A 69,330-nucleotide genomic window follows, 5' to 3' on the forward strand; every position below is an offset into this window, starting at 1 on the left:
CTCCTGATGGTGTTTGAGAGTCGGCAGCTGTCCACCATCTGAGACGATCCACCAGCGGCCTCATGCCGCGTTACATAGGAATATATAATAATGTCACTAAATAGATTTTCAGAAAGTATCTTGATTGTATTGTTAATGTGACGGATTTAGTATCAATGGGATTTTAAAAGTTGTTCAACTGGTGACAGTAACAAATTCAAACCTGATGTCTGATGGCGGCTGCATGGATGGTTCTGTTAAACGTTCAGTGTTTTTCATTAAGCCTGGTGATCCTAGTGACTGACAATAAATAAGAGCAAACATGGCTGTTTTCCTCCTGATGGTCCGATCAACCCGGTTCTACTGGAACCAGAACTCCATCATCTTGGCTGTAGGTTCGATTCCAGCTTCCTCCTGCCACATGTCGATGTGCCCCTGGGCCAGGAGGCACTTAACCCCGGTCTGCGTATCGGTGTGAGCGTTTGTGAATGTGACTCTAGTGTAAAGTGCTTTGAATGGTCAAAATGATGGGATGAAGTGTTATACAAGTTCAGTCCATTTGCCACAGGCAAATTAATGAAATATATTGTAGTAATGAATATCCTAAAATATATCAGCAAGAATAAAATTAGACCAGATTTCATCCGTAGACAAAACTGGTGTTTAAAAGTTAAAGATAAATCATAACATTTAGGTTGTGCTGAATAATTTATGACATTTGATATGAAGTTCAATGAGATCGTCTGTTTTCACAGGATGAGTCTGATGGAGTTTTTACCAACAAACACCAAAATCTTTATTTCTCTTCGCTTCAGCTGTTGGACGTGAGGAACGGTTCAGGTCCAACATGGGGCAGAATCAGAACCGTCACAGACACCATGAGGCCTGAACAGACCGTTCATAAGCTCAAATCTCCCTTTTCACATTCAAAGTCAGAAGACTTTTCAAGAAGCCACAGCTGCTGGGAAGCTTTGAAAACTCACCGCAGCACAGCGGCGGGTTTACGGCGTGGCGAGGCGCCGATGGCGTCAGGAAGAGAAACTCCACGGCTGCAGCCGCCGCTGGATCGTTTGAATACCGAAGGAAGCAGAGCATGAGGAGGTTTCAGAGCAACAATGCTTCCCTTGGTGCCACTGAGCAGCTGCTACTCTGGTCCAAAGTAAATATTGAAGCATATTCAGATCGTCAATAGATCATAATTAATAACAGCTAACCAGCAACCAGTCTTGGTGTGACTGTTAAAACCTGGATGTCCTGTAAAGTTCAAGGTGTCAGTCAAACATCTGACACACCTGAGCAGGTGTGTCTCTGAGCTGCTGTTCAAACACCAACCAACAAAAACCCAAAACCAGATCCCATTACTTAAAGTCTACAGTTTCAGTTCGTGTCTGGTTTCGACCCTCGGGTTGATCTGGCTGTCGCCATGGCAACACGGTTCACATCAGCAGGTTGCCATGCTTCTTCCTCCTCATCATCGGTCGACTCCTCCCTTCTCTTTCCTGCTTCCCTCCAGCCTGGATCGCTGACCTCTGACCTCTCTTCAGAAACATCAAATGGTCCAGAACTCAGCGGATCGTTCCAGAAACTCGCTCACTTCCTCACATCAGCCACTGACCACAATCTGTGAGGTCACTTCCTGCTGCGGCTAATCTGTAATAATCTGCTGAGCGTCTGGTCCAGCTGCAGGGTTCCTGCCGTCATGGAGAGCTTCTCTGTCGTTTTGCTGGGATTATTGGCTCCAGTCAGAGGGGAAGACCATCAGCATGATGCTGCCATGACCACCAGCAGGAAAACTGACCACAGATAGAAGAGAAGGATTAAAGTGATGACCAGAGCAGCTTCCAAAGGAAATGAAGGTCAACTCCAAGGTCAAAGTTCATCGGCGTTGGACTGAGCCGACTGGATCGCCGACACAAAGCTTCTGGGAAATGTTAGTTTGGACCGAAGCAGAACTTTCTGCTCACTGACTTTACCAAGAGAAAACCACAGCGGAGGCGGAGTGATGCTGCGGGCTGCTTCAGGTCGTCTGACAGATAAAACTCACTGATCCCCTCTACAGGTTGAGCAGCTCAAAACTTTATTTACAAAGCTCTTAACATCCAAAATGGCAGAATAAAAACAAACAAAATGGAGCTGAAGGTCGGATGTTTTAGACCAAGTTTGTTTCCTGAAATCGTTCTGTTGAAACGTCTGAATTTCATCCATTTTTATGTAGTTTTACTAATTTCAGTGGGTTTTATGGTCTCTGCTGATCTTCCTCCTCTGTCTCAGAGCTGATGGTGATGATGATGATGGTGATGATGATGATGGTGATGATGATGATTAGTCTTTTTTGTTAACAGATGAATCATCCAGAAACCAGACTGATATTAATAATAATAACCATAATAACAGCAGGTGTTTGCAGGATGTGTCTCTGCTCTCCGTTTACATAATGAATCATTCATTCCCAGTCTGAATGATTCCAGAGTCAAACCAGATTCAGATTCAATGTTTTTCTGTCTAACGGAGGATTTTTCAGTTTGAAGCTGTGGATGAAGTTAGAATGAGTCCAGTGGTGCTGCTGGACCCACCGCCACTGGATTCACCGCTCTTTAAAACCTTTAAGCCCAACTCTTTGCCAACTTGTTGCCCAACCCGTTGCCAACCCGTTGCCCAACCCGTTGCCCAACCCGTTGCCCAACCCGTTGCCAACCCGTTGCCAACCCGTTGCCAACCCGTTGCCAACCCGTTGCCCAACCCGTTGCCCAACCCGTTGCCAACCCGTTGCCAACCCGTTGCCAACCCGTTGCCAACCCGTTGCCCAACCCGTTGCCCAACCGGTTGCCCAACCCGTTGCCAACCCGTTGCCCAACCCGTTGCCCAACCCGTTGCCAACCCGTTGCCCAACCCGTTGCCCAACCCGTTGCCAACCCGTTGCCAACCCGTTGCCAACTTGTTGCCCAACCCGTTGCCAACCCGTTGCCAACTTGTTGCCCAACCCGTTGCCAACCCGTTGCCAACCCGTTGCCAACCCGTTGCCCAACCCGTTGCCAACCCGTTGCCAACCCGTTGCCAACCCGTTGCCCAACCCGTTGCCCAACCCGTTGCCAACCCGTTGCCAACCCGTTGCCCAACCCGTTGCCCAACCCGTTGCCCAACCCGTTGCCAACCCGTTGCCAACCCGTTGCCCAACCCGTTGCCCAACCCGTTGCCAACCCGTTGCCAACCCGTTGCCCAACCCGTTGCCCAACCCGTTGCCCAACCCGTTGCCCAACCCGTTGCCCAACCCGTTGCCAACCCGTTGCCCAACCCGTTGCCAACCCGTTGCCCAACCCGTTGCCCAACCCGTTGCCCAACCCGTTGCCCAACCCGTTGCCAACCCCCCCAGCAGAGCAACGCTCTGTTTCTCAGTTCATTGCGACTCAAAGCGAACGAGTCGCTTTATTTCTTTCTTTTATATTAAATCATTTTTGTGTTTTTCTTTTTGAAGATCTTCAGATGAATTTAGTTGCAAATTGTTTTCTTGAATATTGATTGAACTAAAACTGATTGTTTATGGGCTTTAATTAAGTTAAACGTCTTCAGTTGTGGAAACTGTAAAATTTGATGTTTTGTTTATTAAAACATTTTAAATCAAGTCTTTCTTCGAGTGGATCTGAAACCCGTGGGAAAGCTTTGATGTGAATCTGAGCAGAAGCGTAATAACGTCGTTTCTAACATTCAGGAGGAGAGGGAATCCGCCTCCGTCCGACCGGCTCCGCTGCATTCCCTCATTCTGGCTTTTCTTCTTGGATCTCAAACGTTATTCAACTCGTTGTTTTTATTCGGGACGCCCATCTGTGTCACGCCTTGAAACTTATGCCAGATCGAGGTTCTGAAGGGTTTCCGTAGCAGCCTGGTAACCCGCCACGTAACGCCACCAGAAGCAGCAGGTCTGACTGGAAGCTGTGGCTCAGCCAGCAGGAAACCGGGAATCTTTTCACTTAAATCTGAGTTTTCTGTCTGTTTCTGGCAGGAAAAATCATTTCTGACATTGTTATCATGTTTATGCAGAACAGATCTGTTTCCTGGGCTGAAAAAGGTTCTTTAAAAATGAACTCAAACGGGATTTACTGTAAATGATCAGATTAACAACCAAACCTTCTGAACTTGGTGATTCTAGGAAAACAAAACAACTCGAACTTCCTGAACCCAAAGGAGCTTGGTGGTCGAAGCTTCAGACACGTTACCATGACGATTCACCATGTCACTCAGACACAGGTTCATACTATCACATCATAAACTCAAAATCATGTTGCACTGCTTGTTTTCTGTGCATTTACTTTGTTACATGTAGACCAGTGGTTCTTTTTTGAGGTACCAAACCCACCAGTTTCATAAGCGCATTCACTGAACCCTTCTGTAGTGATAGATAAAATATTATTTTTCCCCCCAAATTCAAGACTTAGGGGTGACCCAACTAGAGTCTAGTTGGGTCACCCCATGATCACCAAGTCTTCTTAAAAGGTAGAGTCTCTGAGAACAGTTCTTCAAAATATAGTCGGTGTTTTCAGCAAAGTTGAGCTGACTGTCCAGGAACGACCCAAGGTATTTAAAATTTACCAGAGTTTCAACAGGTTGGCCATCGAGAGAAACTGGAACCACTTTAAGGTTGTTTAGATCATTTAATTAGCTCTATATTCTTAAGAGAAAGAAAAATTAATAATAAATAATAAAGACTTTGCAGTATTCTGATTCAGTAATATAATCATATTATTTGTGTTACCACCTCCACACCACTAGAGGCAGTAGTGACCCAGAAAAGATGCGACTAAGGAGCAGATTTAGAAGTACACCGAAAGCTACTGTGAGTTTTGCTGAAGTAATTAAAGACACAAATTCAAATCCAGGCTGAGAGTGGAGCTCCTTCCCGCAGCTCTGATTGGCTCAGCAATGTAACGTGATCCTCTGCAGCAAGTGATGGCAAAGCGGGGCGTCATCACGACTTTACACAGTGTGTCTTTACCTCCGCGGCAGAGGCTCCGCCGAACCCCTGAGACCGACTCACCAAACCCCTGGGGTTCGACCGAACCCAGGTTAAGAACCACTGGTGTAGATGAATAATCGTGCAGAGATAATAATGTTGATTAATTTAGTTGAGCTTCTTCTGCTGCGATTCTTCTTTCTTTTTCCTGAATATTTAAGAATTTGAAGCTTTTTGTCACAAAACACCATTAAATCCCTGTCATGCGTTTTCTTTTAAAGTGGGTAATGAGAGAAGGGGAAGACGTGGCAAAGGTTGCCAGGCCGGGAATCGAACCTGCGAAGGCCGCGTCCAGGACCGAGGCCTCCATATGGGGGTTGTGCTGAATCTCTGCTCCCCCATTCATGTGTTTCTCCCTCCATTTAGAAAACAGTCCTATTAGACCGTTACATTAGTTTGGACATAGCTTTTATTTTGAAAGTGTGGCCTGCGGGTCGGGGCTGCTGGACGTTTTCTGGGTCGATCTGATTTCTTCCGTTTGCATGAATTATTCCCTGAACGTAACAGGAAGATGTTGACGCTGCGCTGTGGTAAACAGGAAGTAGAAGCGGCTAGCTAGCATGAACCAGACGGGTTTGGTTCCTCTGGTACGGCGCAGAGCCGCCTGTAGCTAGCAGCGTTCGATACGTCAGAACGTTTTCTGCTTCCTGCTCCTCATTAACTCCAAAAATCACAATAAGCCAGCATAAAATGTTTTTGTGAAACTGTGAAATTAGCATAAAACACGTTGATTGAAAATAGACTTTTGCTTCTCAGCCGTTATTTGCTCCATTTGTTTCAGTTTTTATTCTTTGTTATAAATCTCTTTGTCGAGGTAGTAAATAATAAAAGTTTCCCCTCCAAAGATTCAAGAGGACATTTTTATTGTCTTCCATTTTTCTACACTTTAGAAAGAAAAGTTGCACCAGGATTTCACCCTGTTGTAAATATTTGTAACTTCAGGCAGAAATAATTCTTCAGGTTGGATTGTTTGGATTTTTGAGTCCCAACACTTGAAGTTTCTGGAGACATTTTATCTACAGAGACGCTGCAGGGCAGGTCTGTGTGTGACCAACATGTTGTTGTTTTAGGTTGTAAAGTTTACAACGCCTGTCAGCTGAGCAGAGGAGATTAAGAGACTAAAATCTGTTCAGCAGAAACGAAACCGATCCGCTCCTCCCTGTGATTTTTAAACATGCGTCACTTTCACCGATCTGATGACTCAACGCCTCTCAGCCGACACCCTGATGGTGTTCCTCCGGTTCTGGGAAGCTTCATTCATTGCTTTCTGTGTAATTAGTTGAAGACTGAGCGTATTGTTTAGATACTAAACTCGTCCACGCCTGAGCGGACCTCAGGTTCCCAGCCAGGACTCAACAAGCTGATTCTGGTCCGAACCACATGCTGCTAAGCATGCCTGCTTCATCTCGACCAACGGTCCCTTCAAACCGCTGCAGAGCTCCTCAGTGATAAAGATGCAACAAAGTCCAACATTCAGCAAGAACCTGGAGACAATCAGGTTAAATCCTGACGCAAAACAGAGAAACTCATCACAAAAACACCAAATACAAACAATTCAGTCAAGTTTCTACCGCAAACATCTTAGTGCAGAGCTGCTTATTATTGTTTTTACTAGATTCACTGGCAGATTGTTTCAATTATAACCATTTTATAAGTGAAACATTTCAGCAATAATGGACTTCAAAGTGATTTACCAGCCACCGGTTATGAAACATTTCATCAGAATCATCAAAAATATTAAACATATTGATCAAAGTTTCACTTTCTGCTAATCAAAGCTGATAGGAACTCAGTGCTTCGGCTGGTTTGCAGTTTTCTCCAGATCTGTGGTGCATAGAAGCTGAATGCTGCTTCTCACTGTTTGGTTCTGGTTCTGGATGCAGAGCAGAACCAGAACCAGCAGGTTGATCCAGCAGTGATTTATAAACTAGCATCAGTTTAAAGTCTCTTCTCTCAGGGAAGGACTGTAGAGCTGCGTGTTGTCTCTATCCTCTTGGTTTTAGTCAGAACCAGGAGATTTAAATGACTGGCAATGTTGAACCTTGAGATGCCAGGAGACCTAAATCCTGAACATCATGGCATGGAGTGCATCCCAGTTTTCCATGTCTGGCATATAACCATTCATTTTATCTTTTAAACTGGTTCTATTGATCCTGTGTCCAGACAGGGATAATCAGCAGCCCAGCATCATGACCCGTTTGTTCTGCAGATCCTGCAGCTTCATCTTCCCAACATGGCTCCTCCTCACCCTGACAGGAGGAACCACAGAGCTCTGTGAGGTTAAAGCTCATCTGCTGAAGTTGGGATGTTTTTCCTCCAACAGGATCCAGAGGAATCACCTCAAACCAGATGTTGGACTGGATTTTATTTCACTGTCATTTGTGAATGATGACCTTGTTCAACCTTTATAGCTCCACTGTTGAAAATGAGAAGCTATCATTTCAGAGAAAGTCTCATCAACATCAATATTTCCACTAAATAAGAGGCAAAAAAATAGTTTGATAGAGGAAAAGCCTCTCAGACTCGAAGCGAGATGCCAGAGAGCAATAAAACTATTATTTTAAATTAGACAATTAATTTCACATAATTATCGCGGTAGAAGCCATTTGTTTGTTAAATACTTAATGAAACATATTTACCGTGTTTGATTTGGTTGTGAACGACTCACAGACCAAGTTTATCGTTTATTGAATGTCCAGAAACTACGGCGGCTGTGAAGGTCAAATTCAGGCGCAAGGTAAAATAACCCTCATACAGGGTGAAGCACGCCCGTTGCCATGGCAACCGCCGTGAGCTGCGCAGGGACTACATTAAAAACATTCAGTCCGTTACGATATCAGGTTTGCAGGCTTGATATTTATGTAGTGATCATTAATAATCCTCTCATGAACACAGCGCTGGTTGATTAGTTCATTTTAAGCTCCTGCTCTGTTCGTTATTTTAATAATGGAACCGAAACGCACAGAATTGCCCAACACCTAGTAGAAACAATGATTACTGAGATTATTGTTGTTGGGTCATTAATTTGAACACGTTTAGTTGATGTTTTATTTTTGTTCTTTAATAAAGTTCTGAACGTTTTAAGCCAGTCAGAGGACCTGCTGGTCTCAGCCTCCTGGCGGCTCAAAACCTTCCGCTATCGACGTGTTGGACCTGCTATGGCAAAGCACGAACAGTTCAGAAACTATATGAAATGGGAATAAAGATATTTAACTGATTAAGTCGTGTTTTAGATTGTTCTTGAAAAACTAGTCAGTCACGGCTGCACAGTGAACCTGTTGATTCTTTACAGCAGACAGCCGCTCCTCTCTCAGGTACTGTGAACCCCGCTAAATCTTTTAGGGGGACGCGGTCCCCGACCGTACCCCCCTACTTTCACCCCTGGTCAGGTCTCCAGCTGCAGCTTCTGGTCCGTCAGTCTGACCTGCTGCAGGAATCAAAGCCACTAAATCCTGGATGAGTTTCTCTGGTCGGAGACTTTAGTCCTCTGGGCCTGAAATGTTCTGGAGCTGCTAGAAGGACCACTGAGGAACCGGCTTTATGTGGCTCTGGAGGGTCAGGTTAGAGGTCAAAGGTCAGACGGAGGTAACGTCCTGCACTGTGGTGTTCCACAGGGCTGTCAGTTCTGCTTGTTGCTGATCTGAAACAAAGTTTTTAAAGTTTTTGTTGTGAAAATATTTGAAATCAAACGTTCCGTCCGGTAACAGAAAGGTAAAGTTTACAGTAGAAATATGAATCATATTCTGCTGCTTCAGAAAGGGCTTTAAAAACTGAAAGCAACCAAAATCTGGAATCAAACAGAAGCGAAGCAAAACAAAACAACGTTTATGGTTTTTATCTGAGCATCATCTGGGATTATGACTCAGCTGAAAGTGCAAACAAACAAAGCTTTGATGAAAGAGATCAGCAGTGACTCATTTCTGGATCGGCTTCATTCCTAAAAGCTGGAAAAGTTCCAACAACAAGCAGAACTGAAGGTGCTGCAGTGGAACCGAGCCGCCCGGCCCGGCTGGACCTGAACTCAGCAGGTTCGGTTATTAACGACCGACTGGCTTCAGCTGATTTTATTCTGTCTAAATTCAATATGTATAAGCTCCCACTGGCTCAGGCTATGACAGGGAATAAGATCAGTTACCATGACGATGCAGATGACAGCAGCTCTACATTATGATGTCACCACATGACCTTTGACCCGTCCAATCACTGAACAGATGCTGAGAACAGAGAAATGTGTGGATGAGACAAAACTTTCTGAACAGAAACTGAAGTTATTAAAGAGGAACGATCTAGATCGATCTAGATCTATAGCTCTAAAGATCTAGAGCTATAGATCTAGAGTCAGCACAGCCCCAGATCTTCTAGCTGGACTCTAGAGATCAGGCTGACCTCTGACCTCTGATCTGTCTAAAACCAGCTGGTTAGTTTCCTTACAAACATAATCAATAATCTGATGTTTTTATGAAAGTCTTTATCTGCCTTGTTGCTGAAATCTATCACCAATTAACATTATTGATTCATTTCTGATCAGAACTTCTCCTGCTCTGTATATCTGGAGATCGTTTCCCTCCTTCCTTTTCACCTGGCTGCCGTTAATCTGCTGAATTATCTGGGATTTGTTGGGATTCCAGGAATTATTTTAAACTTGGAGTTTTTCCAGGAAACATTTGCCTTAAGATGCTGAAGTTCATAAAGTTTCAATTTCATCAGTGTTGTTGTGAGATATGATGAAAATCAGAATAATTTGATTCCACATAAACATTTTATTCTCCTTCACAGAGTTTGAGTTCATTCTGCATGATTTCTTTGCTCAAAGATAACTTTGGCTATTTTTTTCCCTAAATGTTTTTCGCTGCATTAAAAGTTTCACATTTTGAATCCAAACAGGATATTTGGAGATATTTCTGTTCAGAAGTATCAGATGAACTTGAAATCATTATTCCTCCTTCACAAGATGAAGACACGATTTAATCTGAACTCATATTTCTGCTTGTTCTGCTCATTAATTGACAATAAACTATGCAAACAGTGACACCCATTGGACAAAAGTGAAATTATCCTGTAGAAAGAAATCAGCTTCACGTTTAGCTGAAGAATTTAGTTGAAGTTTCTTAAATAATGTTTATAATTAAAAAATCTCCGTGAGACAAATGAAACGATTAATTTCAGAGATATTTTGGTTCTGATGAAGAAATGAGTCTTCCTTGCTTTCTGACAGTAAATCTGTAAACCTTTAATTATCTAGGAATGTAGAGAATGTAAAGCTGCCAGCCTGAAGGCATCGCTCAGGGTTTATTTAACCTTCAATTGCTGAAAATGGAGTTTGGATCGTTGAGGCTCCAACATACTGGGGCGAACTGCACGAATCCCCTGAACTGGACTGATGTACTGGAGCCTTTAAAAAGATCCAAATACACAAACTGATTGGTGGAAATGACTTTTAAATAAACCAAAGAAATAGAAATATACAGATATAAACTCAGAGGAATCCAGATATGAACAACCTGACCGGACCGGACCGGACCAAGCCTGGCGGAGAGGCAGCGGCCTGCAGAGCAGCCTGGCGTCAAAAATCAAACCAAGCCACAAGACCAAGATTACATTTCATTTCACACCGAAATAGAGAATTAGAAGGTTGGAATAAACATAAAGCGTAGAGTAGAACACTTTTAATGACAAATAAATTCAATTAATCAAACAACTAATTGTAAGTAGAATTGAGAGCAGTTATAAACGGTTCCAGCCCCGCCCCTTCTGCGTCTTACTCCTGAGGTGAGTTGGCTTTACTATGTATTTTGCCTATTATGAGTTATGCAATGCATTTCCTGTCTAAACTGGAACAGTGAAAACCCTTCGCAGAGAATGTGGCTTAAAAATACTCCAGATTTCAAAATGTTTACTAATGTGACTCAAATTTGCAAAAGTCACTAAATATGTCTATATCTCAAATAATGTGATCATATTAAATAATATCTAACATTTTAATATGATCATGATGAAGTCATGAACGTCTTCCTGTCCAAACTCAGAGGTGAAGTTATTTCCCCACGAGCGACACCCTGTGGACAGGAGGGGAGCAGCACTCAGTCTGAATTTATTTATGTCATAAAGCCGATGATGCTTTTTAATCGACATGAATATGTAAATATTCAGGACTTAACCAGAGAGGTTTTCATGGAAGGAGCAACAGCTGTTAAGCATAATTTGTAAATAAATCACTTATGCTAATTATACTTAACAACATAGAAGTGTAAAAAAAGTCACAACATCCTCCAGCAGGATTTACCTTCTATTTAAAAACCCAGAGGTTTAAAACAGAAGGTTATTATATAGATATTAAATAGACAGTTAAGATATTAAATAGAAAGTTATTATATAGATATTAAATAGACAGTTAAGATATTAAATAGAAAGTTATTATATAGATATTAAATAGAAAGCTATTATATAGATATTAAATAGAAAGTTATTATGTAGATATTAAATAGAAAGTTATTATATAGATATTAAATAGAAAGCTATTATATAGATATTAAATAGAAAGTTATTATATAGATATTAAATAGAAAGTTATTATGTAGATATTAAATAGAAAGTTATTATGTAGATATTAAATAGACAGTTAAGATATTAAATAGAAAGTTATTATATAGATATTAAATAGAAAGCTTCTTCAATCACCTCGGACGTGTTTTCTTGAACATTTCTGTTCAGTTTTTATTGAGGAGAAAACGGCGACAGCTGTTCGTTACCTAGTAACCAAAAATCAACGGAAGCAAGAGTGACAAAAGACAGAACCACATCCTGTGAAGCATTCTTCAAAATAAAAGACTTCCTCTATCCAAACAAATCATGCCTACACTTAAATGTTTCACTTCAGCTTTTGTAATTATATACAATCATGTTAAATTAAATTAATAATAATCATTATGTAAATTATACTTAATATAGAAGTGTAAAAGAGTCAACATTTAAAAGAGCATGAGCCAGAATTCATGACAGATTTTAATGTTTAGCTAGAAATATTATAATTCAGTGACCGTTCAGTTCGCCCTGCTGAGAGACTAAACACAGACTGAGGAACCAGAAGGTCAAACCAGGCGCTGACCTCTGACCTGCTGCTCAGCGGCCCCCTCACATCATCAGGGGCTGAGAAGCTGCAGAAAAGGAAACGATGAGTTTGAGAGCAGAGGAAGGACAATCAGTACTGCAACTTGACACCAGGGGGCGCAACGAGGTCATAATGAGCTGACGGCGTCCTGCAGTTTTTCACCCGGACGGTCTGATGGTCAGAGATCGGAAACAAAATAAAATCTTTTCCAGATCCGATTGTTTCCATTGAAAGGTTTTCCTACCTGTTGTGTTGATCTGCAGGAAGAGGAGAGAAATTATTGATCCAGTATTGATTGTTTTGGGCTGAATGAGGAGGAATAATAAATGTCTTTATTTAGATAAAAAGGTTTTTGCTGCAGATTCGAAACGGATCCGAAGATGAAGAGGAGCAGAAGTTCTGCTGAGGTTCTGGAGCCGGCCCTCGGTTCTGATCTGATTGGAGCGTTGCACCAATAAACACTTATTGATCAGAAAGATCAGATAAACTCAATAACAGCATAGTGTTAAATATTATATTTATCCTGTTTAGCAACAAAAACTCATTTTGTCTGAATCTGTCAGCATGAAAAACCTAAAAAACATTTAAATTAACGTTTGGCTGCCAGACCACAGAAACACGGAAAACTACAAATTTACATAAAATATTTCCAACTGGGATTTTCTCAGAATTGATCATTTTTTTCTGCTTTAATGAAAGCAGCAGATCTGACCTGGAGAACCAGAAACCTTTACAGAAACTGGATCCGCTCAGAGACACATGAAACTGAAACGTCTGCTGAGGTCAAAGGTCAAGCTTCTGGTTTCTATTGAAAACACAAATAGAGACAATCACTTCCTCACTCAGCCCGACCTTCACCTGACCTCCAGCAGCCTTATGAAGGTCGGATCCAGAGTGCACTACGGGGCATTATCACAGATCCTTCCTCAGTGTAATGGATAATGAACCATTTAAATTAAGTTGCCTAAATTATTCAAATTTGTAGACTATTTATTGTAAATTATTTAAAGGATGTTGCAGATTGTTTAATTATTTGTCTGTTTTGATTAGCACTGTTGGTGGTTTGTATTTTGTTTTAATTGTATTTGCACTTTGTAAAGTTTTTTTTATGTACCTCACGGGCTGCCGTAGCTAAATGAGGGCAGGCCCTATAAAAGCTGGCAAATCATTGTACCAATGAATGACTTGAACAAACTGTCAGAAATGTGCTTGGCACCGTTAACACTTGGTGTTCCCCGGTGAAAGCAGCGAGGTACGTTTTATTTTGTTGGTGTTGTAAGTTTCTGTTTATATTCTAATATTTGTATCTGTTTAGTTTTCATGGTGACTGATGATCCACATCAAAGAAAAATAAACCTTGAAAATGACCCGCCGACCGCGCAGATTAAATCAAATGCTGGGGATCAGCTACACTCCGACATTCATAGACTCCTTCATGTTCATGTGGGTCTTATGAACACCGTCAGGTTTGGTCTGTCATGAAGTGTCATTCGCTAAATTATGACATTTAATGCAAAGTTGCTCTAAAAGTTGCATGAAATGTCCATTAAAATGCCAACATTTTATTGTCATAATTTAGCGAATGCTTCAACAGCAGAAGGCGTTTTTCAAACTGCTTCATTCCTGCATTTCCTTGGAAATATCCCCAATTTTATTTGCAAAGATGGTTGAAAATGTTCAACATTTCAAAATGTTAATCAAAAAACTGGTGCAAATATTTAACAAGTCATCTTCCACTAGCAGCACTGCGGGCCGGCCCAAGGCATAAGCAAACTCTGCAACAAAGCAGAACCTGACAGATTGACAATGTGTTAAAAACAAACCGTCAGATTTTAAATTAGCATAACGTCTAAACATGTGTGTGTGTGTGTGTGTGTGTGTGCGCGCGCTGAGCAACCAGAGAAGGAAAATGCTTGACCAACATTTTGGCGCCTCTGAAATTGAAGCAGTTTTAGTTCTGATCCGATGAAACGGCTCAAAGTGAATCTGATCTGATCAACCAAACCTGCTGCTAGAACATTTCTCTCTTCATTCCAGAGTTTTTCCTTCCACACAACCACAGGCGTCCAGAACCTGCAGCTCCAGCGCAGCATGGGAAGCTGCCACACTTTGGATGTCACTATTCGTTTCTTAAATGTGACTTTTTGACAAAAACCTACAAACACCAAGAATCAAAAAAAATTCACTTCTACATGATATTCTGATATTTTAGTTTAACCTGAAAAAAACTAACATTTCTAAAACCTGAAGGTTGTTTAGTGTAAAAATTATTCTTCAGTCGGACCTCCAGCAGAACCGGTCCGACCCGCCACAGAAGTTCTGCTGGAACTAAGACATCATAAGAACAGATTATTAATCCCAACATTTCCCATTCCGGGGGGTCCTGTGGTGGCACAGGGAAAAGCACCACCCATGTATCGAAGCCTTAGTCCTCATGCCGGTGGTCACAGGTTCGATTCCCGGCCTGGTGACATTCGCTGCATGTCTTCCCTCTTTCCTGTCGAACTACCTTCAAATAAAGGCCACTAGAGCCAACAAAACCTTTAAAAAAAACATTTCCCGTTCCTTCATCCATCCCGCAGCATAATGCTGACCTGTTTCACTGTCGGTCTGAAGAACCAGCAGAATCTGAACCGGCCTGAAAATATCAGAAATATTAATAAACCAGCACAAAGATGCCAAGATTATTTATTAGAGAAATTAAACCAAATGATAAAATCTGAGAAGAATCTCGCAGATGCAGAAAACTTCAAGATAATCAGGTTTTATTGGTTTGGTTCGAGTCCAGAAACGTCTGTGGATCTGCAGCATCGCGAGCGACGAGCCGCGTTTCTGAGGAAACAGAAAAACTAAAGTAAACAATACAAATAAACAATAAAACTAAGTTTCTTTTCATTTTCTTTTGTTCTCCTGACAACCAGGAAAAAAACATCCTGCTTTTCCGTTTCCATGGTAACCACATCCAAAACAAACATTTCCAGACATGAAATGCATCTGTTCTCAGAGAATGATTTGACTAGACCGCTGCACATCTATGGGTGAAAGGTCAAAGGCTAAGAGGCCGAGCAACCAAACAACGTTCCCTGAAAGTGAAAAGAAATGTGTGAGAACGTTCAGAAAGTATTGATGAAAAGCACTTTAACCCATCAGCACGTCTGGCTCCTCAGGGGACAACAGGACGAGTCTAGACTGTAACGCATCAGAATGACCAGCAGGTGGCAGTAAGCTTCAGTCTCCTCCACCAAACCGCCGATGTTCTACCTGAGCAGCAAGGTGGGTCAGCGCTCCACACGCCTCCTTCACACACCGCCTCAGCGGCGCCCTCTAGCTGGAAACCATGGAAACAGGCGTACAGAGCCGTCAGCTTTCCAGATCTGGAGGAAAACAGGAAATCTCCGTTGTCTACAGGCCGTGGAGAGCCACACAGTCGCAGGCCTGAAACAGCAGCAGTTTGTGTCGTCGGCATGTTGAACGTCTGAAGTGAGTGGCTCCTGTCGGTGAACTCACCGAGACTCGGCTCGTCTCTCCAGGCCTCCAGGCTCAGGGCTGGGACGGCGCTGCAGGGAAGGAAGCCGTCCGGGTAGCGAGCCAGCCTGAAGGGATCCGCAGGAATCTCCTGGATGTCCGAGTTCTCACAAATGATCCGAGACAGAGAAGTTTTCCACAGCTGCTCCCGCTGCTGCTGGGTGAACATGCCGTCCGCTTCCCACCAAAACCTGGAGCAAAAACCCGAACACATGAGCAGCTTCGGCTTTTACATGAAGCAGAAACGTTTCCGTACCGATCTCCGTCTCGCAGAAGCTTCATTTGCTTTCCGATCAGGCAGGCGAACAGCGGGCCGGTTCTGGAGCCGGGCAGGAAGTTTTCCACCAGTCCTCCCAGCCAAACGTCGATGTTGTCGGGATGTTGGTATAAATGAAGAATCTTCTCAGCGACTCTGCGATCTCTCACGACTTCTGCCAGGTCGTCCAACGTCGCGATGCGCTTCAGTCCACAGAAACCCCTCCAGTCGTTGTATCCTGAAAGGTCATCACAGCATCAAGTGATCCGTCTGCTTTTCTTTTGAAATGCGTTTTTCTTAAGTTAGTGGAGTTTAGCAAAGGCTCAGACCGAGAAACGATCCCAGCTGTTCTTGGCCCACTTTCACCCTGTGCCTGCCTGCTCTGAACAGATGAGATCGTTACGTTATTTATCCAACTTATGCAGACGACTAGCAGCTGTATGTACCTGTGTTTACGCTGGTTCTGGTTCCGATGCAGAGCAGAACCAGAACCAAACATGGAGAAGCAGCATTCAGCTTGTATGCACCACAGATCTGGAACACACTTCCAGAAAACTGAAAAACTGCTGGAACAGATTCATAATAACAGTAACATCATAAAGTTTATTCTGATTATCAGACATTTTTTCCACATTGTTGCAGTTTTTTCTGCTCGTTTGTTTCATTTTCTTCTAATCGTGTAAAACTCTTTGATTCTCCTTGTTGCTGAAAATGTACGATGGTAATAAAGTTGTTTTAACATTTGTCATTTTCTCCAAAAAGAAGTTGAAAATGAAACCCAAGTCATTTTTATTCCCAATGTTGGATTTTGGTAATAAAGTTGGAAATGTTACCTTATGAAAACATTTCTGTGTTGTGCTAACGGAGTATTTTAAACAACCCAAATTACAACTTGGCAGCGATGAAAAACTAATTAGATTCAGAGGAAATAAACTCCCTGACGGTTTGGTGGCAGCGTCATGCTGAGTTTTACGTTTCACAGCTAAAGAACGGCAGGAAGTCGACTCTTTGTTCTGAGACTGCAGAGAAAGCAGAAAAACACGATTTGATTCAGAGAACTGCTTTGTGGGTTGAAATTCAGTGTTTTCCTGCAGCGGTGAGCGGCATGGAAATGATTCAAAATGTCCTCCAGAAGCATCCAGAGCGACAAACAGGCAGCTTCTTCTAAAAACAGCTGCAGCGTCTGTAGTTTCAGGTTTGATTCTCCTGGAGCAGCAGAGGTTTCTTCCAGCCTCAGCGACTTTCACACGTTTCTCCCTGGAGCTGCAGGCAGATTTTCACAGACTGGAGGAAGTGTTGCCATCCCATCGGCTCCCTTAACAACAACAAAGATGCTTTTATTTCTACAACACCAAGCAGGAACAGCTCAGATGGAGGACTGGTGGAAACTAAGAACAGGTTTTTTTAAGGATGTAAAACCAAAGATTTAAGCTCAGTTTTCTACTCCAGACCCTGAAAGGATTTTTTCCTGTGGAGGGAATCTGGAACATGAAGGCTGCATCACTTTTCTTGGATCTGATCCCAGAGTTAATGTGTCCTGACAATAAAACATGTCTGTTAATCTCTTAAAGAGCAACAATATCCTGAGGGAGGAGCTGACTGAGCAGCTAACTGCAGCGGGACAGAAAATAAATCCAGTGACTCAGTTTCAAGGTGGCAGAAGAAAGAAAACTCTGGATTCTTCACTAAACCTCACATGAAGCAACAGAAAATATTAAGATTTATTATGAATTGGTGATTAAAGTATCCAGGAACTGAGTGGATTTCATCAGCAGCTGCTTATAGAAGCACAAAGTTCAGTCATGTTTTTGTTCATGAATGGTTCTGTACGGGTTCTGGTTGTTGAGGCAACAAACTGAACATCTGAGGTCCAAACAGGATAAACCTCAACTGCAGCAGGTTTGTTTATTAATCCATCTATATGTCTAAATATGTACAAAATGCATCATAAAATCTATTTTTTCACATCACTGTGATTATTAAAGGGACAGTTTTATGTAAAATTATCATATTATGCTATTCCATCACCCTGCCAGCATGCCTAGGTGGGCCCCATGTGGGGAAAAGGAGGGCAGACTATATGGGTCCCATATGGGTTTGCCCATGCAGGGCCAGAGCCCACATGGGCCCTACATGGTGGTGGCCCACATGGGTTTGTCCATGTGGGCTGTGGCCCCACATGGACAAACCCATGTGGGCTGTGGCCCTACACGGGCAAACCCATGTGGAGCCATCGTGGAACCCGCGGACAAACCCATATGGGACCCATATATCAGCCCTCCTTTCCCCCACATGGGTCCCACCTAGGCATGCTGGCTGGGCATCAGAAACAGTCCAGCAGTGTTGCTCTGATTCCTGCATGTTTAAGAAATCCTTTAGTCTCTATGGCAACCATTCAGCTGTACAAAACACCTGGGTGAACCTAGCCCCGCCTTCGAGGCGCCTTCCTCCCCTCACTCAGCTCCTTCAGACTAGCAGACAGCAATTAGCAAACATCTGAGCTCATTTTGGAGCTGCTGCTCAGAGCAACGCTGTAAAATCGTTAAAGGGTTAATAGAGGAGCCATGTTTGGATGACTTCCTGGAGGCGGAGCCTCAGAAACAGCAAGAGTTTTTAAAGTGACAGAGGAACAATTTCTAGGTTAAACCAGAAAGTAAAGTTTCTTTTAGGTCATCCATCCATTTTCTAACACCCTTGTCCCTTAATGGGGTCAGGAGGTGCTGCTGTCTCTCCAGCTATCGTTCCAGCCAAGAGGCTGGGTCACCTGGACAGGTGGCCAGTCTGTCGCAGGGCAACACAGAAACAGACCATACACACACTCACACCTAGAGAGAATTTGGAGAGACCAATTAACTGTGGGAGGAAGCCGGAGAACCCAGAGAGAGCCCACCATGCACAGGGAGAACATGCAGACTCCATGCAGAAAGACCCCAGGCTGGGAATCGAACAACCTTCTTGCTGCAAGGCAACAGTTCTACCTACTGCACCACCGTGCAGGCCCACTTTTAGGTCATATCTGATAAAAACAACATTTTTATAAGGTGGCACTTTTTTGAAGGTAACACAGTTACTTGACTGTCTATAAAATGGCAAACACATAACACTGCCCCTTTAATATAATTTGGTCCATTCCTAGAAACCAGATTTTTATTGACCGGTTCTGCTCAAGATGAGCCAAAGTGATATTTTGTGATGAGATCCTGACCCGGCAGTCCGTGGTCCCGCCCCCTCTGCAGGTTCAGGGCAGCCAGATCCAGGTTCTGCTGGGAGTCCAGAACCAGCAGTGACTCCGTTACCTCCTCCACCAGGAGGGAGTCCGGAGCTGCCACCGCCGCCGCCGTGGCAACCATGCCCCGCAAGGTCGGCTCGATGCCACCTGCACACACACGGACCAAACTATTCAAGTAAAATGTAAATCAAATAAGCCTACCTAGTGATGTTATAATGTTTTACAACAGGTATTATACAAAAATCACTTCCTGAAACTTCAGGAAATAACTTGGACCACAAGGAGCCCTGGTTGGTTAAATGAAACACTCCTGTGCTGTCTATGCATGCAGTACCACCTCCCACAGACAAGGGGTCAGTACTGAGCACACACAGTTCGCACACACTTTCCCAATCATTGGTACCAAGTGGGCTAAGTGGAAAAAAAGCATGCAGGATGTCAGGAGAGCGTCCCAATCTGCTTTAGACTGGCTTCCCATGCGGGGTCCAGGATTTTGGACCGCAAACACAAAGGGGCCCTCTGGGTTGGTGGGCTCCCTTTGTTTGGACCCTCCATTGTAACAAAACAACTATGAACACACATGTTTGTGTAGCCATCTTTGTGGGGACTTTCCATTGACTTCCAGCGTTTCCAAGGAGCAGTGGGTCCCCACAACGTAGTATGTGTCAGGAAAATGGTCCCCACAAGGTATTACAAACAAACACACACACACCAAGGTTGTTTCAATGCCACTGGACACATACACAAGGAGCTCTGCAGCTTTCAATTAGTACGAAAGAACGTTCAAAGGAACATGAATGAAGCAGATGCTTTGGAAAAAGAAAAACCAAACTAAAAAGCAAACCAGCTTCGGCTTAGAAACGGTTCGTCTTCGCTCAGTGGTGTCAAAAATCATTCATAAAGCGAATCCAGTGAATGGAGTTTGGAGGTGGAGGCCAGTTTTATCATAAAAGACATAATTTCATGATGATAATGATCCTCAGTGACTGCAGACCAGTGAAATGTCCCAGCTGGTGCCCATCTGCTTCTCAAGGTTTCAGAAATACTTTGAATTTCAAAGTGAAAAAATTTTTAAATGAGCCACAAAAAGTTGATTTTAATCTCAGAAAATCAGTTGGGCTCTTAAATTTACGATACTATGCTTATAGAAAATGTTTCAGAGCATACGGCAGAAAATCCCTTTATTCTATATTTCTAGCTTACATATTGGGTGTGTTCTCTGAGGTCATCGCTACCTTGAAATCTGATAGTTTGTTTGAAAAGCAACCTCAGATTACCGAACAAAAAAACTCTTCATGAAGGAGGAAGGGAGGCAATAAAACTGGTTTGTAGTTTTTAGTCTGTACTCAACCATTTTCACTAAGGTGATAAGATGATAAGTGTTAATAATAGAGTTGAACACAACTCTATTGTTAACTAAGCTAACAGGCTAAATGCCTGATTTGTAACAAACAAATCTACAGTTTCACTGCTAAACAAATCCGTGTGTTTTGTAAGACATCGTAACACTTTCATGGTGGATATTTAGAACTAAAATGGCTGCACCTTCTCTTCTTCATGTTCGGTTGGGTCAACACCGACAGGCTGATGGAAACCATCAGGAAAAACTAGGAGTTGTGGGTAAATTGGGCATCTTCAGCTTTAATTTGGTGAATTAACTGCAGGAATGTATCCTGAAACTCCAGCTGACCCAAATACGACTACGTCGCTTCCTTCCTGTGGTTCTCCGGAGGTTTCCATGGCTGCCTTAAAGGGGCGCACTGACCTTCTTTAACGATCCTCCAGGGACTGAAGAGTGCCTGCTGAAGTCTCAGGTGGGGGAAGCGCCGGTCTTCCTGGAAGCTCTCGTTCAGCCTGCTGAGGATCGGAGGAATGGTGGCGTGGCCGAACCTGAAGGCCGCCGTGGCGAACACGTTGGAGGCCGAGCTGTCCACTGTCGGATCGTACCCGCCATAGGGCCCGATGTGCCGTTCAAACGACTCCGCACCAATTACTTTAGGGATATAATCTCTCATCGTTATTATCTGGAAGTCAAACAAGAAAGATGAGGCATGGGAAAGACTGAAACTACTTCAAAGTGTCTAAATCTTTTACTAAGGCAGGTTTTATTTGCTCCAAGCCAATCAGAGCAGATGACCGTTTGACGCCGAGAGACAGGTGGGGGACGAAGATCACTCGCTTTGGCTGAGCCTGAAAATGTCTGATGAGAACTTTGATGCTTTAATCTGTTCAGATTTTTTATCTGTTCAGATTCTGCTGCCAAAATCACCTCTGGATTTTTGCAGCTGAACCTCTCAAAGGTCTTAGTAGGATGAGATTATTGGGAAAGACCTAGGAACTTTAGAAAAGAAACTTCAGCTCTGTAGTGTAAGAAAGGCTGTTTTCCTCCTGATGGTCCGTCGACCCGGTTCTACTGGAACCAGAACATCTGCTCCACCTCCAGCTGCTGTGGTTCTGAGTCAAACCAACCTGTTCCCCTCCTGGCCTGTGGGGGCGCTGCACCAAGAACCACTGAAGGAAATGACCCAAAAACCTCTGAAGACGCTGAGAGCAACTTCCTTCTTCACCAGATGGAAACAAGATGGAGGATTTTAGCGGTTGGAGGATTTCTCTTTAGGCTAAAGACCAGGAGCCATTTCTGCTGCTAGCGCTAGGCTAGCATGTTAGCTTTGGTTGGATTTACCCAGAATGCCCTGCGCTGTAGTCCACTTCCTATTTTTTGAAGCGGTCTCTGGTCCGCTTGGCGTTCACATTCAAACCTACCAGAGTTCACTTTAACCAAACCGACGTTTGGAGGACCAGAGGCCAGAGGTCTATTAGCGTTCGCATCTCACCAACCGAACTGGACTTTGACTAGACAGACGCACTGGAGTTGGATTGAAGCGCCCTGAACAGGACTGGTGGGAATGATGCAACCTAAAACCTATAGAACATTGTTTGGTTTTTGAGGAAATAAAAATTAATTTGTTCTCAAAAATGTAAACACTTTGCATCAGTTAATTATTTCCAACTCGCAGCCACTGCAGCAGTATTGTTTACTGTAGCAGCTTAAAATAAGCACAGTATCTTTGTAGACAATAATTTCCTTATGAGTCTTCTGTGAAGTGAAATTATCTGGATGAATGTTTTAGGACTTGAAGAGTAACTGCTCACTTCAGACAGAACACCAAACAATTTTCAGGTTGATGTCTGAAGAGAGAAAACTGCGGTTCTCAAGAGCTGACTACTGACCTACAATGACAAAGAAACAGCAACCAGTTAGTGGAGATGAAGGAGTCTTGGAGCTGCCATGTAACCGATGAAGACATAAGAGGAAGACTGAAACCATAACCAAGGAAAGGTTAAACAAGTTTCATTAACATAAATCAGAATGTGCATGCTTCTAGTGGGGAAGGTGTTGTCCATCCTGAAGTTTATATTTTCTGTTAGTCAATCTGGTCAGTAGCCTGAAGACAATGCTGCAGGGTTTCTTCTGCTCCCTCTGACCGTTTTTCACAGTTGGTTTTGTTGCAGGTGGCCTCTGAACAAGGGCTTTACATTCTGATCAGAGAAACACTGATCTGATTTACCCAGAGGACGTCTGGCTTCATCAGACTGTTGAGCCTTTTGAGGCCCTAACAGATGATGGCAGAAGAGACGACGGTCTGCAGACTGCCGATCTGCAGCATCTGATGCAAAAGATCTTAGTTTCCTCCAGCAGTCCAGCCAGCTCTGTTCCTTCTTGCTGATGCATCCTGGTTGGATGGTTTACTGTCCCCTCGCCGCTTCTCTGGGGTATTTAAGTCGACTGATTGTCCTGAAACATTGGAAGCCAACATGAGGACGCAGCGTTTCATCAACGTTTGCTTTAAAGCCAGAAGGTTCTCCGTCTTAGGATGTTTCTGAAGATCTTCCACCAACATTAAACTGGTCTTGTTGGTGCAGCAGATTCCCAGCGTTCCAGTTTAACACCAGAAGCTGACAGCAGTCTGTCATTAGGGCTTCTGACCTTTCAGTGTTTGCTCTTCGTGTCGGTGCTGGTCGCCCTCCGACAGTCTGCTGAAAATAAAGCTGCTCTACTCGCCTGGCTTCCTCAGTCTGATAAAAAACCACAAATGTTTCATTGTGGAAGAGGAAATGTGACCTTTCTGCTGTGCCAGATCACATTTCCACATTTAGTAAAGCAGTTTCTGTTTTGCTCCTAATTAGAGGTGCTGGCCGCTCTACCACATCAGCTCAGACTGAAATGACTCAAGAAATATTCTGTGTTTAAAAATAGCTGCTTTGAAAAGATGCTAGGTGACCTGCATCAAACATCCAGTTACCATGACGAGTTTCCACCCAATCAGGTCGCGTTTACAGATTTAATTAACTCAGGTTGACTGATTATGTAACAAGCTGTTTGTTTTTATTGCTTATGCATGTTGCTGTTCATCTGCGGCTTCAAACCTCATCAGGCAGATATTAGAAATAATAACTGACTGGATTCCGTTTCCTGGATAAGAGTGACGCCCTCACTTGGTCATTTTGATCTAAATTACTAGTTTAATTAATAATTGCCTAAGTAATTTTAGTTATTCATAGCTAAATGTAAAGCAGAACACATTATGAATAAACATGAATTATTCTGGCAACAAAAAGCAAATATTACTGGGTGTATGTATACATTTGAGCCTGTATTAGAGAGGATTAATATTTATATCCAATTCTGTTTCATTCATTTATTCAGGAATAGGTTGAGGAAGAGTTTCCTGTTTTCCCTCCAGCAGGATGTTTGAAACAACTTCCTGCTTCAGATGCAAAAACATTTCCAAGTCTGACAAAAGCAGAAATAATTCCCCCGCTCCGGAGAAAACTCAAACACTTTTCTTTCATGTTTCATTTCCTGTCCACAACTCACTGCTGATTTTACGATTCACCTCCGTTTCTCCAGTTTGACACGTTACAGCAGAGGCACAGAAAACCAGCGTTCCCAGCAGAACGGGACAACTGGGAACCACTTCCTGCAGCAACAATGTCCAACAGGAAGGAATAAAACATTCATCGGCTTCATCACTGCGCTTTTGTCTGCTTATGCAGTAAACTGGGACGTTTTTAACTAGAATCAGCCGGCCGGAGGAACGAGCTACGATCCGACATCAACCGGCCCACCTTTCCAAAAGCTTCACAGTAGAATCAGGCGGTAACGTTCCTCAGAGCCGCTCCCACCAAAAATCATGTAACAATATCGAAAATCGGCTCGTATGAATATGGGAGAAAAAACAACAACCAATCTTAGAAGTTTAAAATAGCAGCGTCAAACTTTTTGGGCCAAAATTCTCAAGAAGCAAAACATAATAAAAAGAAATAAAATCACAAAAAATCATGTTGAAATTTATGATTTTTTTATTTATATGCAATATTTCAGGCAGAGGAAAAGCAGTCAGGTTTGTTGTCGTTCCAAAATAAAAAAGTATTTTTCATATTTGAGTTATTAAAAGAAAGAAATCCAGTTTTTAAATTCTGTTTCCGTTTCAGTTGTGATTAGATTCAGATTTGTTGGTAATAATTTTGGCCTAGTTAAAGCTCAAAGCTTCCCACTCCTCTCTGCTGCTCGGTCAGCTGAAGACGCTTTACGGAAATCTTACTAATTGAACAAATTGCCATAGAAACTGCAACAATGAGCTCCATCCTGCCTGACAGACTCATCGCCTCTGAAACGTCGATGAACTCGACTTCCTCCTGCTGACGGTCAGAACAGGAAGTGGCTCAAACCTCGCCCTCCTCTTCCTCACCTCTTCATCGCTCTGCTGCAGATTCAGCTGAGACCAAAACTGAAGGAGTTCAATAAGTTGGTGGTTGTCCGTCAGCAGATCAGACAGAAATGTTTCGTCATCGTTTGTCATAAATTCCTTCCCATTAACGGCCAAACGTTCACTTCCTGATGACTTTGGATCATTTGGATGTAAACATCATGCTGAACAGTTTCAGACACATTTCTGATCACTTCCTGGTTTAGAGCCAGTGTTGAATGTTTGAGTCTCTATTTCTAATGTTTCCTTGCTAACAGTTTCATCACTTTATGTCTAACTTCCTCTGAGTCTTCATGTCTGTCCAGTCGTTCTTGTACAGTCCAAACATTTGGCGTTTGTTTGAGTTGGACTCGGATCTCTTGAGCTTCAGGATCAGGCTGAGACGTTCTGGATCCTTCAAAGTAAAAACCATCTTAATCACGAATCATAAGAATAAAGTTGGTTCATTAAATAAGCTGTAAGAACTGTTGACATGGTTTGACCTTTGAACTCTTCATGTGTAATTAAAGGCAGCAGCTTCATCTCAGCTAATGATTCGTTCAGCAGAGCTTCCTTTAGCTAAACCTTGAAACAGGAAGCAGCTTCAGCATCAGAAGCACTTCCTGCAGACAAACGCCTGATCCCAAGTTAAACAGCATCTGGGGTCAAAGTGCATAGCATTAGCGCTCTAACATTAGCTTCTGCTAGGCACCATGTTGTTGTAGCCCTTTAGCGTTAGTGGGACTGAAGTTTATGGTTAGTGCTTTCGGTTTAGCGTAGCTAAGGTTCAGTTAGCGGTTCCATTCAGAGACCAAGACAGTCGGACCTCGTTTTATCAATACACACAAAAACAAATCAGTCCCAGGTTTTCATTTAGGGGCATCAGACTGGTGATGTTGGTGCGTGAGCTGCAGTCGGACTCTCACCTGGTGCAGGGCGCCAACGATCTTGCGTGCCTCCTGGAACACGGCCTCAGGGCTCCAGTGCTGGTTGATGAGCTTCAGGGTGTCTGCGAGGCGGTTGTGTTCCCGGAGCCACAGCGTATGCAGAACGATCAGAGGCAGGCCCTCGTTGACCCGGGCCTCTCCGGCCCGGAAACACCCAACCCCTCGGCCACGCCCTGCCGCGCCGCACGCCGACGGCGTCTCCGCTACGAAGGGCAGGTAAGGTCTGCCCTGCCGGTCCTGGAAGCGGCCGTTTACAGCCAGCTTCCCGCTGCGGCCGGAGAGGTCGCGGAGGTCGCTCTGCAGCTGCGGCGTGTGGCCGTACACCAGAGAGGCGTCGATGAAGGATGAGACGGCGTTCAGCTGCTGCCGCTGCATGCCGGAGCCGGCCCTGGAGCAGCAGGCCGGCGTGGAGCGCTGGAACGGCATGCAGAGGGAGTCCTGGGTCTGAGAGCCAGACACACGCCACAATGTAATCAGATTACATATCGAACTCACTGATCTCAGAACGGATTTCAGTTCTTGGTGTTTGGAGCAGACTCACCTGGATGGGGAAGCAGGGATGCAGGTTTTCACACGATGTGCGGCAGTCCCGCTGCGTCCAGGAAGCGGCTCCGCTGAGGCTCTGCGGCGTCAGGGTCACATCGTGGTCGATGTACTGACCCCAGTCCGCCAGCAGCTGGGAGTACGCAGCGTCTGTGTCCTTACAGGAAGTCCTCACCACCTCCCTGCTGACACGCCGCGGCTGCACACACAACGCCGTCATCACACAGCCAATCAGCACTCAGACTGTCATTACAGCCAATCAGAGAGCTGATTGGCTCACTGACTGGCCAATCAGGTGAGAATACCTGGAGGTTAAAACCAGATCATTTAAAGCTGCAGTAACTTTTATAAAATTATTCTTTTACATGTTTGTTGAAATCGTCATCATGTCATGCAAACTAGAAACAACCAATCAGAGCAAGGAGGAGTGTCTTAGTGCTGTCAATCAATCCTTCTTGCTCTCTGCTGTACTGCAGCTAGCATAACCTGTTGTGGATGCTAAAGCTAGTTAGCATTACCACTCATGACGGCAGATAAACGGTTTTCCTGTGAGCTATTTCTTAGCTATTGGCACCTTTAGCAGCAAGTACATGAGGATGATTGACAGCGGTAGGCCCCACCTCCCGGTTCTGACTGGTTGTTTTTGCTCAGGGAGGAAATGGATGTTTTCACAGATGATCTGTCTCAGACTGTCACAACAAGGTGAGTAAAATAAAAGCTTTAAGTGAAGCTGTAATTAGAGAAACACTCAGGATCCTCATTTCTCCTCCTGATTCGATAAAACGGCTCAGATCCGGTAACCAGACTGCAGCTGGTAGTTATTTACTGAGTTTGTCCTCAAACCGATGGCGGTCTGGACTGAGGAAGAGAACCGCTCCCCACCGTTCATCTGAGCGGCTCGTATTCATTTCAGCCAATCGTTTCCTGCCTGTCGGTCTGGCTCATAATCCAGCCGGTTTCTGTGGGCCTTATCAGCCGGAAGCAGGCCGCGGAGCCAACCGGACCGCCACCCTGGCCCGGCTCTACCTTCACTCAGGTTACCAGGGGAAGCTGGGATCCGTGATGGAGCCGCTGGGGGTCCCAGCCTCTGGGTTCCTCCTCTCCATCCTCATATTCAGCTGGAAGCCATCGGACCAAGGCCGTGTTGGCGGCGCCCCAGTCAGGATTCTGTCTGACAGAACGAAGAAACCGGCTGCTCCGCTTCAAACCGACAGATTCGGCAGGAAATATTTCAATCTAAATGACATTTAACCCGATTCATCCTGACAGAACGCAGGAAAACTGTAAGAGCAGCTAATCACCGTAAACCTCCGTCAGCTACAGAACATTAGCATGCTAACCCTTTCATATTTCCCATCAGCCACTTCAATTAAAGGATGATGATCATTTTTCAAGATGGCTGCCATATTTGAGCCTTTTAGACTAGTTATTGTAATAAAATGTTTCTTGACTTTATGAACTTTATGTCTCAAGTATTTTCTACTTTGGTTGTTGTGTTGATAAAACTAACTAATGTTTTATGTGCTTAGCAGTTTAGGGTTAGCACCTGCTAACTTTTTATATGGTTAGCAGGCTAATGCTAATGTTCACAAGTTTTTAAAGTGGTTAGCCAGTTAGCAATAGCTTATGCTAATTGCGTTATGTTTTAGCAGTTTAGTGTTAACTCCCAATATTTTTTAGGTGTTTAGTGGTTTAGTGTTTGTTTCCAATCACTCTGGTTGTTTTTTGAGGGGTTAGCATCAAACGCTGGATTTCATTGGTGAAACCCTTTAGCTTGTCTGTCCTAAAATGTGAAGCTGGTAATTTATTTCAAAAGAACAGCTGAAAGCTTCACTTTTACTGAGTTTTACTCCACATTCAGTTGTTATTTCTCTTTGCTGTAATAATAAAATCTCCTTTTGTGCGGTTGTGCTACCTGTTGTTGCAGACTCCTGAAAGGCTGCGGTATTTGTCATGATGACTTCCTTCACAGACGGCTGGATCCGTTTCAGTCGGACACTGAGACAGCTCAGCAAGCAGCTCCAGGTTTTCCTGTGACAAAAGCTCTGACATGAGCAAAAAAGAAAATGAAGTCACTGCAGCTCAGCAAACGAGCGATAAAATGTCAGGCTTTATGGTTTCTATGTGATTTTGGTAGCACAGCTAGAAATGAAACAAACTGATTAGAACTACGGCCATACCTGATGCTGTGAAGTTCCTGTTGTATTTCTGCTTTGCTGCGTTTTTCAGGATCTGCAGGGCAGCGTGGAAAATCTCCCCGGATCTGGAAATCTCCTGAGTCTGAGGCTGGAAGTGAAACCTGAAGCCATGGCTGCAGAGAGGAGCTGCTCTCCGTCTGCGGACAGGAGTTGGATGTTAAAGCAGTTTCATTTTCAGGCTGTGTGGCCCGGTGGTTGTCTGGGCTGGGTACCGCTGGCTGGAGGCGCCGTCAGCATCCTGAGGAGACGAGACCAGAAAGTCTCTGAGGGACGAGGCTGAAAATGAAAAACACAGAACTTCAGACCTCAGAGCAGAGCCTACATATTTTAAATTAAAATGATTTACTTTCTTGATCTTGTGTTTCATTTTTCAAAATGGCTGCCGTGGTAGTAACAAAGAATAAATGTTTGATCTAAAATCAGCAGCAGCAATTGCCAGTGGTGGGCAAAGCTAACCAGATGGTTAGCTTCAATAACTAGCAGAACCAGAATCTCAGCTCTGCTCATGTTAAACCAACAGAACAATCAGCAGAAGCTAATGCTAAATCACTAAACAGAAAAAATAGTGGAAGATGCTGATCTATTATAAAAAATTAAATATGATCAAAAAACAGAATATTATGCTGTTAAATCTGGATTATTTTCTTCTCTTTTTTCACATTTTTCATTTTAGGATTTTAATTTGGCTGCTAATTAAAGTCTGCAGGAAATTAGATTAAATATTTAATATTTGAAACTTAACTAAACTTTTTAAATTGAGACTCAAACCTTTATATATATATATATATATATATATATATATATATATATATATATATATATATAAAGATGAACGTTTTCTTTCTCTTGCTGCATTAATAAAAATTCATATGAAATATTTACTCACAGCTGAGCGTGGAAGGAGTCGGTGGAACGACGCAGACCAACATCACCAGAAGAGACAGATGGAAACATTTCTTCGTCTTCATGGCTCCTCTGCGTCCCGGCAGCAGACGCGTCTTTATGTGGGACCAGAGACAGGAAGAGCAGCAGGACGGAGACATGCAGCGGGTCAAAGGTCACAGCACCTGACTCCAGAGGGGCTCTTCATCTCACATCACCGAGCTGACTGTTGTTTTTACCTCTGCACGTTTCTGAGGAGACATCTTGATGGGCCGTTACCGTGACGACGCTGCAGGAAAACATGGCGCCGCAGTTTCAATCCGCGAGTCGCTCTCAAAACAAAAACATCTCGATGAGCAGCACTCTGGATTTCTACAAGTTTTCTTTCTCTGGCTGCTCCCAGAGCAGTGACGTGGGTCAGAGGAGGCAGAGCCTCACCTGTCATCATGGGAAAAATAATAAAACAATTGATATTGCTATTTTCGCCCTGTGGTTTGTACTATAAAGTATTTATTTTTTACTTAGCTTAACCAATTCTGATTATTTTTTTCTTCAAAATCGCTGGATTTTCGCATTTTCCCATTCAAATGCTCAGAAGCGAAGCCGGTGAGGCAGCAGGAAGCTGAGCCTCACCTGGACTGATCAACCTCTGGCTCACTGCACTGGCTGCCATTCTATGAGAGCAGCTCCTCCTGTCTGTACGCCGGCAATGAAATGGCTAAGAAACATTTAATATATGGACTGATTTTCCATAATTTAGCTTATGTATATAATGTAGAGTGTTTTTTTGTCACCAACTGTGTGTGTATCGTGTTTTGTGTGAGGAGGATCGATCAGAAACGGCAGAAAACAGACTCCAGGGGAGGCAGGCAGTTCTCTGGCCTCATGGCAGGGGGCGCTCATGATCCCAGACATTGTGACTCCACAACTGCAGAGTAAGACACAATCTCTAATTTTACATTAGAACGGGATTGACCAAAAAGTTTACTCTGATCTTTTCAGGAAGTCTTTATTTTTGTGCCCTGCTATCGGCCAGCTTCCCTCCTCCTTTATCAGAAATGAAAAATTATAAATGCACACTTCGTGTTGGAAACCTGTGTTTGTTGACTGACTTTTATTTGTCAGGCTTAAGAGACAAAAGCTGAAAAAAAATAAAGATCGATTCTCTTCGCGTTTATAATAACACAAAACAGCGTAAAAAGACAGAACAGACAGACAGGTCCACACAGGACCTCGTTTATTTATGTATGTATTTTTATTTTTGATAGCTGCCGATTAAACTGAAAGTTACAACATTGACATGATTATATGAGTAGTTTTTACCGAGAAATCGATCAGAAGCGCCGTGAAAACGGTCAGATCCGCCGGATCCACCTCTCTGGCTGCAATGCGCGCTCCCGACACAGGGGGCAGAATTTCACAGGAGAACAGAATTTCTCACAAGAGCTGTAGCTAATCTACCACAGCAATTATTTCTTAATAAAACATTAAGGCTAAAACGTCCTACAACAACAGATTGAATGTTCTGTTCTGTGGATGACACGTAAAATATTAGTCTTTTTGCCCCCCAGCGTTATGCCTGCGCGAAATTTCCGTACGTCCAATAACATGCATGGTGTCTATAGTCAGAGCCTCACCAGCAATGAACCTCACTGCACGTCACTGGTCCAGAGGATAAGAAGCCGTCCAGAACCAGCAGAGCTGAGGAGCTGCAACTGGTTAGAAATCTGCTTTTATTTTCCCACATTAGGGAAATTCTGCTGCAACAGCAGCAAAGGAAACAATAAATAAATGAAAACAGAATAAAGACCGAAAAACACGGTAGGGCATTGATTCAACACAAATGGTGTGTAATTATTGGCAGCTACTCTGGTCCAGAGGCATGTGGGTAAAATAAATAAAAAAAAATGTGTATCTGAGCATTAAAAAGGCAGATTATTTATATAAGTATGAAACTGGAACAGCAGAGATTATAATCCGAATTAAAACCTGTTCAGCACCAGCAGGGGTGTGAATACTTATCGAGTTCGTTTGGAGCGGGCGGTTTAGAGTCCAACAGGTAAGGCAGGCTGATAAAAACACAAACTAAATCCTACAAAATAAATTAATCAACATTAATCCGTCTGTGGGCTAAAAGCTAAAGGCTAGCTGCTTTTAGCACAACAACAGTCTTTTCCAGCGTCTCATCAGATCGGCGTGAAGAACAAATTAACCCCCAACGGGCCAGAGGAGCCTGCTAGCGGCTGTCATCTGTGCGTCAGATTAACTGCCCTACCGGAAACACATGAACACAGAGGTTCTGGCCGGAAGGTTTGCATGGGGAAAAATATGATTAAAATTTTCCTTATTGATTAATTGAAATGAATGTTAAAGACCCGAACATAACTGAAACACAGCACCAGAGGGAGAACCGGGAGCATCTTGGCGACGTTAAATCAGATGTTTAACAGGAAATAGAGACAGCAGAGTTCATGTGATGCGTTCATGAACGTAGGAACATCAGTTGCTGCTGCGTTCAGGCTTAAAGATCTGAGAGAGATGCGGCGACTCGGCGTATCCATCACAGCGGAGTTATTTATCCGAACTACAGCCAGACTACAGCTGTAGTCCATCTGTGCTACAGCTGTAGTTTACCTGTACTAGTACAGGTAAACTACAGCTGAACTACAGCGTAGTTACGGCGGATCGGTCCTGTGACGGCTGGCTGGATCTGGAGTGAACGAACATGTTACCATGGAAACTCCTCCGTCATCACTGGCGGAGCAGAGTGCTTGAAGGTGATGCGGGGCGTGACGCTGACAAAACCTCTTGATGTGATGACGTCATCAGAGCATCAGTCTGGGTTACCTAGCAACACATCAGGCCGGATGGCGGCAACAAGTTCAGCTTCAGAGCTTTAAACTAACTGCAAAGAATTACAACATTTGTTTATAATATTAATAAATCAACATCCAGTCAGTGAAAGTTTCTGAAAGATGGAAAGCAGCACTGAACCTTTCTGATTTTAATGTTTACGTGAAAATAATTGCTGCAGCAGCCGGAGCTGGTAATCAGGAAGATTCAATAGTAAAATATAGACTCCATAAAAATGGTGGATATAGCATTAAATAAGAGCCATAGGATAAAAATAGGATGTCAAAGTTTTCATGAGGCGAATAATCTGCATAACGTGACCAACATGTTCTCCAGATTATAAAAGCTGGTTACCATGAAAACATTAATATGATTATTTTAAAGACATCAGAATCCAGATTAATCTGGGAAAACAACAAAATGCTGACGGTTAAAATTAAAGATCAACTAATAACTTAGTTTAAGTTATTAGTTGAGTTTAATAACTTAAACTGTTATTCTCAGAATAAAATCCAGAATATCTTATGTTAATAGTAGTTATGTGTAAAATTGAGAAATAACGGCAAACAATAACAAATTTTCATAAAGATAATTCACAAGTAAAAAGGCAACAGAGCTCCATTTTAAAAAATGGAGCAGTTTTATAAATATAATAAAATTAATGTCAGCAATAAGCAGATAAATATGAGCTACAGGCAGCTGGTCTGTAAAGTGGTTTTCTTTATTGAAACAGCAGAAAATGTGATTTATTGGTGAAGCCTTGAATATTAATGAAGCAATGAAAAATGAACAGTAACAGTGAAATTTTATATAAAAGTGTTTAATATTCTGCCTCTGCTGGCTGGAACCAAGTAGAAAACGAGTCGCTCAGATCGGCCAATCAGACGGAAACATCTCAGCTAAAAACACAGACAGGAAGAAACGGACACCGATTCCCAGTTTGTCTCCCAGCCAGATGAAGAACCAGCAGAGAGTTCTAGCTGAGGCGGATCCAGCTGGTTCCGTCTGACCCAAATCAGTCCCAGGAGTTCAGCAACATGAACCCATCTGGCCTCTTAGCTGGAACTGATGTTTCCTCCACCGACGGTCCAGAAAGTTCCCGTTTGATCCCAGCTTTATTCATCCTGCTGCCAGATTGAAGCAGCTCTGCACCGGCGGCAGCGCGTTCCTGTCAGCTCTGCCTCACGATGCTTCCAATAAAATAAACTCTTTCAGCTGATAAAGTCTTCATGATGAATAAATGCAAACATTTGGAAAAACAATTAAAATGTTTGTTTTAAAATCTAAATAACTAATAAACAGCCACTTCCTGTTACAGCTTTTAGCTTACTAATATTAATAAAAATCATTTATTATTATGACAAGTATTGCACTGTAATTACCTGGCAGTAATAACCTGCAGGTAGATGTTAATAATTAATGTATTAAATAATAAACCAGAATTGTTATTTTATGATGTAATAATCACCAACATTAGACCAGAAGCAGCTGCAGTTTCTATTTAAAAAGTCTGAATTTTACTGATGAATCAGCATCAAATCCATATTAATGTTTGATTATTTGCTCTCTAGTTATGATTTTATTAAGATATTTCATGATATGACCCAATAATTAGTTTTATTTTGCATCTTTATTCCTCGCTGCTGTAACAGGAAGTGCTCTCCGACCCAAACTGAAAATATTCACCGTCATGTTCCTATCTGGATAAAAACCGTCTATGTGAGAATAATCTACCTTTACAGAGGTTTACAGGAAAGCATCCAGGAACAGGAACGTTTCTGGTGAGCGACAGGAACAGGAAGTCTAGCTGCTGATGTGTGGGGCGAGGCTCTGGCCGCACAGGAAGCCGGGCTCCATGGACGCCACCTTGGCAGCGATGAAGGAGTGGATGCAGTGGAGGACCGCCGTCAGGTTGGCAAACTCCAGTTCCTGACAGGAGAAGAAGAATCACAACATAATCAGAACTCAGGATTTTACGTTTTAAATTTAATTTAGTCGCCATTTTTCTTCACAAAACGGAATAAATTTTACTTTATTTCCATTTGAAACACCAGGCTACGATGACTCCTAGTGCTTTCTGTAGTGAAAAGATAAAAACCTCTAAAACTCTAAAAATCACTTATTTTAATAGTTCAATTATCAAATATCTGTCAATGCGCCCAGGAGAAACCATCTTAGCCCACAGCAGAAACTAAAAGTTTCTCTTCCTTATTTCTGGAGGTTCAGCCAATCAGCATCAAGGAAAACTAAAGCTGCTCCTGGATTGGCTGCTCTGTTAGCCAATAGTGTGTCAGCTAGCGTCGCTCAGTTATTTACATTAGAGCATTTTAGATCTCTATGAAAGGTTCCACAGTATAAAAAGAGAAATAATAAACATTTCTTTGTAAATATGTTCATATATAAAGTCTTACAAAAAAGTTAAACAGTAAAATTTTTACTACTATAGTACATTTTGAGCATTTTACTTCAACAAACCAGTTTAATGTTAAAAAACATTTTAGCATTTCCAACTATTGTCCTACAGATTAAAAAATGTGATGAGAGGTTAGTTAATAACTCCTTTACTCTAAAATCAGAGAGAAACCAGGCTTTCTTACCTTCATTTCTATTTGGTTGCTGTCAGCGTTCTTAAAGAGCAGCTTGACTCGGGTTTTTCCGTCGTCAGATGAGCCTTTCAGCTGAGAGAACTTGTATCTCCACAGAACAGCCTGCAGGAGGAGAGCCGGGTTAATACTTAACGACTTACCGTTTCAGCACCGAGACGCTTTAAAAACCCGGAGGACAACAACCAGGGGGACGCTGGTGAATGACTGCTGCACCGTCGCCATAGATACCTCAGCCAGGAAATAACATGACTGGAGGACAGCAGGAAGAGGAAGTGGGTTACCTTTGAAGTCACATCTGAACAGGTGAACCCGGATCCGAAATCCAGCGTGAAGCTGAGAACGCTCCCCTGGCTGCTGCACATGTAGCTTTTAGACTGAGGAGGAGAAGAAGAAATGGACCGCCATTAGCCAGCTAACCGCTTCTCTAGCCCAGTTAGCACCGCCATTAGCCAGCTACCCGCTTCTCTAGCCCAGTTAGCACCGCCACTAGCCAGCTACCCGCTTCTCTAGCCCAGTTAGCACCGCCATTAGCCAGCTACCCGCTTCTCTAGCCCAGTTAGCACCGCCATTAGCCAGCTAACCGCTTCTCTAGCCCAGCTAGCACCGCCATTAGCCAGCTAACCGCTTCTCTAGCCCAGTTAGCACCGCCATTAGCCAGCTACCCGCTTCTCTAGCCCAGTTAGCACCGCCATTAGCCAGCTAACCGCTTCTCTAGCCCAGCTAGCACCGCCATTAACCAGCTAACAGCTTCATTAGCGCTGCTAGCACTACCATTAACCAGCTAACAGCTTCATTAGCGCTGCTAATGGGGATCTTAAACAGTAAACAGTAAACTGCCCAGCTGAACAAAAAACTTCACACATCAACCTTAACTATTTTTAAAGTGGCAACTAGCGACACATCTAGTAACTTTATCGGTAAAATGACTAGTGGCAGATCTAGCAACTTAAAAAAAGCAACTGTTGACTTTTTCAAAAGTAGCAAGCAACTTTTTCTCCCAGAAAAGTAAATGGCAACAGATCTAACAACTCTTTTTCTAAAAGTGCCGGATCATTTGAAGTGAGATGGTTTTCTACCCAAACGCAGCGCTGTGTAAGGCTAACGCTAACCAAGCTGCTCAATGACAAAAATGAACTGTAGTACCATGGCTCAACCCATAGAGGGCAACAAAGACAGTTTTAGAAATTTACCCACAAATGTCACAATTTGGTCAGAAACATAAAGACAAAATTTAGTTATTTCATCAAAGAAAAGCTGATTTGGTGTTTAGTGACACTTTAAGCTTCTGAGACAAAATAATGCTGAAGTAAAATTAAATTTTTAGTAAGTGTAAATAATTTAACGTTCATCTGTGAATCATGAAGCTCCTCAGAATTACTGTTCCTCTTTGTTCCTCAGCCTCTTTCTGCTTCATCTGGAGAGCAGAAAGCAGATTAATAATAAAATTAATTATTGAGACCGATTATTACCATATGGGCTCAATTATCTTTGTTGATTGTGAATTAATTTTAATCCTGAAAAACAAACAAATGTTCTTCAAATTATTTTAATTTAATAAAGAGCAATGAATGGAGGAAATTCATCCTTCAGATTCATTTTAATTAATTATAGCATTTTATTATCCGTACAGAGGCGTAAAACATGGAAATGAAAACAATTATGTATTTAAGATGTAGATCATTTTCTGTGACGATTCAGGTCAGAAAACCTGAACATGTGTAAAGACTCCTCAGTCTGTCGGCAGCAAGAAAAGATTGACTGCAACAGATCCTTATTGGTTATGATAATCAATAAGGAAACATTAAATAATTAACAGGCTACAGGACTGAAAAAACAGAAATGAAAATCCTTAAACACCATCACCCAGTGAAACCAGTAACACCTCTGCAAAGTAACTGGTGAAGAACAAAGTGGAGGTTAAGTCTGCCAGAAACTTGTCGATAAATCTGATTAATATTTCTGTCAGTAAAATTGTTCAAACCGATCTGAACGGGTTTGAGGCAGCAGCTAGCCAGTCGGGCTCCTGTTTGGTTTTGTTTCTTGCGTTGCGGCTTGATTTCGGGCCGCATCGTCTCCTCGGCTGGAAGACGTCCGGCTGTTCGGATTCCTCTCTGTCCTCACACACACACACTCTGAGGAGGCCTGGAGATTTTAGTCATGGAGTGGAGTGAGAGCGGCAGCCAGACAGGACTTGAGCCATGAAGGAGCAGGAAGCCGCTGCTGCTGCTTACTGTCACCAGGAATGAGACGCTGGGCTGTGACTGCGCTTCACTAATTGGAAAGGATTTAGCAACATTTCCTCTTCAAGGAAATCTGCTTAGCACATTCTGACAGGACTGGATGAGAGCCGGAGCCCAGAGATAAAACCAGGAACACAAACATCTGCTCTCACTCCTGAAGCAGAAAAAGGTTTTCAGTTAAATGTGTGTTTGATTCCAGATCAGCGTTTCTATACCAGCTTCAGTTCAGTGACCAGGCATCGCTGAGGCTTGCTTTGGTTTTGCATCATGCAAACATTCGATTCCTCAGTTCAGCAAGAACTTTGGAATGCAGAATAAATTCACAAAGTTGCCGTCTCGTTAAATGCAGAAACCCGGAGAGCAGCAGAACCACGCTTCTGACGGATCCGGTTAGCCGGCTGTGTCTGCTGCACGACTTCATGTTCCTCCTCAGATTAAAACTCTCTGCTGGCAGAACAGACCAGAACGGACCAGAACCGAACCAGAACATTCTGAGGCGGTCTGACAGGAACCTCTGCATGGTTTCTATCAGAGGCTGTGATGCAGAGTTACAGCAGAATCACTGTAAGCATCTTAACACAGCAGAGTTTCTGTCTGTCCACTCTGTAGGCCATAAACATGTAAGGGTTAGCTAAAATGCTAATGCTAGCTGAAATGCTAAGGGTAGCTAACATACTACGGTTGGCTGAAATGCTAAGGCTAGCTAAATGCTAAGGTTGGCTGAAATGCTAAAGCTAGCTAAAATGCTATGGTTGGCTGAAATGCTAAGGTTGGCTGAAATGCTAAAGCTAGCTGAAATGCTATGGTTGGCTGAAATGCTGAGGTTAGCTGAAATGCTAAGGCTAGGTAAAATGCTAAGGTTAGCGGGAATAGAACAAACTGAACAGTTTAGGAGATGTCTGGATTCGTTTCAGGTTGAACTGGTTCTGTTTGCTGAACCGGTCCGCTCCGCCTGCAAGCCAGCACTCACCCCGACTCGCTGCACTTCCAGGAACACGGCCCTCTGGAAGGACTTGTCCCAGGTTGCCAGGTCTGAGGCCAGCTCCACCCTGAAGGTGTGGCTCTGGCCGTGGCCCACCAGGATGCTGAAGCAGAGCGGGTCGCCGTCCGGCTGCTCCGGGGAACCATGCAGACCCAGGAAGAGCCGCGCCTGCAGCCAGCAGTCCTCAGCCAGCCACAGCTGCAGCAGGAGGGGAGAGCATCACCTGATCAATAACCTGATCAATAACCAATAAACTGAAACTTATTACATGATTTATTACGCAATTCTTACCATATGTATAAAACGTCCCAGTGTCAACCCAAATATTTACCTGATATTCAAATTCACTTGCCGATAACAGGAAGTGGACTACCAAAATAAAAGCTGGTTGTTCAGAACCTCTTTAGCATAGTTTCTTTTCCTGTTTTCTTGTTTCCTCTTATGATAAATAATCTTGTCAAAATAAAAGCTGATCCAGACAGTCAGTAGCAGAAACGTTTGATGGATTCAGTTTCAGCTTTTATTTTGGTAGTCTGCTTTCTCTTATTGACAAGGTAAATTAGCATATTAGCTTTAGCTTGCTATCTAAATGTTTAGCTTGCTAGTTTCAAACTAAGTATATCAGCTAAATATTTTACTCCAAACTAATGTTTAGCTTGGTAATAAATATTTAGTTTGAAACTGTAACTTTCATAAATAAATGAAATGAAACACGGCTCTGGTTTCGGTTTTTCCACAGAATAGATCCTGATTTACGGATCACAGCGAGAGCAGGGAAACCGACTCGGCACTGATCCGACTCACCTTATGAACCTTGAAAAGAACCTCATAGAGGTTGTATGTAGTTTCAGGTTTTCCCCAGTCGGTGGCGCCGACCTGAGAGAACACCAGAAAGTTTGATGAGCGTCAGAAACGAAAACCTCTCTGACCTCCGTCAGTTAAGATCCTGAATGGCGTTCCGGCTCGGAGTTGTTGGTACCGGCGGCCGTCTGAAGATATAAAAATACGGCCCTCTCAGCGCCAGGAACCTGAAGGCCGAACTCCTGCAGGGGGCGCTGTTCTCTGGAGCCTCACACACCCAGCCCATGTGGACAATCTGAGAAAACAGTGAATACTTTATTACAGCAGAAATCAACATGATGCCGATGTTACAAACGGAGAAAACATTTTTCACCTCTGACTTTCATCTAAAGATTAAATGAACTTTTAATAATCTGAATATTTTATGACTAAATCCAGTCAGGAGCGATCTGACTGGACAGCAAGCAGCTGCTTACCTGATCATCAGAAGAAGAGGATTTATTCAGCATTTTAATCTGCAACAGAAACAGACATGAAGTTATCAAAGTGTCTCATTAACAGCTTTTATTTCTAAGCAGAAGCAGCGAGGGTCAGCTTCCTGTTCCAACATCTAAACCAAGCAAAGGTCAAATCTGGAGCAGATCTGCTGATTTCTGATTCAGGCAGGAAAACGTTCAGAGTATTTGGCTCCGCCTCTTTTGGGGGCGGGATTACTGAGATTAACTTTCACTAATCTGGATTTTCTGATCCGTTTCTTTCCGGGTCGTTCTGCTCTTAGATCGGATCGCTGTCTCCACCCACAGAGTCTATTTAAAGGCTGCAGGTCATTAAAAGAAGCGCTCCCGTCTCTCCAAAAGCAGCAGAACAATTAGATCCCGATTGGCCGTTTAGCAATCACGCTCATGGTGTCACTAATTAGCCGTGAATTAATGAGCCTTAAACATGGCAGCTGTGAGCAGAAGCAGCAGGACTGGATCGTCAGAATAACCAGAGAGAGACGAGTCAATGACGACCCATCAGAGCCTCGTTAACAGACACATCAGACCCAACGAGCCGATCTCAGAGCTCCGATCTGGACTCACGCTCTCCTGCGTCAGCTCGCCGATGTTCGCAGCAATCGCCTGCAGCCAGTCCGAACTTTCTGCTGCCGAGCAGAACTGCAGGACGCTGGAGCTGGACGCATCCGGGGAGAACAGCTCGAAGCAGTTGGACCTGGAGGAGGGGTCAGAGGTCAACCGGAACAAACAGCCGCAGTTATCTTAGAAAACAAGCAGATTTTGATGAAAACGTAATAAAAACATTCAGAGTTTCAGGAAGAAGAAAACGACGAGCCAGCGACTCTGAGCTGAAATAAACCCAAAAGTGCGACCTATGACCTTCATCAGAATACCTGCAGACACTCTCAGGTAGTCTGCAGGTCATGGATGGCCTAGCTAAAGTTCAAGACCCAGCTGGATTTATTTTCCTCTGTTCCTGTTAAACTCCTCCAGATGTCTTCAGCGTCATGGAGGCTAATGCTGTAGCAGTCAGTCTTGTGGTGGTGGAGAAGATGCCTCTGACTAAAGATCGTCTTGACACACTAACATCCCGCAGTAACAAGTAATGGATGACTCCACCAGCTCTTAGCTCGCTCTGCTAAGCCACCTCCTTTCCAACTCCGGCTCAAATGACGGTTTGCGCGTCGGGGATGCTAATCAGCTGCTCCTGGTTGTAGAAATGATCAAACACATCAAAAGAACTATCCAAAAGTACAAAACTAAAATCTTCCTGCTGCATCCAGAACCAGAAGAAAAACATTGAACCAATCGGAGCTAACGTAGCGTAGCCAATGCGCCGTGCTGCCGCCGTTAGCCGAGCTAAGCTAGGAGGAACTGCGACCGCCATTCCTTCTCCATCTGTCTCAGCAGCAGAAGGTTAAGAGAACAGATTCACCAGCAGGATCAAATTTCTCCAGAGGGTTGACGAGGTCGTCTGAGGAGGATCACACTCGTTTGCAGATGGGGAAACTTTGTGACATTTAATTTGGGTTTTTTCTCACTGCTGAGACCTTTGACCTCTCAGCAGGCAGAAGGAGGCCATAATCTGACGGCTCATTATTATTAACACATAACTGATCAGACAACAGGAGGACCGGTTACTGCTAAAGATGAGAGAGGGAGAGAGGAAGAGAAAAAGAGAGCAAGAGAGAGAGGAAGAGTGCGAGAGAGGAAGAGAGCGAGACAGAGCGGGAGAGAGAGAGGAAGAGAGAGCAGAGAGAGGAAGAGAGAGCAGAGAGAGGAAGAGAGCGAGAGAGGAAGAGAGCGGGAGAGGAAGAGAGAGCAGAGAGAGGAGAGAGAGAGAGAGAGAGCGGGAGAGAGAGAGTGAGAGAGAGCAGAGAGAGGAAGAGAGCGAGAGAGGAAGAGAGCGGGAGAGGAAGAGAGAGCAGAGAGAGGAGAGAGAGAGAGAGAGAGGGCTTCTAGCTGGGTGTTAACCAGTAACTGTGTTTACTGGTTGGCCGTTTACTGGGGGAAGATGTTGGGATAATGTTTCTCCTTCTTATTCATCGTTTCTGGCTAAAAAAGCAGAAATCCTGGGATGCTGTCGGCTCTTTCTGGCTGAAATAATCTGGATCTGGATGTTCAACAATGTCAGACGAAAGCAGCTCTGAGGCTCCTCTGTTCGGATGGAGACGGGCTGAAATGAATCCATCAGAATCGGATCGTAATTACACAGCATCTGCATCTCAGAGTGGCTGCTCTGACCTTTGAACCCGTTCTGTCTCTGCATCAGTGTCAGAGAGTCAAAGGACTCTGACCCCTAGAGGTCAACGGCTCGGCGCCGGCGCAGCTGTACCTTAGCTTATCGCTGCCGGCTCGCCGTCTGGAGACTCTGGCCATCCGCAGCGGCAGGCAGACGGCGTCCAGCCAGCGCTTCTCGTACTTTGGCTCATTCGCCGAGGGCGAAGGGGGCGGAGCCTGAGCGGAAACAGAACAACCAATCACCTTCCAGTCCAAACCATCCTCACCAACTCGTTATTATTGCTTACTGCAGGGTGGAAAACGATCTATACAATAACACTGGAGAAACTTCAAATATTAAATTAAATCAGTCCATTATGTTTAAAGTTTATCTGGCCGCACTAATGAGTTTTCTCTTTTTCCTTTAATGCGTGTCGCCTGATTGGCTGCTGAAGCAGGTAATTACAAAAAAATGTTCATCAGCTTTAAACTCTGAGCTCAGCAGAGATTTGACGGAATATCACAAATGAAATACTGAAATACTATCATCATCATCATCATCATCATCTTATCACCTGCAGCCCGTATTTACAGACTGATCCGGTTCAAACTGTTCGCTGCAGCGAGGCGGAAGCAGAACGATTAACAGTCTGGAGGCTCAACGTTACCGATTGGCAGTTAGCCACTAGAGATTAGCAATTAGCCATCAGAAGTTAGCCACTAGCTCAATTAGCTAGTAGCTCAATTAGCTAATGGCGGTTCTGCCGACTAGAACCTGCTGACCTCAGCTCTGTGCTGATGAACAGATCGCTTCACATCGTCTGAAGAGCCGACAGCAAACAGGAAATCCTTGATCTGTCAGCAACACCGGACCTGCTGTAGTCTCTCAATCATTTCAGGGATTTATGGATTCATAACAGGAAGACAAAACGTTCCAGTGGCGCCCGAGCTGGACTCGGGTCGGACTCTGGAGCCCCGGGAGGTTCTGCTCCAGCAGCTGGCAGCTGACCGCTAACAGGACCGCTACGCTAACTCTGAGGTCCCTCACCGTGTTGTTCCCGTTCAGATGGAAGCCGCTGTTGAAGAGCGGAGAGGAGGCCTGGTTCTGGTCCAGCCCAGGAGAACCTGGGCAGGAAAACAAGGAAATTAGAGGAAATTTCACCAAAATACGACAAAAACAGCAAAGATAAATCCTGGAGGGAAGTTCTGGTCCAACCTGCCTTCATCTCCATGGCAACACCATCAAGCTAAAACTCACTGTGCAGAACCACAGCAGCCATTTTACGGATGAACTACAGAAGAAAGTTCATCACGTTCAGAACCAAGAAAACCCCAACATGCTGATAAACATGGCTGCTGGTTCTGGTTCTGATTCTGGACTGCACTCTAGAACCCTGAAGTGTCTTCAGTCAGAGGCCTCTCCAAGTCCACTGTAACACAGACCTCTACAGGAGAGCCTTTCCCTAGAAACTTGGATGATCTGAGTTTCAACATTCCATCAATTATTGAATTTGATTCTAATGGTTCCTTCATCTGATCCGGATCAGACTGAAGAAGGAAGAGGAGAGGCTGACCAATCAGGAGCCGTTACCGAGCGGCAGCTTCAGGAAGGATGGGACTTCACTCAGGTAGCGCACGGTGAGGGTGACCTCATCGCCCGCAGTTCTCAGCAGGTGAACCTGCCAGCAGAAACACACCTGTCAGGTGAGACGGAGAAAACCTTCATCTGCAGTAGCAATGTCTAAAACCAGTTAGAAACCAGTTAGAAACCAGTTCAAAACCAGTTAGAAACCAGTTAGAAACCAGTTCAAAACCAGTTAGAAACCAGTTCAAAACCAGTTAGAAACCAGTTCAAAACCAGTTAGAAACCAGTTCAAAACCAGTTAGAAACCAGTTCGAAACCAGTTAGAAACCAGTTCAAATCCAGTTAGAAACCAGTTCAATTCCAGTTAGAAACCAGTTCAATTCCAGTTAGAAACCAGTTCAATTCCAGTTTGAAACCAGTTCAATTCCAGTTTGAAACCAGTTCAATTCCAGTTTGAAACCAGTTTGAAACCAGTTAGAAACCAGTTCGAAACCAGTTCAAAACCAGTTCAAAACCAGTTCGAAACCAGTTCAAAACCAGTTAGAAACCAGTTAGAAACCAGTTCAAAACCAGTTAGAAACCAGTTCAAAACCAGTTAGAAACCAGTTAGAAACCAGTTCAAATCCAGTTTGAAACAAGTTTGAAACCAGTTCAAAACCAGTTAGAAACCAGTTCACAACCAGTTAGAAACCAGTTAGAAACCAGTTCACAACCAGTTAGAAACCAGTTAGAAACCAGTTCACAACCAGTTAGAAACCAGTTAAACCAGTTTGAAACCAGTTCAAATCCAGTTTGAAACCAGTTCAAATCCAGTTAGAAACCAGTTCAATTCCAGTTAGAAACCAGTTCGAAACCAGTTAGAAACCAGTTAGAAACTAGTTCAAAACCAGTTAGAAACCAGTTAGAAACTAGTTCAAAACCAGTTAGAAACCAGTTCAATTCCAGTTAGAAACCAGTTAGAAACCAGTTCGAAACCAGTTCGAAACCAGTTAGAAACTAGTTCAAAACCAGTTAGAAACCAGTTAGAAACCAGTTCGAATCCAGTTCGAAACCAGTTCAAAATCAGTTAGAAACCAGTTAGAAACCAGTTCAAATCCAGTTCGAAACCAGTTAGAAACCAGTTAGAAACCAGTTCAAATCCAGTTTGAAACCAGTTCAAATCCAGTTTGAAACCAGTTCAAAACCAGTTAGAAACCAGTTAGAAACCAGTTCAAATCCAGTTTGAAACCAGTTAGAAACCAGTTCAAATCCAGTTTGAAACCAGTTCGAAACCAGTTCGAAACCAGTTAGAAACCAGTTCGAAACCAGTTTGAAACCAGTTTGAAACCAGTTTGAAACCAGTTAGAAACAAGTTAGAAACCAGTTAGAAACCAGTTAGAAACCAGTTCAAAACCAGTTAGAAACCAGTTAGAAACCAGTTCACAACCAGTTAGAATCCAGTTAGAGACCAGTTCACAACCAGTTAGAGACCAGTTCAATTCCAGTTAGAAACCAGTTCAAAACCAGTTAGAAACCAGTTAGAAACCAGTTCGAAACCAGTTAGAAACCAGTTCAAAACCAGTTAGAAACCTGTTCAAAACCAGTTAGAAACCAGTTCGAAACCAGTTAGAGAATCAGAGGGAAGAAAACGAGCAGCTGTCATGGCGGCCATGACGCTCATCAGCTGCAGGAGGGGTGAACAGATGTTCATGGTTGTGATGACGATGAAGATGCTGAACACAGAGCCAAACTGGTGGATCCAAAAAGAAAATCCGATTCTCATTTTCTACGATTCAGGATTTTAAAAAAGAAGCAAATCTGCCGTCTGTCGGCCTCCATTTTGTACGCAGGTCAGTCTGATGAGTGACGCCAAAATGACCTTCAACACGTATTAAAGAAATGATGTGAATATGAGTTTATTAGCCATTATTATTATTGATCGGTAGAAATCAAACTCACCACTTCCTGGTGCGTGCAGCGCTCCACGTTAATGCCGTTAACCTGCAGGAGAAACAGAGCAGGCGGCCATGATGGAGGAGTTACAGTCAGCTTACCTGCAAACTGAATGGGATGAAATGATGATTTTATGGACGAGGAAACGTTTCCAGGTTCAGAGCGACTGACGGATCTCCCAACCTAAAAATCCCAAAAACAAGAAAATCTGATCTAAAAACATTTCGGTTTTACTTTAGTGTCTAAAGCTGCTAAACTTTCCGTCTGTTATGATATTCAACACCATCAGTTGGTTCTTAAGACCCACTGCGGAAGCTCTGACGGGCCACTGGTGGCTCCAGAGCCGCAGGTTGAAGACCCTGAGGAAAAATGTTGAATTTCTCCATGTTTGTTGTATTTTAATATGAGAAATGATTTGATTTGTTTCTTCATAAATTAACAAATATGATCCATAATAAGCTCCAGGATCAATATTATTATTGATTCACTGACTGTTCTGTAGAAACAACCAAAGACATGAACATAAATGAACATATATGTAATCACTGCCAAGTCCAGTCAGTTTCTGATGATGAACAGCCTGAGCCTCATGATCCACCGCTTCCCCTCAGACAACAGGAAACAGACGAGGCGAAGCAGGAAGTGATGTACTGACCTGCAGCACGGCGTCCCCGACGAACAGTTTCCCCGTCTGATCGGCTGTGGGTAAAAGGTCAGAGGTTAACGTAGCGGTTAGCTAACGGTAATCATCTGGATATGAGGCCGTCTGTCGGAGGTTCTGTTCCGGTTCTGGGTCGGCACTGGTATCTATCCCACAGAACCTTTCCACAGAGCATGTTAATGCCATTCGCCGTTACTATGGCAACGCTGTACAGCTGACTGCCAGTTCTACCACAGCAGACAGCCTGACTAATCAACAGCTGCTTTAGTAGAAAATATTAGAATCATTTAAAGCATGTTTACATTTAAAGTTTGGTATTTTACCAGCTGATGTTTATTCTAGATAAAAACATTAATAAAGAAAATAATCAAGATTTAAAATCAGTGGATGAAAATCACAAAACATGGAAACAGAAAAACCTTCAGACCTGTAAAAACTAACTGCAGGAGAAAAGAGAACAAAACTAAGTGCACCCCTAAAACTAAGTGCACCCCTAAAACTAAGTGCACCCCTACTGCTCCCATTTAGGAAGAATTCTAATAAAATCCCCTGATTAATTTGTTAATACTGGTTAAGAACCAGTTCTACTGGAATATTCAGGTGTCCTAAAGGTCAAAGGTCATGACACCAAAACTGAATTACTGCTTGGAAGGAGGGAAACCTTTTCTGTCTAAAAACAAGATGGCTGCCGGTCTGAGGTTAGCAAATACAAGGCTACAGAAACAACGAGACACGTGATGCTATGTTTTGTCTTGGCACATTGGAATAAATCTACAACAGAATGACTGGAAATCAAATGGCCTAGTCAAAGTCCAGGCCTTTAACCACGTAAAGTGAAGGTTTTCCTCTAGGAATGAAGGTTTTCCTCTCTGTGATTCTGAAGCATTTTTACTCTCTGAACGTTTGTTTCACCCAGCAGATTAAAACCAAACCTTTTCTTACCGACTTGGTTCTTGAAGATCTTTGAAATGACGACAGGCACGTTGTGCTCCGCTCCACCCTGCAGAGCCAACAGGAAGGCGTTAGCTTTAGTGTTAGCTCCAGAGCTAGCCGGGTGACCTTCAGCTCACCTTGATGCTGAGGCCCAGACCGCCAGCCACCTGCCGTCTCAGGACTACAGCTCTGTGCTTTAGAAATGGGGAGTTTTTATTGGCAGACAGATTTTTTTCAGCAGGAAGTGAGCGTCGAGCAGCAGGAAGTGAGCGCCCGGCGGTGACGGCGGGTGAACTTACGTTGGCTTTGGGCTCAGAGCCGTCGGTGCAGACCACGTCCAGCTTCTGGATGGTCAGAGCGTCTCTGCTCAGCCGCAGGCAGACGTTGAAGCTGTCGCCGCTCTCGCTGCTGCACAGCAACGCCACTCCAGATCGGCTCTGGAGAAAATCAGGAAAACATGTAGCTTCAGGACGACCGGAAGATTCTGCCGGTTTGAAACGAAGAACGTTTCACTGATACCGAAATAAGATGAATTAGATCAACTTACATCCTAACATTGCTGATATTTAGATTTCCTTCCATGAAGCAGCGGCGACAAGCAGCAGCATCAATCCTGATGCTTCAATGATCAACAACATGGAGGAGCTGCTGAAGCAACACAACCATCATTATGGCGGTTTTGTGCTGCAGTCTGGCAGTTTTGTCCTGCAGTCTGGCGGTTTTGTGCTGCAGTCTGGCGGTTTTGTGCTGCAGTCTGGCAGTTTTGTCCTGCAGTCTGGCAGTTTTGTCCTGCAGTCTGGCAGTTTTGTCCTGCAGTCTGGCAGTTTTGTCCTGCAGTCTGGCAGTTTTGTCCTGCAGTCTGGCAGTTTTGTCCTGCAGTCTGGCAGTTTTGTCCTGCAGTCTGGCAGTTTTGTCCTGCAGTCTGGCAGTTTTGTCCTGCAGTCTGGCAGTTTTGTCCTGCAGTCTGGCGGTTTTGTCCTGCAGTCTGGCGGTTTTGTCCTGCAGTCTGGCGGTTTTGTCCTGCAGTCTGGCGGTTTTGTCCTGCAGTCTGGCAGTTTTGTCCTGCAGTCTGGCGGTTTTGTCCTCCAGTCTGGCGGTTTTGTGCTGCAGTCTGGCGGTTTTGTGCTGCAGTCTGGCGGTTTTGTGCTGCAGTCTGGCGGTTTTGTGCTGCAGTCTGGCGGTTTTGTGCTGCAGTCTGGCGGTTTTGGTTGAACTGATCTCGAATCGTTTCTTAAAGAAAACTTAACTGATTAACAGAAACTCGTTAAAGTCGATATGATCCTGAGTTTTTGTTTTCTGTTTGGGTTCATCCACATTTTGACTCATGAGAAGTTTAGTTCTAGCAAAACGTTTGCAGGGTCATCGTCATGGCGACATGGGTCACTAAACAGATCTATGATGTTTTTGATCTGAGAGGTCAGAACATCCTGAGCAAAAAGAACAACAAGAGAATTAAAGCTGCTCTTAAAGTCGACTTTATGCAGCAGAGAGCAGAGCTGGAGGGGAAGCATTAAACACACACACACACACACACACACACACACACACACACACACAGCAGGGTGCAAACTCAAGCAGAGATCACATCAGTCAAACATCGCCTGGCGCTTCCCTCTGTGACTTTATGAATCAAAAACGCTTCAAAACTAAACATGAACTTCATTAAAAGTTGAAGGAAAAAGTTTTTAATGTCCAGAAGGCAAAACAAAAGAAACATTTACATAATTATCCAGTTTAGTTTTCTAGAAGAAGCAAAGCGGCACCAGCAGGGGGCGCTGGGTGGGCTAGAGCCACTTCTGAACCTGCAGGAACCAAAGCGATGATTTCTGATTATTTCCAGTTTTCATCTCTGATGCTGGGAAACATTAAAACACAGAAGATGAAAGTAAATAAAAATGCAAATGAATGTTCAGGTCCAGGTTCCTGCGTCGTTTTCTCTCCTTCATGGATCAAATTAATCCGTCTGTTCAGACTTTAATTACTGCCTGGTTTTGTTGCAGCTTCAATAACAGAGTGTGAATATAAATATCCAGAAGCAGTTCCTGCAGGGCCTCATCCTGATGGGTGAACTCTGGCCCGGCTCCGGCTCGGATCGCAGCGGAAACAGACGTATAAATAATTTCATAGAACATGACTGAAGGTTTCAGATGAGGAGACGCTGCAGGATATTTGCCAGCAGAGTCTGAACACACGTCAGCAAAGACCCTCAGCATGAAGTCTGACCGCCTGTCAGGCCAGAGCAGCGATTTGGGTCAAACCCGACGGACTTTCAGTCTGCGCTGGGGAAAACCGCAGCTCCTCTGCGCCTTCACAGTAATCTGGATTTGGACCTCATCCAGGCCTGGTTTGCTCCGCGGCCAGCAGGTCCTGCTGCTGCCACAAGTATTTCAATCATTTTGGGATTTTCAGTCAAAATTCAGCAGCAGGTGAGTTTAGAGGTAAAGGTCCGTTCCGACTGGATCAGCCTCCGGTTCTGTTTTGTTTGTTGTAAACCGCTCTGCTCCTCCAGAACCTCAGCTCTTTGACCCGGGCCACCGGGTTCTGTTGCACCAGAGAACAGTTCCAGAAGCTGCTTTAATGACCTTGGTAATGTTTTCAGGATGTTTTCCTCCTTCAGCTGGTCGACCCGGTTCTACTGGACCCAGAACATCTGCTCCACCTCCAGCTGCTGTGGCTCTGAGTCAAACCAACCTGTTCCCCTCCTGGCCTGTGGGGGCGCTGCACCAAGAACCACTGAAGGAAATGACACTAAAACCTCTGAAGACACTGAGAGCAACTTCCTTCTTCACCAGATGGAAACAAGATGGAGGATTTTAGCAGTTGGAGGATTTCTCTTTAGGCTAAAGACCAGGAGCCATTTCTGCTGCTAGCGCTAGGCTAACACGTTAGCTTTGGTTGGATTTACCCAGAATGCCCTGCGCTGTAGTCCACTTCCTGTTTTTGAAGCGGTCTCTGGTCCGCTTGGTGTTCACATTCAAACCGAACCCAGACTGAGGTTTGGAGGACCAGAGGTCAGAGGTTGATTAGCGTTCACACCTCACCAACCCGACCGGACTTTGAGTAGACAAATGGACTGGACTTGGACTCCCTCCGGGTTCAGAGCACCAACTCTGTTCTGGATATTGATTATCAGATCATTCCTGGTTTCCATGGAGACGGTCGGTGGCAGACTCTCAGCCGTTTTAGAATAAAACGTCTCGTTTCCTGAATGAAGACTTTTCTGCTGCATCTGAGGTGAAAATGTGTTTATGCAACAGAAACATGAATCCAGATAATGCACCAGAAGCTCTCCACCCCAATTATTTACCTCCATATCAGAGCCTGCTGAGTCAACACACACACACACACACACACACGCACACACACACACACACACAGGAATAAACACCAATAACTGTTTATTTGGTTGATAGTAATGGAGTAAAAATCGAATCTGAACTGAGTTTCACGGAGTTCAGGATTATTTTATATAAACCAGATTTTGAATTTACAGGCCTGTTGAGAAGCACCACTGCCTAACGTTTGTTTTAGGGTTATTTAATTACTGGGGCTACTTATTTATTAGTGGGGTTGGGGAGCCTTTACTTATTTATATTTTGTAAGATGTATGTGTGGAAGCACTGGGACACTTTTACCTCTGCTACCACTGAATGCTGTAATCTAAACACAATTTTGTTGCCTTTTTTGACAATGACAATAAACTTTGATCCAGGATGGAAGGGCCACTTTATTAGGAACACCTGTCTAAATCTAAATGTTTACTTTCACTGAATCAGCCAATCACACAGCAGCCCTTCACTGTAAAATAAACTCAGTAACCATTGATGTTTGTGTCCAACCTGAGGGTCAGGGGTCACTTCAAAGATGAAACCTTTTACATTTAAGATAAAACCCAGTTTGAGCTTCACCTGTTATAAAATCTATTAATCACTTTTACATCCAGTTATCAGTTAATCAATAATTAATTCCAGATCAATCCTACACTCTGCTAAAGGAATGCTCTTATTCACTTTAGACAATAACATGTTTATGTTCTTACTTAAAAACAAATTTGTTTATTTGCATTGTTTATATTTATAATATTGTATAAAATAAACTTAACTGTTAACTGTTTTATAAATCTGTCAATAATCAATACTAAAGTAGTAAACTGAAGTCCGGAATGCTATGTTAATAAAAACTAGTCAGATTCTGAATGGGTCAAAGAAAATCCGGAATAAAAACGAACTGGTCCCAAAAAGTCCGAAAAGGTCAATAATAACCCGGAACGGGGTTCGGATAAACAATTATTATTAATAATATGAATTGTCCACAGCAGGGAAACATCTGCCAACGTATTTCCGAGCCGAACCGTTCTGCTGGTTCGGCTGGATCGGGAGCGGCTCCGGGTTAAAGCTCTGTGTCGGTTCCGGTGGTTCCGACACTAAAACCCCAGAAACCGGCTCAATCAGAGGCAAGTCCGGCCGGCTCCCTCTGGGTACCGGATCTTCATCAGAACCGCTCTCTGTTTGAACAACCCGTCCGGAACCAGAACCAGACCTCCGCGGAAGTTTCGCAGGGAAGCGGGACCGAGCAGCGGGTTCTTACCGGAGTTGGCACCGGGAGGCTGGCGGATCTCCGGCTCCCGGTCACGCTCATCTCCCCGGGCTTCCTCAGCTCGGTGATCCGCGCGGCGGCGGCTGCTGCCCGGCGTCCCGATCAGCGGCGCGGCGGGGCGGCATGCCCGGAGGCTCGGCGCGGGTCCGGGGAGTGGAGGCTGGGTCTGCAGGAGGAAGAAGAGGAGGAAGAGCTGCTGCTGCTCCGGCCGTCAGGGATCCTCTGCTGCTCAGGACGCCCACCTGCGGCCCGCAGCCTCCTGTTGACCCACCCTGCGTCAGAGAGCATTAACCCGTTCATTGGCTGCTCGCTGCAGGAGGTCCAGTCAGAATCCCTGGCTTCTCATCGATCCTTCTGGCGACATGAAACCGGAGATCAATAAAAACAAAGTTGATCAGAGGCGGACCGAGGCGGCAGGCGGCCCTGGGCGGCTCCAGTTAGCGGCCCCTCATGTTGACCCTCCCTGTCCTGAGAGGCGACCCGCCACCCTGTCAGAGCGGCAGTTACTTCTGCTGCTTTTTCCTTCCACTCAATTTTCTATGAAGATGCTTACACTTTTATCGAATATTGTGTTTTTCTGAGATATTCTCTGTGAGCCAAAATAAAAACTCAGAGATCATTTAAAAAGAGAAACCAGAGCTGGTTACAGTGAGATTTATATAGTTAAAACCAAAAATATCTTCCCAGTTAAATCAGAAACAGCTGATGGGATTTCTAGATGTGTGGAATAAACAGGAAGAGAAGACGACAAAGTGACACTCTTTAGATGATGCAAGATGACCGTATTTTTATAACTTAAAACAAATTTTTGTTTTAACAAGATATGAAACTCATTTTAAATAAGAAACTGTTGGTCAAATAATTGTTCCTGAATTTTGGCAGTTAAAAACTTCCGTACAAAATGACAATAAAGGTTTGAATTATTTCACTTCATCTGTGATGAATGTAGATAAATGATTTTTCTTACCAGACGTTGAACTTTATCACTTTATTTCTTTTAATCTGTTTACATATTTATTTCCTCTTGGGGATTATTTTATGAAATCTGTTTTTGTTTTTCGCTCCAGTTCACAGAGAGAAGCCTGATAAATCCAACCTGTCCTCCACGTTTGGAGTTTTCCTCCAGGGTTGTGTTGCTGAATTCGTCTCGGCTCCGTCTGGATCTCTCTGGTGAAAGTTCTGGATATTTAGCTAGATAAATATTTAGATCCAAACTAAATATCTAGCAAGTTAACTGAATATGAAGTTTGACGCTAAATATTGAGCACCGTTTGGGTCAGTTATTGCCCAGTTAATCTGAAAAACAATGTCCAGATCAGACCTGCAGCATTTCTGCTGAACTCAACATGTTGATGTCAAACCTCTACCTCCAGATGGATAACCCCAAATGATTAAGAACTTGCTAAAGAAACTTTAGGCAGTAAAATGTTTAAAAATGTGTAAGTGGTTCAATAAAAATCAATGATATGTCTTATTATTTTCAGTCCATCTGTTCTCTGCTGATCTCCAGATCATTGCTCAGAGAACTCCAGGTAGCGCTTCACCTGTTCTCACCGACACCAGGAGACAAGATGGCTGCCAGCGATCTGGGTCAATCAAGCCTTCATCAGCCACTCAGCACCGCAGGACTCCATCCGCTGTGCGTCGTGATGTCTGATAACTGCAGGATCCCAAGTGGATGGAGATTTTCCACAGATGTGTTTATAGATTTATAAGCTACAAACTAGAGCAGAGTCAGTCTGATTAGCAGTTTCTGCTGTACAACACCGCATAACGTATGCTAGCCAAAAATCAAAGTTCTGATTCAGCTACATATATAGCTGGTTCTGAGCTAAACATTCAGCTAGCTCTGAGCTAACGCACTTTGAGCTAAATATTAAGCTATCTCTGAACTAAGCTTCCAGCTAGCTCTGAGCTAAATATTCAGATATTACTTCCTGATTGGTAGAGAAAGTGTGTGATCAGGATGCTTACTAAAGATTAAAGGAACACAAAAACTCAAAATACGGGAAAAAACCCAACAAAATATAATAAATTTAGACAAAATCAAACTGAGTCAAAGCAACCAACCTGTTCCCCTCGTCACCTGTGGGGGCGCTGTACCAAGAACCACTAAAGGATATGAAAACCTTTACTTAAAATCCTTGTTCCTTTCGTGAACAAGGATTTTAAGTCTTTTGCTAAAGACCAGGAGTCATTTATCCTGCTAGGGCTAGTCCAGGGGTCACGAACTCCAGTCCCCCAGTCCTACCATCCTGTAACTTTTAGATGGTCTCTGCTCAAACACACCTGGATCAAATAAGCTGCTTGTTTCCAGCCTATTGCAGAGAGGAATGAATGCTGGTGAGGGAATTCAGACATTTTGGAGCAGAGGTGAATCTAAAAGTTGCAGGATGGTAGCCCTGGAGGACTGGAGCTGGTGACCCCTGCGCTAGGCTAACGCGTTAGCTTTGGTTGCATTTGCCGCTGTAGTCCACTTCTTGTTTTTCAAACTGCACCAAAGCTCACTTAAACTGAACCAAACCCTGTGTGTGTGTTCAGGTTTATTTCATAAACACACATCGGCCTCCTAAACCCTGAGCTGTTGCCATGGCAACCTCAATCTGCCACACTGGAAACCAGAGAACCAGATTGATGAATGAGCTTCCTGTCCTCCAGGCTTGCTTCAACCGAACCACAAGTGGAAATATCCTTAAACGTAATGACATGCCGAGAAGCTAACGGCTAATCCGCTCAGCCGCTTTGTTAAAGTCGATTTTTAATTCCAGGTGAAGGAGCTGAAGTGGAATGAGTAATTAGAAACTCCATCAGAAGAAGCCGCAGAGTTCAGCTGAGGCCCGGATCAGCGCCGCTGCTGTCCGACTTTCTCTAATGCATCGTTATCACAGCCAAGACCTTCGTTACCTGATGTGAGACAGATGTGAAGAAAACTTAGTCCTCCTGTCCAAAACCACAGAATATTCAGAAGCAAAGCAACAGAAAACCTTCCCAACCAGAGGAAAGCCTGAAGGAGAGAAAATCACGATGCAAACCCATGAAGGATGAAACTCCAAAACACAAACACAGCAGAAAAACACAAGAAAAAGAAGCAAAAAAAAAAAGAGGTAGTTAAAATTAAACTGCTAAATCAAAAGTACTGGAAGCTAGAGCTAAACGGCTGAACACAGAAATATTATTGGAAGCTGATGCCAAACCACTAACAAAAACATTTGCTGAAACTAAAACACAGAAATTTAGCTGAAGCTAATGCCAAGCACAAAAATAGCAGAACCTGAAGCTAAACCTAAAAAATAAGTAGTGGACGCTACTGCTAAACTGTTACAAATTCACAAAAGTAGCTGAAGCTAGCACAGTAAACGCATAACAGAATTAGCAGAAACTAATGCTAACAATTAAGTTTATCGTCTCATCTGCTTCCTGTTGAGACTGATGTGAGACTCGCTAACAGGAAAGTCCTCAGTTTCTGAATCTGCTACATTTTATTACTTTAAAGTTGTATGAACAGGATTAGCAGACATCTGATGAGACAAAGTTTATACGTCATGGAAACGACAATAGGCTTAAAAAGTTAAAAAATGGCAGCCATCCTAAATGATATTGAAGTGGCTGATAGGAAATGTAAAAATATATTTTATGCTTATGTTGACAAAATTTTTTACAGTTATAATTTTGTCTCATTTAGCTCAGATGTTGGGAATTAGCGGATCAGAAACGGATGATATATAACGTAACCTTCTGAATGACTTCTTGTGATTATTACCAGGGTGAAACTATATATAAAATGTTGACTGGCTATAATGACTGGCAATGTTGAACCTTGAGATGCCAGGAGACCTAAATCCTGAACATCATGGCATGGAGTGCATCCCAGTTTTCCATGTCTGGCATATAACCATTCATTTTATCTTTTAAACTGGTTCTATTGATCCTGTGTCCAGACAGGGATAATCAGCAGCCCAGCATCATGACCCGTTTGTTCTGCAGATCCTGCAGCTTCATCTTCCCAACATGGCTCCTCCTCACCCTGACAGGAGGAACCACAGAGCTCTGTGAGGTTAAAGCTCATCTGCTGAAGTTGGGATGTTTTTCCTCCAACAGGATCCAGAGGAATCACCTCAAACCAGATGTTGGACTGGATTTTATTTCACTGTCATTTGTGAATGATGACCTTGTTCAACCTTTATAGCTCCACTGTTGAAAATGAGAAGCTATCATTTCAGAGAAAGTCTCATCAACATCAATATTTCCACTAAATAAGAGGCAAAAAAATAGTTTGATAGAGGAAAAGCCTCTCAGACTCGAAGCGAGATGCCAGAGAGCAATAAAACTATTATTTTAAATTAGACAATTAATTTCACATAATTATCGCGGTAGAAGCCATTTGTTTGTTAAATACTTAATGAAACATATTTACCGTGTTTGATTTGGTTGTGAACGACTCACAGACCAAGTTTATCGTTTATTGAATGTCCAGAAACTACGGCGGCTGTGAAGGTCAAATTCAGGCGCAAGGTAAAATAACCCTCATACAGGGTGAAGCACGCCCGTTGCCATGGCAACCGCCGTGAGCTGCGCAGGGACTACATTAAAAACATTCAGTCCGTTACGATATCAGGTTTGCAGGCTTGATATTTATGTAGTGATCATTAATAATCCTCTCATGAACACAGCGCTGGTTGATTAGTTCATTTTAAGCTCCTGCTCTGTTCGTTATTTTAATAATGGAACCGAAACGCACAGAATTGCCCAACACCTAGTAGAAACAATGATTACTGAGATTATTGTTGTTGGGTCATTAATTTGAACACGTTTAGTTGATGTTTTATTTTTGTTCTTTAATAAAGTTCTGAACGTTTTAAGCCAGTCAGAGGACCTGCTGGTCTCAGCCTCCTGGCGGCTCAAAACCTTCCGCTATCGACGTGTTGGACCTGCTATGGCAAAGCACGAACAGTTCAGAAACTATATGAAATGGGAATAAAGATATTTAACTGATTAAGTCGTGTTTTAGATTGTTCTTGAAAAACTAGTCAGTCACGGCTGCACAGTGAACCTGTTGATTCTTTAGAGCAGACAGCCGCTCCTCTCTCAGGTACTGTGAACCCCGCTAAATCTTTTAGGGGGACGCGGTCCCCGACCGTACCCCCCTACTTTCACCCCTGATTATTATTATATTAAACCATCATCATTATTTTAATAAAAAAACTGCCGTCATGACTTCCGTAGCCTCTTTCTCTCCGGTTCTTCTATAATTCAGGCCCAGGTGATGGAGCGGCGTGCCTCTAACGCCCCCTGCTGGTCAGCGGCCCAGCTTTCATGTTTAGATGCTTTTGCAGCCGCTCCAAGAAAGAGAAGAAATAAAAGCGATGCGCTGCAGTAATATGCAAATGAGACACTTCAAAGCGGAGCAGCTGAAGGGGTGAAAACCAAACCTGATGCCGCCTCCCTCCTCCACACGCTGTGAGCCTCCGGTGGCGCCGCTGGAAGCTCAGAGCGGACACCACAGAAAGGCAGCGGCCATGTTCAAGGGCCCGAACCGGGCAAGTTCATCTAAATCACGAAGTGAATCTGGGATGATTCCCTTTTCTCATCTTTGTTTCAAACTGACCTAAGACTCATTTCAGGATCTGGGGAGCCTGGAGAACCTGGGGAGCCTGGAGAACCTGGAGAACCTAGGGAGCCTGGGGAACCTGGGGAGCCTGGGGAACCTGGGGAGCCTGGAGAACCTGGAGAACCTGGGGAACCTGGAGAACCTGGAGAACCTGGGGAACCTGGGGAGCCTGGAGAACCTGGAGAACCTAGGGAGCCTGGGGAGCCTGGAGAACCTGGAGAACCTGGGGAGCCTGGAGAACCTGGGGAGCCTGGAGAACCTGGAAAGCCTGGAGAACCTGGGGAGCCTGGAGAACCTGGAAAGCCTGGAGAACCTGGGGAGCCTGGAGAACCTGGGGAGCCTGGAGAACCTAGGGAGCCTGGGGAACCTGGGGAGCCTGGAGAACCTGGAGAACCTGGGGAACCTGGGGAGCCTGGAGAACCTGGAGAACCTAGGGAGCCTGGAGAACCTGGGGAGCCTGGAGAACCTGGGGAGCCTGGAGAACCTGGAAAGCCTGGAGAACCTGGGGAGCCTGGAGAACCTGGAAAGCCTGGAGAACCTGGGGAGCCTGGAGAACCTGGGGAGCCTGGAGAACCTGGAGAACCTAGGGAGCCTGGGGAGCCTGGGGAACCTGGGGAGCCTGGAGAACCTGGAGAACCTGGGGAGCCTGGAGAACCTGGAGAACCTAGGGAGCCTGGGGAGCCTGGAGAACCTGGAGAACCTAGGGAGCCTGGGGAGCCTGGGGAACCTGGGGAGCCTGGGGAGCCTGGGGAACCTGGGGAGCCTGGAGAACCTGGAGAACCTGGAGAACCTGGGGAGCCTGGGGAACCTGGAGAACCTGGAGAACCTGGGGAGCCTGGGGAGCCTGGAGAACCTGGGGAGCCTGGGGAACCTGGAGAACCTGGAGAACCTGGGGAACCTGGGGAGCCTGGAGAACCTGGGGAACCTGGAGAATTGTCCCAAACCGAGGGGACCTGAGGAAGAAATCACTTCCTGGTTTCACCTTGAATGGTTTTATTACGTTAAGAAATCAACACACTTAAGAAACGGATCTATGTACACTGGTTCTACTGCGCGGATTAAAAACAGACGGAGCTACAACACCAGAGTCACGTACTGTTCCCACACCCCAGAAATAAAGAGTTAAAACAACCACGGTGAGGTCTGCGGAGCAGCTGCTGATGGTCACTATCCTACATGAAGCATGCCTGATCGTCTTCCATGGGAAACAAAGAAAAGGCCAGGGTGTGTTTACATGAACTAGACCGTCCATCAGGTCGATGATGCAGCAGCAGCATGGTTCTGCATGAAGAGTGGTCAGAGGAATCAGTCCGGATGGTTCCCAGTTCAATCCCAGTTGGCTCCTAGCTGGATCTCAGTTACGCTCCACTTTGGTCCCATTTGGGTCCCTGTAGTATCTCTGTTGGATCTCCCAGTTCTGTATTGGTTTGGTTCCAGTGGGTCCCAGTTAGATCTCAGTTGGAGCCCTGTTGGGTTCCAGCCGAATCTCCCAGTCAGATCCAGTTGGGTCCCAGTCCCTCCCTCAGTGCTCCTCTTTGTCCCGCCCCTTCCTGTCCTTCTCGTCCTGCAGGGCGGCGCCCAGCTTCTTGATCAGAACCGACAGAACCTTGTCCAGTGGGTCCATGACGCCGCGCTGCAGCCACTTGGGGATGGTGGTGCGGGCGTGGTGGAAGCCCAGCTTCTGCAGGATGTAATCCACCCCGACCGGGTCGATCTTCCTGCCGGTCCAGGAGATCAGCCTGGAAACACAAACAAGATGGCCGCCCTCAGCACAGTCCTCAAAATAAAAACGAAGAAACTCTTAAAACAGGAAACGCATCATCATTATGCTTAAGTTCAGCTTTTACTGTAAATAAAGTTTCCTATATTTTAGTAAATCATTTATTTTCTTTCTATTTCTTTGTTTTTATCTCATGAAACTAAATCTGGTGAAAAAATCTGCAGAGTTTTATAGTATTTCTATATGAAATATGTAAAAACCAGATTACCAATAAAAAATGGACACATTTTGATGCAAACTGAAATAAAACATGACCTGAAATGCATTTTATTGTTATTGTTAAAGGTTTAGTTGCGTTTCTGTGGCAGCAGTTTGACAGGAAACATGGAAATGAGAGGGAAGACGTGCAGCAAATGTCTCCAGGCCGGGAATCGAACCTGCGACCACCGAGGCCTCCATTCGTGGCAGATGCATTTTATTATTAACAGAAGCTGTAATAACACAGATTTCTCACTTTAGAGAGCGATTCTGGTTTATTTTATTATTTTAACTTAATCCATTTATTTTTATTTAATTAATTTAAATGAAAATAACCAAATAAATTATTTTGTAATAGTTCAATATCACTAAAATGTTTATTTCATTCATTTTTACATGGCTAATTTATGTGGTCTTTTTTACTAAATTCTGTTATTATTATGATGCATATTAATAATAATATCAGCTTCAGTTTTGGAATCAAGCTGTAATTTCAGGTTTTGCTCTGATTTTCGCCACATTTTGGTTCTGGATTATTCTGGATTATCGTGGGGGCGGGGCCTGCGGGGCCTCACCTGAGCGTGGGCTCCAGGTGCCAGGTGTTGCACATGAACTCCCTCCAGTCCACGGTGGTGTAGTTGACGGCGTCGTCGCGTTCGCTCTGCGCGCCGCCGGCGTCGTCCTGCGGCGCCGTGGGGCTCTTCTGGCCCTGCCGGGCGACGAGCAGCCGCGGGGCGAAGAGCGCTGAGGAAGAGGACGAGGAGACATTGTTCATCAGCCGTCGGAGCGCCTGGTTTCAGCCTGAAGCTGGTCGCCATGGTAACCAGGTGAGCTCACCTTTCTCCTTCTCCTTCAGGTAGGCGGACACCAGGTCGTGCAGGAACATGATGAGCTCCGCGTCCATGGTAACGCAGATGTGGTCGGTGAACTCCGTCACCATGCTGCACTCCACCTTCGGCTTACAGCCGGCGTCTGCAACAGAGACCGGAACCGGGTCAGAACCGGAACGGAACCCAGAGCGGAACCGGGTCAGAACACCGGCAGCCCACCGCTCAGCGCCGGCTCGTCAGCGTCCTGCACGTGGATGGACTTGAAGTCCAGTTGCATTCTGGGTAGGGCGAAGATGGTCTCGGTCTCGTGGTCGTAGGCGTGCGAACCCCGGAAGCTGCTGAGCAGGCTGGAGCTGCGCGCCGCCTCGCTGCTCTGCTCGCCGCTGGAGTCCACGTTACGCAGCAGGTTCAGCTCTGCAGCACAGGGGTCAAAGGTCACTGAGGCGCTCTGCAGACGAAGCCGTCGGATCAATGTCATCCGGCTGATAAAACGTTTCTCACATGGATTATGAACAGAAGTGGAGCCTTTGCTGAACAAACACAATAAAGTTTTATTGTGTTTTAGAAAAACGTTCAGCTGCATTTATTCTTCATGTTTAATAAACTAATAAACTTTAACAAGCTTTAATAAGGTTTATTAAATAATAATAAGCTTATTAAACTTTAATAAACTTTTGCTTCCATCTAAACTTTGTTCTTGTCCGTGACAGAAATGAAATGTTTCTGTTCTGGTTTTGTCCGTGTTATTTTTCTTTTTTCATGCAGAAAAGTTCAAAATGACTGAAAACCAATAACTATTTTTAAAAACTGAGATCACCAAAATGTTGTGAGGTAATCAACAATAAACGAAGCATGAATTACTTTTAATGAAGTAATCAGATGTTCCAGTCGGGATGTCAGACGAGTTTTGATCATTTTTATTGTTAAATGAAGAAAACTGAATAATATTTCATCTTTTCTGATCTGGATCTAAAAATCTTCCTGTATTCAGAAACGTTTTAATCCAGCAGATCTGGGATCGCCAAAGTCAACGAGTCCCTGGTTACCATGACAACAGAAAGAAACCAGGAAGCTTGGAGATAAATGACTTTACGATGAAACTCAAAGTTTCGTCCTGATTTTTCTCTTTCTTCTTGAGTCGTCGGGCCGTAGACAAAGCAGCCCAGGGGCCGCACACGGCCCTGGCGCCTCACCTTGAACCCGCTCGGTTCTATGGGCGGTACCTTTGTTCCGCATGGCGGTGACGTAGTTGAACCACTCCTTCACCGTGGCGACGCCGTGCGGCGGGTTCTCGTGGCGACCGCGTGTGATCTTGGTGATGGTTGCCATGGGACTCTCCAGGGCGCCGCACGGCTTCGTTACCATGGTGTTGTGGCCAAGATGGAAGTCCAGCGTCTGCACGATGTAGGTGGAGTCGTCTCTGGAGCCTGCAGCCAGACAGGAAGCGAGTCAGTCGGGCAGGAAGCGGTTAGCGGCCGATCGGGCGGCAGAAGCCCCTCCCTCACCGTCCTCCCAGATCTTCTGCGCCTCAGTCCAGAAGGCGATGTTGGGCTCCTCCAGGTGGAACAGCGCCCAGGACTTGGACCGGAAGTTGGGCCCGTGGAAGCAGGCCAGCGTCGTGTGGTTGCCATGGAGACTCATGGAGCCACCGAGCTGCACGGTGTCTTCGGGGAGCGGCGTCTGGAAGAGCGAGATGTGGCAGCCGGCGACGACCTTCAGCACGCCGGGCCAGTGGCGGTGATGGGCAGCGTCCACGTCTGCTGGGAGACGGAAGGAGATTAACCTGCTGCTGCCGCTGGCCGCTAATCTGCTGCCGCTAATCAGCTGTCGCTAATCTGCTGCCGCTGGCTGCTAATCTGCTGCCACTAATCTGCTGCCGCTGGCTGCTAATCTGCTGCCACTAATCTGCTGCCGCTGGCTGCTAATCTGCTGCCACTAATCTGCTGCCGCTGGCTGCTAATCTGCTGCCACTAATCTGCTGCCGCTGGCCGCTAATCTGCTGCCGCTAATCTGCTGGCCGCTAATCTGCTGCCGCTGGCCGCTAATCTGCTGGCCGCTAATCAGCTGTCGCTAATCTGCTGCCGCTGGCTGCTAATCTGCTGGCCGCTAATCTGCTGCCACTAATCTGCTGCCGCTGGCCGCTAATCTGCTGCCGCTAATCTGCTGCCGCTGGCTGCTAATCTGCTGGCCGCTAATCTGCTGCCGCTAATCAGCTGCCGCTGGCTGCTAATCTGCTGCCGCTAATCTGCTGCCGCTAATCTGCTGCCGCTGGCCGCTAATCTGCTGCTGCTAATCTGCTGGCCGCTAATCTGCTGCCGCTGGCCGCTAATCTGCTGCTGCTAATCTGCTGCCGCTAATCTGCTGCCGCTGGCCGCTAATCTGCTGCCGCTAATCTGCTGCCGCTGGCCACTAATCTGCTGCCGCTAATCTGCTGCCGCTGGCCACTAATCTGCTGCCGCTGGCCACTAATCTGCTGCCGCTGGCTGTTAATCTGAGGCAGCAGCCCTCAGATCCAATGCAGTGAGTGGTGCGCCCCCCGGTGGCCCTTACAGAGCTCCGTAGCTCCTTTCTCGGCGCTGACGGGCGTTTTGGGGGGCAGGTAGGGCCCGGGGCCCCAGGTGGACAGCGCCCGCTTGCTGGTGTCGAACTGCTGGGTGAAAAACTCCTGGAGCTTCATGCCGATCTTGATGAGGTCGGGCGTTGTGGAGCGAGAGATGATGACCTGGAAGATGTCCCACTGCAGGTCGCCATGCACAAAGATCTCACTGGAGGACAGACAGATGAGTCACTACGCACGGTTCAGACATTTATCTGGACTAACCTCCAGCTGCTTTTTTGTTTATTTTAAGTCTTTAAACTGTTTGGAGGTTCAGCTTATTAACTCAGTTTGTTACATTTAATCCACAGTCTGAAGAAAAAGTGAAGATGATTCACTAGGATGTTTATTTTACACTAAATAGTAAAAATATTCATTTCAACTTCTTCACTTTCGACTTTTTAATATTTTGCACAAAATATGAAACAATAATATCAGCTAATCAGATGAGATTAAAACATTTTGGTTTATTTTTTTTCTGCCAACTAAAGTTACTGTGAGAGTATTAGAACCAGATTAAATCGTTGTGTTTGTTTTAAAAGAGATTAAATTCTGAACCAAACTGTTAGGATGAGGAAGACGAGCATCTTGTCATGACTTTATTCTCTCTTTTCTAAACTCTGCTGCTGCTTTTATTTTCAGTTCTGTTCTCCTCTATGGAGGCAGAAATGTTTCTAGATGTTCTTTGTGACTCCAGTGCGCCACCTGGTGGTGACCCCTCACCCCAGCCGTACCTTTTCTCGGAGAGGCTGCTGTCCACCGTACACAGGTTGACCTTCCACTCGTCCTGCAGCTGCAGGTCGGCGTTGCTGAACACGCCCATCAGGATGCTGGAGCCCATGTAGTCGACCCGCGCCTCCGTGGAGCCCATGGTGATCTGGATCTTGTGGCCGGGCTGCTGGTTGGGATGCTCCGAGATGTGGGCTGCAGAAACCGCAGAGCCACACAAACACGGCTGAGAGCAGAGCCGACTCGCTGCATTTACTCTCAGCAGAACCACCAACACAAATATAAAACCCTCCGAGACATTATGGATGAAATTTAAGAGCAGCATCAGGACGGAAACGTACTAAAGACAAAGTCGTATCTTATTCAGCAGAGTTCAGTAGCACAGAATGAATGCAGCATCAGCAACAGATGGGAGCCAGTGGCAAAGACACACGTCGTCCTGGAAGCTAGCTAGCTGGCTAGGGGGCGTTAGCATCTAGCTAGCGGTAGTCGCAGAACACAATGAAGATATGGTGGACAGAAAAATAAACTCCATGCAATGAGATGCAGTAGTTCTGTGAAGCACAGACCCGTGATTAACATGTTTAAGGTCAACTAACGAATTTTAGACATTTTAAGACCTTAATTTTAAATACATGAATTTAAAGAGTCAGTATTTGATATATTCCCGGCAAACAGAATCATTTTGTAGAACAATCCAGTAACTATATTACCTTCAGTTCTATAAAAGTGCTGAATATGTCAAATATGACAATTTTTATTTGCTTATTTAATACCTTCAAATTGGGCGTCTGTCTCTTTAAGAAGCTCCTGCTCTTTCTGAAGCTCCACCTCCAGGAAGTCATTCCAACATGGCTCCTCTATTAACCCTTCAACGTTTTTCCCAGCCCTGCTCTGAGCAGCAGCTCCTATGATGAGCTCAGCAGCTGCGGCCGGCGTTTACTCACCGACCATCTCCAGGGTGTTGACGTCGATGTTGCCGCCCACCACGCCGCCCTTGGAGTCGAGCTTGGAGCGGCCCAGGCCCACCGACATGCTGATCTCGCGGTCGCGGTTGCTGCCCACCGACAGGCGGCCCTGGCTCTTCAGGCCGCTGGTGGTCCAGCTGCAACCGCAGGAACGCCGCCATCATCCACAGACAAACTCAGGTCCACGAGACCCAGCAGTTTTAAAGATGGCCGCCAAGGTTGTGGTGGAAAATTTAATTTTGAAATCTCCAATTGGATGAATATGTTTGGTGTCAGCCTTCATCTTTTGAACCACAAAACTCTGATATTTTCTTGATATTGTGTTTCCTTTCTCTGCTAACAAACATTTTAAAAAATGAGCAGAGGCTAATGCTAAGCTGCTAACCTGTAGTCTGGCCAATCAGGAGCTGCCAGAAGTTCACAATCTTTGATTTTTTTCTGATCTACTAATTTAGTGATTTCTGGACCCAGCAGAACCTCGGCCGGCCTCAGGGTAAAATGGCTGCTGGTTGCTAGGCGACCACCTACGTGTTGTTGCCCATGACGTTGCTCATGTTCATCTGGACGGTCAGCTGTTTCAGGTTGATGGCGAACACCACCAGCGTCTCCCATGGCGACCCCTGTTGGCCGGCCGACTTCCCGTTCTTCCCAAAGGCGGGTGTCGAGGTTTTGGCCATGGGCTCTGCAGGAGAGAGGTCAAAGGTCAGGAGGAAGCCGCCGCCGGGGCGGTTTGACCCACGGGGGCAGTTACCGGTCCTGGGGGCGGACGAGTCGGACACGCTGCGGGTGCGGCCGGGCGCCGGGGACTTGAGGTGGCCCAGGCCGCCGGGCGACATGTTGGCGTGCTCCGAGAAGACGTTGGGCGACTGCGACGCGTGCGGCGCCGCCGAACCACCGTCCCACGTCCTCCAGTACGCCTTCCGGCTGGACTCGGGCGACAGGTGCTGAGCGATGCTCTCCGCCGAGTCCGGGGTGGCGGGACCCGAGGCTGTGGAGGGAAACGGCTGATGAGACGGCCACCGCCGCTGAGCGTCAGGAGCTCAGGGGCAGGAAGTGCTTACGCGGCAGGTTGATGGTCTGGTCTCCCAGGAAGAGGCGCCTGGCGATGCTGCGGCGGTACCAGGCCCGGGGGAACGCCAGGATCTCACTCAGGCGCCGCATGTCGTACTTGAAGGAAGCCGACCCGATGTCGCACACGGCTGCAACGACAACTTCCTGTTTAACCTACGTCACTTCCTCTAAAACCACAGCCACACCGCTCTAATCGCTGCAGAAACCTCTGATTCAGAGACCTGCCGCTGCGCCCCCTGCTGGCCGAGCCCGGCCTGTCCTCCAGCCGGTTGCTAGGAGACGCTGCAGCCTGACCTTTACCTGCTGGTTCCTCCATAGGAAAATAAGTACACCCCGCTGGCCAGGCTGGAGCACGGCGGTGGAGGGGTCATGTTGTGGGACCGCTCCTCAGCTGCAGGAACTGGACACCTTTGATGCCAAACCATCTGTCCAACAGCTGAAGCTCGGTCCAAACCGGGTCATCAACAGAGCCAAGACCCAAAACTCAGCAGCTGATCTACAACAGGGCGGCCTACTCAAAGCCCAGACCTCGAACCAGACTGAGATGCTGCAGCGGGTCAAAGAACCTGAGGAACCATGAACGGACCAGAGCTGGGCACAGGGTGTCCTTAGTTTCATGGGCTCCTACCTGAGATGTTGATCAGGGTGGTGTCCATCTTGCCTCCCTTGGAGGCGAAGCTCTCGATGAAGGTCGGCGCTCCGGTGCGCCTCATGCGCGACAGGCTGACCTTCACGAACTCCAGGTTGATGCACAGCGAGTCCTTCCGGCCCGTCACCGACGACGGCTCGTCGTCTGCGGGAGACCGGGGTCAGAGTTCGGTCTGCCGCTCTGTGACCTTAAAGGTTCGGAGTTCGACCGCTTACCTAGAGGCCCCGGGCCCGGAGGCAGGCCCGTGACGGCCGATTTCTGCTTCCCGGCGCCGTACGGGTGGAACACGTAGAGGGAGAAGTCCGACATGCAGGCGGTGAAGCTCAGGCCGGACGAGTTGCTGGGCGGCCCGGTCAGGTCCGACTGGCTGCTGCTGTGGCGGCTTCGGCCCAACGGGCTGCCCAGCTGGGGAGACGCTGGAACAAACGCACCGTCTGTTAGCTAACCAGAACCAGACAATGCACCAACACTATTTTATGGAACATTTGTAATAAGTCATGTTAATTAACGCTTTATAATTTATTCATAAAAAACTATAAGCTAAAGATTTTCAAAGTTAGCAAAACGGCAAATGAAAAATTTGCTTTGCTATTAGCGCATTTGCGGTAGAGTGCCAATTGTCAAGAATCCAGCGGGTCCCAGCAGAACTTTCCCCCTACCTCTGCTGGGGGGCAGCTTGGGGCCGTGTTGCCCCGGCGGGGTGGAGGACGGCGGGTGCGGCCCGTCCGTGGGGTTGGTTCCTGTCGGCGTCTCCAGTTCTCCGCGGTTGGAGGAGAACACCAGGTCCAGAGACGGCAGCTTCAGCATGCACTCCACCCTGGACATGGGCAGGCAGCTGAAGCGGATCTGGGAGGGCTGGAAGCAGACGGGTCCGTCAGAACCAAACGGCACCAGAGAGACTAGCTGCAGCTGCAGAGGTCACGGTTCGGGTCAAACCTGGACTCTGACGTAGACGACCACATCCACCGGGAATGAGGAGTAGGCCGAGGTGGAGGAGGAGACCAGCGAGGTGGTGGACTCCTCCAGCGGGTCCACCGGGTCAAACTGGCCCATGTCCTCCTCCTGGGTTGCCGTGGCTACCAAGACAAACAGACTGTGAAATGAGGAGCGCCGAGTCGGTGGAAGAAGCCGTCAGCGGCACAAAACCGACCTGCGTAGCTCCGGTCCACCGGCGTGATGGGGATGGTCTCCAGAGCTTTTTCCAGGAAGTCCAGCAGACACGGACTGATGACCATTTCCTCCGGCAGAGTCTGAAGCGCCACCCAGGCGTACAGCTTGGCTGTCTTCACCCCACCGACGCCCTTCCCTTTGGCTGCAGGAACACAGAGCCGGAGCTGAAACTGCTAGAAGCAGTCCGGATGAAGCGGGTTGCTTCAACTATAAACCACAAGAACTCCAATCCAGAGGTTCACATCAGAGCAGAGGAGAGGGACATGCAGCTAGAAACACTGACAGCCTTCAAGACAGAGACAGATAGCTAGCTATCCAGACAGATTGCTAACGCTACATAGCTGTCTCACTGTTGGCTACATAGATAGCTGTACAGATAGAAAGATAAATACTGAAGAGTTCACATTAATTCATCAGACGGAGGAGCATGCAGCATGCAGCTAGATGCTTCAATGTAGATAGCTATATAGCTACAGTGATAGCTATCTATATAGATAAATAACTAGATAGCAATCTTTAGAAAGATATCCATATATTGATAACTCAATAGCTAAAAAGATAGCTAACTATCTAGCTAGATGACTGGGTATCTAGGTCTAGATAGCCATCTAGCTAGCTATGTAGATAGTTACACATGGCCACAGACAGCTTGATAAATAGCTTGATAGCAAGAAAGCTCAATAGGCTCAATAGTCAGATAGATAGCTACCTGTCCAGTAAGTTACCTGGACAGATAGCTAGCTAGCTCGTTAGCTCGTCAGAAAGGTAGCTAGCCGTTTCCAGCAATAGAAAGCTTGATAGCTAGAAACACAGATATCCAGAGTCCAATTAGCTCATCAGATGGAGAGGGTGCAACAGCATGCAGCTATAAACGGAGAAATGCACGGTACCTGCAGCAACAGGTGGGGGCGGGGGAGCTAGGAGCGAGTTAGTCTTGCAGTGGACAGCATTGGGGGGGTTTGGGCTGCTATCTTTCATACCATACAGCTTGGACTCTTTGGAGAGCGTGCGGGGCAGAGAGGATCCCCGCGAGGCGTTGGGAGAATCCGTCTTCAGCGTCTTGGAGTTGTAGTGTAGCTGCAGGAGAAGCAGAACGATTTCAGATTATAATCCCAAACCCGGAGGGAGGAAGACGTTCAGAGAGCTGCTGACCTTCACGTCTACGCCGGGGATGTAGAAGACCGTCGTCTCCAGGTCGTTGGACTTGGTCTGCAGGGTGGCAGGGCCTTTCTTCCCGGCCAGGAGGTGAGTGGAGGAGCTGTAGGCCGGCTGCAGCTTCTTCTTCTTTGGAGGAGAATCCTGGTCCAGACTCCTGAGGATGCGGTCGCAGCTCCTACACAGAAGAAGAAGAAGTTCTCCATCGGCGCACATTTGCGAACCCAACCAGTGAGAGAGGGTTTGACCTGCGCAGGGCGACGTCCTCGTGCTCTGACTGCTGAGTGGTGGGGTGAAGGACGCACTTCCCGCTGTCAATCTCCACGCGCACGTCCAGCTCGAAGTCGATGTTCTTCTCCGGCGCCGGGCTGCCGAAGCTGCGGCTGGCCGGCGTGCCGGGCCAGCGTTCGCTGAACAGCTGGCTGACGGCCGAGAAGCCCGACGGCTTCCTATGGGACGGATGGCTGAGAAACACAGAGGCTTCCTGAACCAACATTTACCCCGAAAATCACCACAACAAGGAGCCGCTGCTCTTTGTGATCAACATGGAATGTTCATTTCTACTGCATGAGAAAATATCTTAGTTTAGAAAACGTTTTGCTCTTCATCCAGCTCTGTTGCTGGGCGAAAAGCCACAACTAGATATTACTACAACTAGCCATCTAGCTCGATAGATGTTCAGCTCACTTTCAATCTATCCATCAAGCTACAGAGCAAAATCGCAAAATAGATATCCAACTGTCTATCTGGCGATCCAGCCATCTAGTTTCCAGGAATCCATTTAGCTAGCTGGCTAGATAGCTACCCAACTAGCTAAATAGCTCTGGATAGATGGATAGCCAGCTAACTACTCATCCTGAGATAATCTGAATGGACTTGGGCGACTCCATTTAGAGCCTGAAGCTGAGAATCGCTCTGAGCTGTAGCCACGGTTTGCTCCAGTCCCGACTTTGTGCTGCCAGAGCCGATATTGGAGTTTGAACTCCATCAGGTTGGAAAGGGAACCAGAGCAAACGGACACAACTCAGAACCACTTCAGCATGGCAGCACAGAACCAAACCGCGGCTTCACTCACAGCGGCCGGCGGTAGCTCGGCGGTCTCTCGAACTCATCCTCCTTCTCAGAGTCCTCGGAGGACGAAGAGGACGGGTCGTCGCGCCTGGAGTCGTAGTGCTGGAAGGGAACGGCGGGTGAGAAGACGGCGGGCGTGGCGGGGGCACTGAACACCGACTGCTGGCCCTCCGCCGA

General features: G+C 45.3%; 3 protein-coding genes and 1 long non-coding RNA gene across 19 annotated transcripts in view; 1 reads left to right on the plus strand and 3 right to left on the minus strand.

Moving 5' to 3' along the window:
• Nucleotides 1–14,764: 14,764 nt before the first annotated feature.
• Nucleotides 14,765–29,598, minus strand: tpo (thyroid peroxidase). Of its 3 annotated transcripts, none has more exons than XR_015762121.1 (13): nt 29,427–29,598; nt 28,753–28,816; nt 28,523–28,677; nt 28,258–28,387; nt 27,384–27,513; nt 26,341–26,541; nt 25,779–26,243; nt 20,868–21,126; nt 19,079–19,249; nt 15,874–16,111; nt 15,600–15,808; nt 15,354–15,466; nt 14,765–14,924 (listed from the first exon to the last, which is right to left on the minus strand). XR_015762121.1 is itself a non-coding variant. In XM_014997337.2 (13 exons), exons 1-13 carry the CDS (start codon nt 29,581–29,583, stop codon nt 14,851–14,853), a joined length of 2,427 nt encoding a protein of 808 aa, XP_014852823.2. In that variant the 5' UTR covers nt 29,584–29,598; the 3' UTR covers nt 14,765–14,850. The 3 variants fall into 3 exon arrangements, 2 of the variants coding, with proteins under 2 accessions (XP_014852823.2, XP_014852825.2); XM_014997337.2 differs by having other exon boundaries at nt 15,354–15,527; XM_014997339.2 differs by lacking the exon at nt 19,079–19,249 and having other exon boundaries at nt 15,354–15,527.
• Nucleotides 29,599–32,975: 3,377 nt separating this feature from the next.
• sntg2 (syntrophin, gamma 2) lies at nt 32,976–51,968 on the minus strand. 3 transcript variants are annotated; one of them, XR_015762134.1, is made up of 18 exons: nt 51,320–51,968; nt 47,032–47,169; nt 46,870–46,926; nt 46,742–46,799; nt 45,794–45,837; nt 45,145–45,186; nt 43,213–43,300; nt 42,670–42,746; nt 41,737–41,858; nt 39,987–40,116; nt 39,381–39,419; nt 39,083–39,199; nt 38,908–38,979; nt 38,092–38,301; nt 35,163–35,255; nt 34,873–34,983; nt 34,010–34,204; nt 32,976–33,500 (listed from the first exon to the last, which is right to left on the minus strand). XR_015762134.1 is itself a non-coding variant. In XM_014997332.2 (17 exons), the coding sequence occupies exons 1-17, from the start codon at nt 51,368–51,370 to the stop codon at nt 34,079–34,081; spliced, it is 1,575 nt and encodes a 524-aa protein (XP_014852818.2). In that variant the 5' UTR covers nt 51,371–51,968; the 3' UTR covers nt 32,976–34,078. The 3 variants fall into 3 exon arrangements, 1 of the variants encoding a protein (XP_014852818.2); XR_015762133.1 differs by having other exon boundaries at nt 32,976–33,465; nt 51,320–51,966; XM_014997332.2 differs by having other exon boundaries at nt 32,976–34,204.
• LOC148152661 (uncharacterized) lies at nt 34,995–38,819 on the plus strand. 2 transcript variants are annotated; one of them, XR_015762135.1, is made up of 2 exons: nt 34,995–35,184; nt 38,036–38,819. It is a non-coding gene; the product is annotated as an uncharacterized LOC148152661 (long non-coding RNA). The 2 variants fall into 2 exon arrangements; XR_015762136.1 differs by having other exon boundaries at nt 38,113–38,819.
• A 5,944-nt stretch (nt 51,969–57,912) lies between the features above and the next one.
• Nucleotides 57,913–69,330, minus strand: part of LOC106923943 (bridge-like lipid transfer protein family member 1) — a 46,455-nt gene continuing 35,037 nt past the window's right edge. For 7 of the 11 annotated variants that reach the window (XM_088003493.1, XM_088003492.1, XM_088003491.1 and 4 more), the window contains 21 exons: nt 69,158–69,330; nt 68,331–68,546; nt 68,080–68,260; nt 67,818–68,004; nt 66,908–67,069; nt 66,694–66,833; nt 66,417–66,612; nt 65,973–66,173; nt 65,737–65,901; nt 65,099–65,236; nt 64,789–65,025; nt 64,566–64,719; nt 64,017–64,174; nt 63,075–63,264; nt 62,295–62,509; nt 61,250–61,504; nt 60,968–61,171; nt 59,964–60,158; nt 59,752–59,886; nt 59,490–59,658; nt 57,913–58,675 (listed from right to left, as the gene is read on the minus strand). The exon at nt 69,158–69,330 is cut by the window's right edge and continues 90 nt beyond it. In XM_088003493.1, coding sequence (XP_087859619.1) covers nt 58,459–58,675; nt 59,490–59,658; nt 59,752–59,886; nt 59,964–60,158; nt 60,968–61,171; nt 61,250–61,504; nt 62,295–62,509; nt 63,075–63,264; nt 64,017–64,174; nt 64,566–64,719; nt 64,789–65,025; nt 65,099–65,236; nt 65,737–65,901; nt 65,973–66,173; nt 66,417–66,612; nt 66,694–66,833; nt 66,908–67,069; nt 67,818–68,004; nt 68,080–68,260; nt 68,331–68,546; nt 69,158–69,330 — 3,888 coding nt within the window. In that variant the 3' untranslated portion in view covers nt 57,913–58,458. The remainder of the gene's footprint in view (nt 58,676–59,489; nt 59,659–59,751; nt 59,887–59,963; nt 60,159–60,967; nt 61,172–61,249; nt 61,505–62,294; nt 62,510–63,074; nt 63,265–64,016; nt 64,175–64,565; nt 64,720–64,788; nt 65,026–65,098; nt 65,237–65,736; nt 65,902–65,972; nt 66,174–66,416; nt 66,613–66,693; nt 66,834–66,907; nt 67,070–67,817; nt 68,005–68,079; nt 68,261–68,330; nt 68,547–69,157) is intronic. The other 4 variants (XM_088003494.1, XM_088003489.1, XM_088003484.1 and 1 more) reach the window with 1 other exon arrangement.

This window comes from Poecilia mexicana, unplaced genomic scaffold, assembly GCF_051168715.1.
Source record: "Poecilia mexicana isolate PSO_F unplaced genomic scaffold, ASM5116871v1 scaffold_23, whole genome shotgun sequence".
Classification (NCBI taxonomy): Eukaryota; Metazoa; Chordata; class Actinopteri; order Cyprinodontiformes; family Poeciliidae; genus Poecilia; species Poecilia mexicana.

What these genes read in the sequence shown, in the direction of transcription:
- tpo (XM_014997337.2), bottom strand. Translation starts at nt 29,583, where the DNA reads ATGTCTCCGTCCTGCTGCTCTTCCTGTCTCTGGTCCCACATAAAGACG. An exon ending in GACGGCGCCTCCAGCCAGCG is followed by an intron (nt 28,678 to 28,752) that starts GTACCCAGCCCA and finishes TCCTGTCCGCAG; the next exon opens with ACGGAGAGCAGCTCCTCTCT. An exon ending in CTTCTGCGAGACGGAGATCG is followed by an intron (nt 15,809 to 15,873) that starts GTACGGAAACGT and finishes TTTTTGCTCCAG; the next exon opens with GTTTTGGTGGGAAGCGGACG.
- sntg2 (XM_014997332.2), bottom strand. Translation starts at nt 51,370, where the DNA reads ATGAGCGTGACCGGGAGCCGGAGATCCGCCAGCCTCCCGGTGCCAACT. An exon ending in GTCTGGGCCTCAGCATCAAG is followed by an intron (nt 46,800 to 46,869) that starts GTGAGCTGAAGG and finishes TTGGCTCTGCAG; the next exon opens with GGTGGAGCGGAGCACAACGT. An exon ending in GCTGCACGCACCAGGAAGTG is followed by an intron (nt 43,301 to 45,144) that starts GTGAGTTTGATT and finishes TTCTGCTGGCAG; the next exon opens with GTTCACCTGCTGAGAACTGC.